General features: G+C 47.4%; 1 protein-coding gene across 3 annotated transcripts; it reads left to right on the forward strand.

Moving 5' to 3' along the window:
• The first annotated feature begins 18565 nt into the window (after window positions 1–18565).
• On the forward strand, window positions 18566–60706 carry ELF5 (E74 like ETS transcription factor 5). 3 transcript variants are annotated; one of them, XM_080816883.1, is made up of 7 exons: window positions 18566–19047; window positions 36918–37042; window positions 47282–47515; window positions 50530–50580; window positions 57899–57967; window positions 58617–58812; window positions 59258–60706. In XM_080816883.1, the coding sequence occupies exons 1-7, from the start codon at window positions 18992–18994 to the stop codon at window positions 59352–59354; spliced, it is 828 nt and encodes a 275-aa protein (XP_080673009.1). In that variant the 5' UTR covers window positions 18566–18991; the 3' UTR covers window positions 59355–60706. The 3 variants fall into 3 exon arrangements, with proteins under 3 accessions (XP_080673009.1, XP_080673010.1, XP_080673011.1); XM_080816884.1 differs by lacking the exon at window positions 18566–19047 and adding an exon at window positions 29922–30036; XM_080816885.1 differs by lacking the exon at window positions 18566–19047 and adding an exon at window positions 31881–32070.
• The last annotated feature ends 2811 nt before the right edge of the window (window positions 60707–63517 follow it).

Genomic DNA, 63517 nt, shown 5'->3' on the forward strand with positions numbered 1-63517 from the left:
GCCACATGGGGCACGTTTCTTCCATTCTCTGGGCTTCAGTATCCTCATTTAGAAATGAGGGATAACAATCCACAACGGCTAGTTTGCCGATTTAGTTCTTTGGGTTCGATTAGGGATTAGAGATAGAAGGGCCTTCATTTAGCACTTGGCAGGTGAGTATAGGTGCCCCACACATTGTATATATCATGTCCTTTGATCTTCCCAGTAATTCTCTATCTCCAGTATCTCAGCCTGAAACTAAGGCTCAGAGAGCTCACGCCACTGACCCAATGTCACACAGCTACCCTTCCTGGCTTAGACAGCAGTCACCAGACTCACACTTTCAGTCGGTCCCCTAGAGAAAAGGCTTGGTCGTGAGCTTGGAGCCCTGCCTGCAGTGTCAGAGCCATCCATGGCTCTCAGGGAACCCTCCCAACACACACACAGTGTGAGGCCCCCCTTTCTTCCAGGTGTCGGTGCCCACAGTTCATTTTCAGAAGTCTGGTGCAGGCCAGTTGCACAAGGAGGTTCCTGGCAGGCCCCACGGTCTCTGTTACTAGAGATTGAATTCCCAGTGAAAGAGCCTCATTGTGTATCCTCGGAATGAATACCCCATTTAGACAAAGAATTCCACTGGTTTTTCACAGAGAAAGAAGACAGCCCCAGAGAAAAGAGAACAATGCAAATCATTCAGCAGATTTTCACTTAAGCATCAAAGCTGGGTGACCAACCAGGCTAAGGGCCACCGCATGGATTGGGCTGAGGCCACACCGCTGTGCAAGCCTCCTCCTTATCTGAGGCTCTAGGCCCAGCCCCTTCATGGCCACCTTGGCCAACTACCTTCTGGCCCCTCATGAAGAAATCGAGGAGAATGGATTAACTCAAGAGCCTGCCATTTGGGTTCAGGGGAAATACTTCCCAGGGCTAGATCGTCTACATGCCACTGGTTCTCAGATGTAGCTGCACATTGAAGTCACCCGGAGACGTCTGACAGCTACTTGAACTTGGTCCCACTGCCAAGGATATTGATTTCTTCGGTATGAGGTGTGGCCTGGACATCGGGAATTTTTCAACACTCCCCATATGATTTTCTTTTTTTTTTTTAAGATTTTATTTATTTATTTATTTATCTGACAGACAGAGATCACAGGTAGGCAGAGAGGGAGGTAGACAGAGAGGGAGGGAATCAGGCTCCCCGCTGAGCAGAGAGCCCAATGTGGGGCTCGATTCCAGGACCCTGGAATCATGATCTGAGCTGAAGGCAGAGGCTTTAACCCAGTGAGCCACTCAGGGGCCCCTCTCCATGTGATTTTAAGATTCGGTCAAGATTGAGAACAAGTGCGCCCCAGGGGCAGAAACTGTTGTCCACAGCTATACCCAGAGCTGAGCACAGGGCCTGCCGGACGCTTGGCACCCAGCAAATGTTTGTGGGATGAATGGGTGAGTGCTGCTCTGAAACATTCGGGAGAAGCCCCCCAGCCCCAGCTTCAGGGACAGCACCTCTGTCAATCACTCTATCATAATCTATTGGGATTTGGAACAAGGTTGCTTTTTTTTTTTAAGTTGTCTGTGCAAAACACCTAACAAAAAACACTTGTACACATACCCCATACAAGACTCATAAAATCTCTGAGATTCTTCCCAGCTCCAAAGCACATTAATTCCAAGACCATAAATACCTTCTTGCCCTTTGAGAGCAATAATGTTTTTCGGTTACATTATCAGGGCAGTAAAGATGTGGTAAGGGCCCCTCTGAAGGCCACTCTGCATCCCACCTGCTCAAGCCAAGGACGTAGCTTAGCCGGGCAGCCCCTCCTGGTCTCTCACACCCACCCCCTCCTCAGCCCTCCGCGTCCTCGGCATTCCATTGTCCTTCTTATATCACTCTGCACTCATTCCCTTGGTGAACCCAACCACTCCCAAAGTTCAGACTCTTATTTGTAAGTTGGCAACTTGGCATCAGTACCTCTGGCTTTGCCCTTCCATTCCAAGCTCCGAACTCAGCCTTCCAAATGCCTACTGGGGATCTCCACCTCCATTTCCCTTAGGCACCTCAAATTCAACCTGTCCCAGAAATGAACTCAGTGCCTTCCCCACCCAAACCTGCTCCTCCTCCTGCCTTCCCTATCTTGATGAACAGCATCACATATCCACCCAGTTGCCCAAACCAGGAAGTTCTGGAATCATCTTCGACCTCTCCCCTGCCTCCCACTCCACCCTGTGCGTTTTTATCTCTGAAAAAGCCACGGACTTGGTCCTCCTTTTCTCCCTCTGATTTCTCCATCCTCCACGCCACCGCCACGGTGTCTTTCTAAAACTGAAGATGTCACTTGGAATAAAGTTCCGGCTCATGAGCAAGGTGGTGAAGACTGGGAGCTCACACCAGGGCATGAGCCACTTCCCGCTCCCTCCAGCTGTGCTCTGTCCCCTCCCTCTCACCCCCACATCCTGACCGCGCTGGCTGGCCTGAGACTCTGCTTAGTAATAACATATCTGCCATTGACTGTGCCTCTCTTGCGTCCTGACCTGGGGCCTGAACCTGGGATCTTACCCCTCCTTGCTTTGCTCTTTCACTCAAATGCCCTGCTCCTCCCTACATTCTTCAAGGCTCGGATAGCACTGGCTTCCAAAGCTTTGCCTCGCTCCTTACAATAAAGCAGGCTTGGTCAAGGCGCTGCTTAAATAGGAAATACCAAACACTAGGATGGATTTCTTCTATGCCAAGCAATTTTTTAAGTGCCTTAACCTATGTTAACTAATGTAGTTCTCACAACAGGTCAGTGAGACAGGGACTATAATTATCCCCACTTTACAAATGGGTAAACTGAGGTACAGAGAGGCGAGGCCCAGACGCTGGGACTTGAACTCGTTCAGACGATGCTCGTCATCGCTGCCTTGGAAGAACCTATATCTGGATATCCATTTTACCCACTCCAAGAACACAGCTGCCGCGTTTGTTAGCGGAGGACTCTCCTTCAAACAAAACCCTACTCCCAGCCTGTTGCATAGAAAATAGGAAGCAGAAGATGGCAACAGAGAGAACACAGCTCCCTGCTCCCCATTCTCAGCATTACACATTCAGCAGTATTCAAGAGGATGCCAAGGAACCCCCAGGGCTCCAAAGAGATGAGTTAAAAAGGCAATGTCCTAAGGTATCTTCCATTTACCGTTCTGTTGTTTATCGCCAAGATGCCCTTGATATCCAAAAGTGCTTACTAGATGACAGGATCATCTCTAGACCCACAACATAGTTTCCGTCTTACAATGTCCAAACGGCATCCTAATGACTGAGTAGCCCCCATGCTGCTTCCTGGGGACTGAAACTTACTCCATCAAAAGCGCAATAGGCTTTAAAGCTTTGTTTTTTCAAGCAGAGTATTCAGTATTATTTAACCTTTCAGTAACTCAGGCCCTTCCTTGTGAAGGTCACCCAAGGGACTGTGTAAAAATATCCCGTGCTCCGGAAAGCTCTTTCCCCGTGCTCGGCACCCAGCTGTGTGTTTTATATTTTTTCTATCCTCATCAATATCAGTTCTATGTTCCGTATCCTTAGCTCTAACAGCATCTCCCTACCCCTTCTAATCTGTTCTTTCCAATAGCTACAGATTTTCTAAAAATTGAAGTTTTTATAATCGTGCTTCAAGTAGACACATATACCCAGAAAAAAAAAACAGGAACAGAGAGAAGTGCTCCTCTTAGTAAAATGAATGTCCTTTGGTACAATGACTGCAACTTTTCTAGGGAGATCTTAGGACATCTTTTCCCATCCTCTTCATTCAATTAACATTTATTAAGCACATAATAGATTTAAAAAAAAAAAAGCTAGGTGCTGAGGACATAAAGATAGACAAAGCCAAATTCCTATCTTCAAGGGTTTGCAGGTCTAAAAAGAGAGACAAGTAAATAGAAATAATGGTGCTGCCATGGTGTCAGCACTGTGACAATAGTATCTAAAAAGAAAACAAAAACAAAACACTTAACTCTGCCTTGGGGATTGGCAGCAACCAAGGAAGTCTTCCTGGAGGAAGCAGCATGTGACCCAATTCCTGAGGTATCTATTAATAAGAGGTCAGTCTGTCCCCCCACCACCAAAGACAAAGAAGATAGACTGGGGAAAGAACATTCTGGCCAAATACAAAGATCAGGAAAAATGAGAACGTCTAGTGAGTCTTCAAACTCCAAATAGTTCAGTCAAGCTGTGGAATGTGTGCTTGTAAGAAGGAATAGGAATGGCAGGCCACGGAATGAGAAAAGAAAACTCAGAGAGTAGGTTCCTCCTTTATGTTAAATTCCTGAAGGAAAGAAAACACAAACTTTCCAGGGCAGATGAATCATATCACACCCGTATGTTTTCAATGAGCCAAATCAACTTGCTGCAGAGGAGAGAGAAATACTAACTAACATGGCTGGATTCCCATTTGCCAGACATGACTGGAGTCCTTTACAGGGAAAATCCCACTGAACTGTCCCACCAACTCTATGAGGTGGGAAGGAATATCACATGTTGGGATGAGGAAACCCAGGCAGGCAGGGATGCAGGAACTTCCCAGGAACCCAGAATAAGAAAGCGGCAGTCTGACTACTGGGAGGGAAGACTTAATGTCTAGGTTTCTTTGGAATTGAAGCAAGCGAGGGATTGAGGTCCCCCGAGTGCTGAAGAAGGAAAGGAGATGGGGAAGAAGAGAGAGAACAGAGAAAGAGTAAGAGTTTTGAGCGAGTGAGAGAGGAGAGAGGGGTGTGGGAGAGGGCATAGGGAGGAAGAAGCCATGGCCACCGTTTTCAGTGGGAGAGCCTCTGAGCTGAGGTCTAGGGCTGGAGGCCCTCGGGACCAAGCCAAGAGAGAGCGGTTGGAGCCTGGATCCCGTGGATAGGAGCCTGGGCATTTGCCACACAGGTGAGGCCAGAGCAGTGGGCGTGGGACCCAAACAGGGACATGCCTTCCACCTAAGGACTCAGCAGGGAGAGTCCTAGCGAGCAGCATGCGCAGATCCCTCATTTTCCAGCAGATGGAACGGGAGGGCTAAGTGATTTGTCCACAGGCACTCAATTCGAGTGTGTGCTTATTGTGTCTTTGCCTACAATCACGCATCTGGTAAGGTAAGAGGCAGGACTAAAATCCAGGTCTCCTGGAATCCAAACTTTTGTCACTATCCCTCCTTTCCTACCCAGTTAGCTGCTAAGCCAAATTGTAGAGACTTAGAAGACTACAAGGCTCACTTGGAAAAAAGCCTTAGGGTCTCAGCGGCAGGAACAAGGTGGGTGAGAAGGTATTGCTAGGGTGGGGAACCTTGCCAGGCTCCCGAGGAACAGGCATTTGTCTGTGGGTTACATCTGTGACATACAGGAGGCACCCCCATGTTCTTTCTCACTCTTTGCCTGAACGATCTGAACTAGAATTGACTTAACAAGGGGCAGAGAAATTTTCAGGGGAAAAAAAAGAAGTGGAGAACGCCTGGAAGCTGGAGGAGAACCTTTGGTACAGATATTTCAGGATATTTGGTCAATGAATGAATAGCTCCTGGGGTGCCCTGAAAATGTTCTATGTACTATACTCGACACAGTCGCCATGCTGATGAGAGTCAGAAGCAGCTTCTCATATTGCCTTGCTGGCTGTTAAAATGTGGTTGATACTGTCCCCTCCCCCTCCCCTGATATCACGTCTCCTATTTCTGGGACCCTGTGGACCTTCCCATGAGCCCGAAGCTAAAGGCTCCTGGGCCAGCAAGGGGGCCTCCAGACTCTCCAAAATGAGTTCTTATTGGTCAGGGCTTGTGCAATATTATTTGTTAAATATTTTGAATGTCCCCCTTACTTACCAAAAAGTCCACAGTTCAGCTTGACTAAGTGATGTGAAATTAATACTGTACTATATTATTTTCCAACCATCCCAGTACAGTATCTATCAAGAATCCACTAAGGGTCAAGTCCTGTTCCAAGCACCAAAAAATAACAGAGACTAAAACCTGATGTGGGTCTGTCCAGGGTTCATGGAGCTTCTATTCCAGTGGGGGACGTTCTGAACTCAACTTTGCACCACCATCAAATAAGACAATCTGTTAGAGACGATGCTCCCTCATCTAGTCGTTCTCAAGACGGGTACTGCCGTCCCCCTATGGGGCTTTTGCAAACTGGGGTGCAGGGGCATTTTTAATTGTAATAACTGGAAGGGGTGACTGGCTTTTAGTGGGAATGCAATGGAGAGTCCAGCAAAAAATAATAATAATAATCATCATCATCATTCTACCCAAAGTGGTAATAGCAGTCAGATTTGCTAAAGAATTATAAGCAATTGACATTGAACTCCTGTCATCAGACAGAATGGTCTGCATGTTGAACTACAGCCTGCCAGAATTGTTGCTGTTCTCTATTCCCAACATGGGGCTCAAACCCATGACCCCAAGATCAAGAGTTGCATGCGCCCCTGTCTGAGCCAGCCAGCCTCCCTAGCTGGCCAGAGTTTTACATGATGTTGGTCCTTGACTATTTGGGCAGAATGAATTTAAGGGAGAAAGTTCTGTTTACAGAATCCTACTCTACAGTCAAAGCACTACGTATAACAAATGCTCCTCTGTCTAGGGTCAGGCAAAGGGTTCTATATTCTGAACGCCATACATGCTAAATATATATAAATATTTGCTGAACACGTTACTACCACTAGCCAAAGACTAGATTATGAATACTGAACTTCACCCCAGCACGTAAAGAGTTAAGTCCCTTGCTTGTTCCTGTTTTAAAAAAAAAAAAAAATGAAGCAAGTGAAGTGTGCCTCCTAATCCTCGTGGTTTCATTCCTTACTAGCCAGAAAGCATTGTCTGAATCCACACACTTTTCTCTGAAGGTTCCTTTATGGTTCCTGTTTCAGAAACAGCAGAATCAGTATTATTTTTCCCCACGGCTCTCCTTTAAAGTAAAGCAGGGATCTCCTGTCCCTGACCACAGGGCTGGGAGCTGGCAAAGTAAATTCTAGTGAAGAAATAAACAGTGTAGAATGCTAATCCATCATTCAGCCAAAACTGCAAAATATTTTCCTGGCCTTAATCCCGATTCCCGCAACACAATGATGGGAGCTGTCGCTTATATACGGCAGATACCTAGGAAGCAGGCAGGGAAGAGATTTTGAACAAATGATGAGAAATGAGTCAATGATGAGAAAGCCTTCCACGGATCACAACAAGGTCTGGACATTGTCTCAAGTCACCAAGAAGTCAATTCCATGTGAGGCTCAGAGGCTGGAAACTAAAACTCTTCCCTGTCCTCTATTTGATATTCAACTGATTTGTATTGATTAATAATAGTCACGATAGCAAGACTGAGTTCTTACGTGCCCCACACTGTACAAAGTGCTATACCCAGCAATGTTGAGGAGTAGGACTCGTCATTATCCTTGCTGTCCACATAAGGAGAGTAAGCGAGGGAGAAGTTGAGCTAGAAATCCCAAAGCTCACAGAGCCAGAAGGGGCCGGAGTGGGTCTCTGGTCTCCGGAGTTCAGCTGCCCTGCTCTCCAGAAGGGAGGAGGGGGAGTCCATTGGCTGGAGCCCTGAGGGTTACAACATAGACCACCGGGCAGTCGTGAGAGGCTGTCACAAAAAAATGGGAGTCGGAGAAGGTGTTCTGAATCCTGGATCATCACCACCAGACACTTACTGTGCCAAAAACTTCATTAACAAAGCCTGTATAACGAGTCTTGGAAACTCTAAGGCTGTAGAAACTAGACAGGCCTGAGTGAGAAAGGAGGGTCATGGATGGATTCCCAGATAAGGCGGCATTTGACAGTCTTGAAGGAGATGGGGATTTAGAAAGAGAAGACAGGCACATAGGGAAGAACGCATCACCACTTCCTGCTAGAAATGAAGAAGAACGAACTGCTTCGAAGGAAGAATGTGATCCTTCTGGCAACTCATTCCTGCTGTTAAGACCCAGAGGCCAGGTCTAAATCTAGGAAGAGTAATCAGCACAGCCTGGAACCACATTTCTGGACAAATTCTTTAGAAGGCACTCCCAGGGTGATAGGGCAGAGCCTGGGGCTGGCCGCCATGATGACGGGAGTTTTGCTGGTGCCAAGAACCCAAGGGACAAGAGTGGGTGTGAACAGGTGCTCGATCAAAAGAGGCTACACCTCTGCCCCTTTGCATTTAGGGGATTATACAACAGAAGCATATACCTCTCTCCAGAGGTTCAGCTTTCACGGGATCCTTTAATCGCTCCAAATTGGCACTGAGTCCCCATTTTTATTCAACTCATGTGTATTCTAGAGTTTCTCACACAACTGACCTGAGAGTCCCCAGGCAAACTGGGGCTCTGTTCAAGATGAGTCACTCAGGAGCTCCAAGGGGTTTGCCTGGGTTGAACCAGTCCTGCCCTCAGCAGGGAATGCTGAGATCAGTTGTAGATTATTCTTGAGTCGGGATAGCCTGGGAAACGTCGGGGTCATGAAGGGAAGAAGGCGGAAATACCTAAACAAGGGTGCCTAGATCATCAAAGGGCTGGCATTTGGGATGTGCTCATTAATAGTAATTGATGGATAAGGCTCCTCAAGGATATTCTTAGGGAAGGAGGATTAGCAATAGCCTTATTTTTTTTATAGCACTAAATAGTTCTTGAAAACTAGGTTTATAGACTCTGTGCTGCCAAGAAGATTGGCACGCATTCATATCCATCGTGAATCTTCTGATGCAGGTGACAGAAACCCAACTTGAAGTAGTTTTTAATGAAGGGGGGGGAAGGAGATCATTGACATTTCTAACTAAAAACTCTAAGGGGACTTCAGGCATGGCTGGATCATGTAGCTCAAACAGTCATCAGGATTTGGTCTCTCTGTGTCAGCTCTGCTTCCCTACATATGGGTCTCACTCTTGGGCAGTTTCCTACCGCATCATGGACCCTCAGCAGCAGTTCCAGGTTTACAAATCCGTAAGAAAGAGAAATTATTTTCAACAGCTCCAAGAAAGCCTCTTCACAGCCTGGTGGCTGATTTCCAAAAGGAAACATTTCAAAAAGTCTCATAGTGTCACTTCCACTGGTCACAGTTCCACCAAGACTGGAAAGGAGAGAGACAGACCCCATGTCCCAATGGGACAAATGTCGATATTATCATAAGAAGTTACCATAAGAGGAGCACGTGGGCTGGGATCTCTGGACAGCCATCTCTAGACAGTATGGTCTGCGGGTGACTGGTATGCACATTCAAGTTTAAGAAGCCCTGCGCTATGCTAATATTAGGCTCACTACTTATTTGATACTTTGCTTTCCAAAGTTCCTAATGCATACAACAACCAAAGAGTCAATACATCATTCATATGGAATACATAGTGAGTAGGAAAACATAGGATGTTTTCTAAATGATGTCCCATTTTCATTCATCTGTTCAATCAGTAAACATTCACAGAATGTCTGTCGAGGGCAAGGCAGTCCCAGGCAGCAGAAACAGAGTGGTAAATAAGACAATATGACCCCTAGTTTTATAAAGCTCAATCCAGCAGGGAAACGTGTCCATAAAATCATTGCAGTTAGGAAGACTGTAATGACAAGGGAAGTAAAGATAATCTGGGAACCTGAAATGGGGGGGGGGGGTGCTCACACAGTCTAGAGCTCAGGGAGGACCTGAAGGAGGAGTGGGAGTTAGCTGCTCACCTGTCACTTTCTTGTTAAAATGTACAACAACCACTCCCATCCCCCACACACAACTTCCTCTGTCAAATAAATGAAATCTTAAAAAAAAAAAAAAAGAAGAAGAAGAAATGCAGCCACGATGTTCCCATCATTCCCTCAAGCCTCCTGGCACAGAATTGATCAATGCAAGTGTAACTGGAGATCGATCTGCATAGGAGTTCTTGTGCAGGGTCAAGCGAAGTTCGACAGACTGAAATCTGGATCCTAGAGCTTCTTGTGATCCCTTTGGATGAGAAAAACAACTCAATCAGCACTGAGGTAGACACATGAAGGGCACTAGACATTAAGCGTGAGCGGAAATGCCAAGCAGATCTAGCTCCCTGACACCTCAAGAGAAAAGGAATGCCTCTCCAGAGACATTCTGAGGGGCCCAAAGGTCTCTCAACTCAGACCCCTAGAAGTCTCCAATCAATGTGAGAAGTAAGAACCCTGCCTTTCTAAAACCTCTGAAATTCTTTGCAGGACTGGTCTTATTCTCCACAGAGGAGTTGGGTCCAAAAAGAAAGACACAAATACCTGTCAAAGCATGATGAGGACATGTGAAGGAAAGTCACAGACAGACACCAATCCCAGTGTGAAATTGCAGGGGAGGATTGTTCTGTCCTCTGTGATCCACCAGGCTGTGACAGACCACCATCACCGCCATGACCATGTTCATCACCATCACCATCATCACCACCATGACCACCTTCACCACCATCACCACCCTGACCACCTTCACCACCATCACCACCGTCACCATCACCACCATGACCACCTTCACCACCATGACCACCATGACCACCATGACCACTGTCACCACCATCACCACCATGATCACCTTCACCACCCTCTTGGAAGTTCACACCCAGGAGCTGCTTCCCCAGGGGAAAGGTCAGCCCCTAAAAACAATGACTATGTCAGGATTCTCAGACACATGCGATCAACACCAACACAAACTACTGTAAGTAGAAAAACAAACAAACTTAAAGTTTCATGAACACATGGATTCAGGAATGCTGGATCCTGGGCCACAAACACTATCTCACTGCCTTCAGATCTCTCTCTTTCTCTCTCTCTCACTCGCTCCAATCTATCCATCTCCACCACTTTCCAACTCTAAGATTTACTTCCATTTGCACAGTAGCCTGCATCCCTCATCCCAAGATGGCTTCTTCCACGCAGTCAGGAAACACAGCCCCAAGAGGCACCAGATTCATTGTCCTTAGAACATGTACGGCATGTTCCCCATGACGGAAGAACAGAAATTCTCCATCTCTCAGTGTCCAGTCCTATCAATGGGAACTCTGATTGGCCCTGTCTGGGGCACTTTCCACCCCCTGGACTCATCACGAGGCCAACTGGCCAGTCCAAGGAGGGACAGAGCCATGACTAGAGCAGGGGAGGGGTGACTTTTCAAAAGGAAAACTGGAATGGTTGTTATCAAAAGGAATGTAAAAATAACATGAATCCTCCCTATTCCCCAATGGCTACTTGCTCATGGGCCAGAAGTAAGTACCTCAGAGCTCAGCCTCTGTTCTTACTAGGAGCAAGATTTCATTGCAAATGACAGTCCCATGAATCCCTCCTCCTACACGTTCTCAATGCCCACAGTCTGTGCAGCCCTTCGGCCCTGATCCGAGTCCCCCCGCCCCTGGGAGGCCTTGCCTGATTCGCCTACCCCCAGGACATTCATCTTACCCAGTTATCCAGCACTTACTATACTGAGGACTGTGCTAAGCACTTTGTCGTATTATCTCATCTAATCCCCACATCTCCGTGAGATAAGCATCGGCCCTGTATTAGTTTGCTAGGGTTGCCATAACAAGGTTCCACAGATTGGGTGGCTTAAATGACAGAAATTTATTATCTTACAGCTCTGGAGGCTAGAAGTTTGAAATCAAGATGTTGAAATGCTTAGTGAGAATCTGTTCTAACTTCTGGTAGCCCCAGGCCTCCCTTGGCTTGTAGGTGGCATTCTCCTTGTGTCTTCATATCATCTTCCCTCTGTATGTATTTGTCTCTGAGTCTAAACACACACTTAATTTTTTTTTGAAGATTTTATTTATGTATTTGTCAGAAAGAGGGAAAGAGAGAGAAAGCACAAGCAGGGGGAGCACCAGGCAGAGGGAGAAGCAGGATCCCCACTGAGCAAGGAGCCCAATGAAGGACATGATTGCAGGACCCTGAGATCATGACCTGAGCCGAAGGCAGACGCTTAACCGACCCAGCCACTCAGGCGTCCCTAAACTTACCCTTTTTATAAGGACACCGGTCATATTGGATTAGGACCCAGCCCAGTGATGTCATCTTAAATTGATCATCAACAAATGCCTTATATCCAAATAAAGTCACATTCACAGGTAGGGCTAGGACTTTGACATCTTGTGGAGGAACACAATTCGACTGATTAACTGCCCGTCCAGCCCTCCATGTTTTTTTTTTTTTTTTACAGGAGAAAACTGAACCTTAGGGAATTTATATAATTTGCCAGAGTCACACAGCTTGTAACCTGCTTGAATGCAAAGGCCTGAAATCTTAACAACTTCATTTCGTCCCCATTCTTGTCCTTCTCCAGAAATCCCATCTCTCTTTGGGACACTCAACCCTGTTTACCTTGTGACTATTCTAAGGATTTGTATGTAACTTTGCACCACCCTTCTAGACTCTAAGCTTCTTAAAAGCAGGGGTTTATCATATTAATTTCTGTTTTCCCAGCCCACCTAGCAAGGGTTCAGTCAATATCTCTCAGATAAATAGAAGTGAACGCCAAGGTCAGGGGCAAAAGGAGACCACCGTTCTTCATAGATTATTTTATGTACAGACCAGATCAGGCTTATGTTGGAGAGTTCATAAAAATTGTTCATCGGCCCCTGGCTTAATTTGTTCATTCTTTCAACAAACATTTCATGAGGCCTTCCTATACTTAGAGTACAGTGCTGGGCACCAAGGAAGCAGAAATCAGATCCCATAGTTCCTTAGAGCCTCTAACCTGGTAGACGAGACAGATGAGTCAATACATCATTGTAATACACTGTCTCAGAGTCAAGGGTGTTGGTATCAGGAGTTTGTAGAAAAGTAATGAAGACAGTCCAGTTAGGACTTGCCCAACTTCTGTAGCTGGAGAAAAGACCCTATAAACCAGGGACCATCTTTAATCTAAGCAAAGAAGCTTCCCCACTCCTGCGGCACCAGACAGCCAGACTGAAAGGAGAACGGAGAAGAAAGTCTACCCTGGAGCTTGGTCTAAACCAGGAAGCCATAGAAAAACCTCACACGGGTACCAAATCCCAGCAGACCTGGGTTCAAATCCAGACCCTGCTACTCTCTAGTTGCACAATTCGGCAAACCTTTTAACATCCAAGTCTTTGGTTTCTTCGTCTATAAAACGAGACGAGCATAACAAATTGACCCAGTTGCTATGTGAATTCAGTGAAACAAATACGCAAAGCACATCCTGCGGAGGTCAAGACTCCATACATAAAATGAAAGTGGGCTTTGCACACATCAGGCCTGGGTTCAAATTCCTTTGGGAATTTAAAAGCTGGTCTGTCCCAGAGCCCCCTTGGGAAGCCACTAAACCTCACAGTTCCCACGTCTGTAAAATGGGGAAAATCATCCCCTACCTCCTAGATAATTCATGAGATGGGTACATAAATTGCTTGGTATAGCCTTGGTGTATAAATTCAGGGAGTTGTTCCATTTGTCCAGTATATGGGGCCCTTTGTCTCTCTGTGATCCTCTGGGTATTTTCCACCTTCTTGTCTAGGACTTCTATAAGAGCATTTTTTTTGGTAATATATCTAATAAAATTTCCCACCTGGATGATTTTTGGGTATACAGTTGAGTGACATTAAACATGTTCCCAATGTTGTGTGACCATCACCACCATCCATCACCAGACTTTATCTTCCCAAACTAAAATTCTCATTAGTTAAGGACTCCTCCTTCCGCCTCTCCCACCACCCCCATTGTGCTCTCTGTCTCTATAAACTTGACTATCCCATCCAAGTGGACTCAAACGGCATTTGTCCTTTTGTGACTGGCTTATTTCACTCAGCATAATGTCCTCAGGCTTCATCTTAGGTCTCATGGTGGTACCATGGGTCAGAACTTCCCTCTCAGACCACTTCCTTCTAAGCTCGTTCCTTGTTTCCACCACCAATTTAGGTCACCCTCCTCCCAAATGGAGATAGGGAGACATGATAATGCACGAGACCGTGACTACATACTGAAGAAACACAAAATGGTTTTTTTTCCCCCAATTACAAGTGTAATGAGTATTCTTCCCAATAACATTTTGTGATAGCTCCAGATTCTTCTGAAGGCCCCATGGCCACCCATTGCCCTTTCAGGCAGGGGTGTGTTTCATGCAGGAAATGGCTTTGTGAAGCTTTGCATCCCATGGGGTGAGAGCAGGGCTGAAGCAACAGGCAGCCTCTAACCAATATTTATAGCATAGCCATAAATCTATATTTGCCCATAAATCTATAATCTACATTCATTTCTCTGAATCCAAAGTTGAAAACATCCTTCTGCTCTTCTCACTAGGATCATAAATCTTTTCTTAATCCTATTCATTAAAAAAAAAAAATGTATTGTTGTGGGTTTGAAGCCACTCCCTCCTGCTAGAAATCTTGGCCCATCCTGTGCACCCTTCCCTCCCTGCCCTCACCCCCCAGGCTCCTGCCACTTGCTGGTTCCCTGGCTCAGCTTTGGGAAGCTCAGGACACTTGAGCCACTGGAAAGGTGCCTACCCTGCCCTAGCCCCAGCTGCTACCATCAGAAAGATCTGCAATGGTGTTGGCAGCAGGGACAACCAAAACACCAAACAGGAGGATTATTGGTTCGGTTATACCACTTGCAGAAGAACGAATAGGATGGAAGTCATTAACATCATGCTAACGAACAATAAGACATGGAAAGTTGTTTAGAATAATCCCATAGTGTGTGTGTGTCCCTTAACCACAGAATTACTTAACTGTGGAATTGCTGGGACCTTTCTTCTTTTGGGATTTGCCTGCATTTTCTGCAGAGAGTATATAGGACTTTGTATATTGGAGTCCTAGGGCAGCCCTAATAAATTGCCACAAACTTAGTGGCTTACAACAACACAGATTTCTCCTCTCGCAGCTTTGAAGGCCGGAAGTCTGAAATCAGGAGCGGGTGGGGCCGTGCTCCCCCCAAGGGCTCTGAGGGGTTCCATGCACAGCCTCTTTCAGCTTCAGCTGGCTGACAGTAGTCTCTGGCTTGAGTCCCCATCATCTGGTCTCCCCTCCCATCTCCACATTACCTTGCCTCTTCTGTGCACCTGTCTCTAAATGGCCTGTCTCTCTTATAAGAACTCATGTGGGGTGCCTGGTTCAGTCAGTCGGTTGAGCATCAGGCTCTTGATTTCAGCTCAGGTCTCGATCTCAGGGTTGTGAGATCAAGCCTTACATTGGACTCTGCCCTGGGCATGCAGCCTGCAAGAGATTCTCTCTCTCTCTCTCTCTCCCTCTCTTAAAAAAAAATAATAATAATAACAATAATAATCATCATAATGACTGTCCTATCAGTTTCCCTTCTTTCTTCTGGCACAGAGAACATTAGCAAGAACCACACCCAGAAAAAAAAAAAAAAAAGAACCACCCCCAGAGGCTGGGCTCCTGAGAGTTGGCTATATTATGGCGACTTCTACCTGAGAATTCCTTCAGTCTTACATTCACTGAGTCTCCTTTGAGCTGATAACATTGAACCTCTCCAAGGTCTAGTTCAGGAATAGCAAATACGGTGCCTATGCTCTGCCAGCCACATGCACATATGCACACACATGGAAAACATCTCTAACAGATTATGGCACTCTTTACACATAGCATCGGGACCCTTCCAAACCGTCCCAAGGGCAGTCATTGCCATCAGTCCAATTTGACCTGGGACATGAAAGTCACCTCCCATTTCTTAGCTAGCCTGTGTTGGAGAATATATCTTCATCATCAACAAACATTTACTGAGCTCCTAATGTATACAAAGGTTTATAGTCTAGGTCACCGACTCGGGAAAACACAAAAAAGAGATACAAGGCAACACCAGGTAGCCTGTGCTAAGGGTGAAACGTGGGACAGGTCAACATGTTGGGGGAATTTAGATGTCTCCAAGAGGACTCCTAGAGGAAGTTATACTACAGGGAACCACTCAAGGAAAAAAATCCTCCACTCAAGAAAAGTGGAGGATAATAGAGAGGAAAAGTCCAATTTTAAAGGAGAGTGTGATCCAACACTCAGAGGCACACAAGATGTACTAGAAGTCTTCAGGGAACCGAGAGCAAACCAATGTAGCTAACACTAAAGTCATTCAACAGACATTCAGCTCAACTGTCACCTCCTTGGATAGGCCTTCCCTAATTAGTCCATCTAAAATAGGGATTCAGTTTCCTTCATTGTCATCTGGACTATGAGCTCTAGGACAGGGACCCTGTTTGCTTTGTTCAACTCTGTGTTCCCAGCAACTAGAACAAGGCCTGGCACATCACAGGTGTTCAGGAAACATTTACTAGTTGAATGAATGGACCAAGGTTTCCTGTAGGAGAATTTGCAGGAGCTCCATGTGAAAAATACATGGGCTCAGATGTGATTGTCTTTGAATATCCAACCAAGGATTTTGGCCTATTGAAAAGTATCCCAAAATTTCCCATCCAAGTCCACTGGATGCAGTAAGTAAGTAACAGAAATTCCAGGTTCAAATGCATTTTGGGATCACTGAGCTAAACAAAGGTCAACAAGTTTCCTTTCTATAATTCTTTCTTTCACCATTACCATGTCATTGTGGATATCCTAATGTTCCCAAGTACTAACTCTTAGCCCTCTTGGTTTTTTTTTTTTTGTTTCTTTTTTTTTTTTAAACACATCTCACTAGATTTAGTGTTTCTTTCTTTTTTTAAAGTAGGCTCTACGCCCAACATGGGGGTCAAACTCACAACCCCAAGATCAAGAGTCACGTGCTCTATGGGATGAGTCAGTCACGTAACTGGATTCAGTGCTTCTTTGAGAACACTTTGGGAAACAGAGCTGCAGAAGCTTTGACGCTGCTGGAGTGGGAGACATGTGCACATGCAGTGGTATTTTAGGAGAATTAATCTGGCAGGATGGATCAGAAGAGGGAGAGACTTGAAGCATGGAGCCCAGTTTGGGGAGTACAGCAGGAGTCATTCTCTTAATCATTATTCCACAAACAAGATGTGCCTTATACTCTACGGACAATAAGGATAAAATCTGCTCCACACAATCAGGGTGACCTTATGTTCTGATTTGCCCAGGATAGTCCTAATTTTTGTCTGTTGTCCCCATATAAAGATTAAATGGTGCCATATTTATCCTCAAAATTGCCCTGGTTTGGATACTTTAAAAAAAAAAAAAAAAGTCACCCAGTGGTCATGGGGGTTACATGGAATAGACCATGAGACTACCCTACATGGCACCTTTGTGTAAATGAGACAAAGGGTCCCCAGCTGAGTGGACATAGCACCCAAGTACACAGCTGGACAAACGGATATCCCTCTCATACAAATGAATCGAGGCAATTTTCAGGGGAGGATGCAGCCTCTTCTCTCTTATTGTATGCAGGAGTTTGCTATCTCGGTGTGGACTTGGGAATAATACAAAGGACCCAAGGCAATGCCTGGCCCAGTCCCCTCGTGCAGCGAGCAACCTGGACAATTAGTTGATTTCCTGAGGATGATCAATAAGTAAATCAATATATAAGTATATGGACAGTGGGGAAGGTATGTGCTATGGTGAGTGCTGTGAAGTGTGTAAACCTGGTGATTCACAGACCTGTACCCCTGGGGCTAATAATACATTATATGTTAATAAAAATTAAAAATTAAAAATATATATATATAAAAGTAAATACATGTTAAATAGTACAAAGTACTGGGAAGAAAACGAACATGAATAAGGCAACTGAGAATAAGGGGGATGTCATATTGCATAATTCCATCAGGCACCACTGGTGTCATGGTCTACTGGAAAGTGCACCCCTTGGGATTGAGCAACATGGCCGCCCCGAGAGGAAGTGCCACATTTTAGAAAGGGTGGTCAGGAAAGGCCTCTCTGTGGAGGTGGTAGATCATGGGGCACTGATGGTAAGAGGGATCCATGCAGAAGTATCATGGTAGGGGCGCAGAGGGGTCGTCGATTCAACATGACATCGTGGCTGGCTTCACGCAGAGGCCCTGAGGAATGATGACCTCAGGCTTTCATGTCTGAGGAACTAGGGAAATGACTGTACCGCTCAATTCTGCCCAATTTCCTGAGCCTGCCACCAGTGGGTGGTGCAGGGAACACCCCAGAGAAAGAGACACAGTCCCTTCTCCTGGGGAGTTGACTGGCTCCATTAGGATTTCCCAATGTGCATCTGGTGGAACACTAGCTGGGAGGTATGTTAATGGGTGTTACTAGAAAAAGTTGTTCAAATCAGTTTGGGAAATGCCGGGTTAAGAAAAGTTAAACAGGTTTCTTTTCTGGAAGACTTCTCAGAGCTTTAATAGGCTCACGTGCCTGACCTAACTGAGCTGGCTGGGGATATTTTTCTTCATACAGTATCTTAGGAGACTAGCATTTTCCCCTGTGTTCTATACAAATGCTAAATGGGCCAGCAGAGAGAGCAGGGTCAGATAAGAGCTGAAGAGGAAGCAGAGCTGCCAGAGATAAGGGACCCCCCAGCAGGACAGAAGAGGACAGAACTGTTGGGGCCCATGGTAGCCATGAGGCAGACCTGCCTATGACTGTTCCCCCAGGCCTGGCTTCACCCAAGCTCCCCTGGTAACCTCTGAGTCAGCCCCCCTCAGGGCCAAGTTTAGCCTCTGACTGACTGGCTAAAGTGGTTGCCTGACCTCCCTGGGCCTCCACTTACCCTTCCATAAACTGGGGATAAAATACGGCCCTCCCTCTCCCGGGTGGCACGAGGCTCCAGTAATTACCATTTGGCAGGGTGCTGAGGTGCTGACAAACTCTGTCTGACACATTTCTCCTTGGCTCCTCCGGTCGCCACACATCGCCTCCACTGGAGACCACGGCCGTGGACAGCCCCCCGCAGCCGTGCCCAGACCTCAACGGCGCTCCGAACACGAGCAGATGCCTCTCTGCTGGGGCCCATCTCCCTGTGTTTGTAGCTCCCGTCAACATAAGAGACCCGCCTACCCTACTGCTAACACCTGGGCTTGGCGGAGGTAGAAAACCTACCCACCATTCCGGGACCCTGCTGCACCTGGGAGACTGCGTGGGGCTGGGAGACCCAGAGGAGGCAGCCCCTGCCTGGAGGCAGCCATGCGGTGTCCTCGCTGAAGAGGGGCCCACCCCACCAGGGCCCTCTCGGGACCAGGTGATGACAACATCCGAGGACCCGAGCCCAGCCCAGCCGGGCGGGACGAGTGATCTGAGGTGGGTGCTGCGTGTCCGTGTGTGCAGGGAGAGGAAAGGGCCCCCAGTGGGAGAGGGGTGCAGTGGGCAGAGTTAGCCTTGCCCCAGTGCTTCCACCAGGAGGAAAAGGGAATGGCTCCTTTTCCAGGGAGGAAAAGAGAGTATCTTCTCTCAAGTTTCGAGGAAACTTTGAGGCTCCTCTCCATCCATTCTAACCCGTGAACCAGCCCCCACCACCACTGCTAAGGGACAGGACAAGTCTCCTTATGAAGTGCGATGGTCTTTTATAGCTCTGTTTCCCTCTCGGGTCTACAGAGAGGACTCATTTTTAGTCAATTTCATCCAGCTACGGAATGCCGGGGAATGGGCAGTGCAGGATGTGGCACCCTCAGATCCAGATTGGAGTCTGCTGGGACAGCCCTGCCAGTGACTAAAACAATGGTTGGCCCCGAGTAGAAGGATGGAGAAAGAGCAGTTGCCAGGTGGCCCCTGTATGACTTTGAAATGCCTGTGTGCTCATCGGAAGAATGGGATCCATAATAACGTGAAGATCTTTCCGTGGCTGGCACCAACTCTCATTCCTGTGAATTGGGCATTTTCCTGGCATTCAGCTGTTCTTTTTGATGTACACCTTGTTTATTTGTATCGACGTACCTTCTACTCAGCCCCAAACATCCCATCAGGTGGTGGGCTCTGGCTTTCATCCCTGGCTAAATTCAGCTGCTCTAAAATGCATGAGAGAGTGCTGAGACATTTGCAGAAGTCACGGCACCTCCCTGGGCACAGGGAGCTGAATGCCAGTTTAAAATCCAGATCTCTTAACTCCTGGAAATGGGGGTGTGGGGAAAGCAGGTTCATCCCAGGGGAGAAACAAGATTGGGGAATGACGTCAGCAGCCTGTCTGGCTCAGTTTCCAGACCCCGCCCTCTTTAAAAGTCATCACCGTCTTTAGCCCTAGTGTGTTACCAAGTGACTTGTCAATGTCAGGGGAGCCGTGCAAAGAATCTCTGGTATGTCGTTAACCTCATTCCAACGTGTAATTAGCCTAAGAGGCCTCCCTGCTGCCTCCATTCAGCGTTACATCATAAAGAACCAGATACTTTACTGTTTGCAGGACACAGTGAAGACTTTAAAGAGTTAATTATGGCTCACGAGAGCCTGTCCCCAAGAGCCCAAGATCCAGGAATTACACTGTTTGCTTTCAAGTGTCAGTCCTCAAGACAGCATTCATGGTGAATTCTTTTGTGGAGTCTGAGACGGACTTGGGTTTGAAAGTAGACCCACCAGGGCTCACAGTGTTGAACAGGAGGCGGTCATTAGAATTGGGCCTTCCTCCCAGTCTTGGCCCTGAGGGGATTTTTTGAGAGATATCATCTGTCCAGTGTCGGAAAGAAAAGAGAACCAAGGAGAGCTGGAATTCTACTTACCCTCCTAGTGCCATGGGGCGAATCCATCTGAAGCCATTTATAATCTCTGAGCTGGAGAGCCCAGCAGTGTGGCCAGAGTTCAAAGGGAGTTCAGCCCTAATCTGGATGTTACAATCTGAGCCAATCTAACCGTGCAGGCTCTGAGGACATTATTATCAGTCAAGTGTAATTAAAGATAACATAGTTTTATTAATCGGCTTCCTAAGGAGACTGTGTTTATCTGATGGCTGTGTGTATAATGTGTGCATGGCTTTGGGGGGTGCTCTGTGCTGCGTGGGGTTGGTCTATGGGGAGGACAGGATGTCAGGGGGCGGGGCATGGTGGATTTGGGGCATGTGGCTAGAAGTGGCATCTCAGTGTTATGTGGGCTCTCGACATGAAGGATGGGAGTACATGTGGTAGGACTGATGGCCTGTGTGTGTGTGTCTGTGTGTTTGCGTGTTTGCTCAGGTTCACACAACTGGACTTAAAATTGTGCCTGTTCCTATACTATACCTTGCATTGGCCAGAACTCCGTTCCCCCCTATTTGCACTTGTCTATAGAGTTCCCCAATGAGATTCCACCGGCACGTGCCCTCTTTAGCTCCTAATTGTCAGCAGTTTTCAAATCTTATCTCCAGACCTATCTCGGCATGCCTTTAATGTCCATTACCTCAAACCAGTTTGTCAATTGCAAAAGATCCCGAAAGAGCCGGGCTCCTCCTGAATATTGTTTGGCCTGACCTGAAGTCAACTCCACCCACCTCAGGCTGGGAGAAATGACCTCCTTGGGGACCAGCCCCTAGAGCTGTGCCGCAGACAGTCTCCATTCTGGTTTAAACTTGGTTAAACAATCAGCAGCCAGGGGCGTGTCAGGTAACACTCCCAGGCCTCGTTCCCCCTCTATGAGGGAGAGCCACTGACCACAGAGGGCCAACTTGGCCCTCTCCGCCCTTCCCTCCAGTGTGTTTGCAGCATTAAAGACCCAGAAAGGCCTGTTGGAGCTCAGGAAAAAAAGCTGGGATGAGGGAATAAACATCTTCTAAAAAGTATTGCTGTATTTAAGATAATTAAGAACTCTTGCCAAATACCATAGCCTTCTCCTAACTCCCAAGGTTGATAAACTTTTTTTTTCTTTTTTAAGGATTTTTATTTATCTATTTGACAGACAGAGATCACAAGTAGGCAGAGAGGCAGGCAGAGAGAGGGGAAGGGAAGCAGGCTCCCTATTGAGCAGAGAGCCTGATGTGGAGCTCAATCCCAGGACCCTGGGATCATGACCTGAGCCAAAGGCAGAGGCTTTTACCCACTGAGCCACCCAGGTGCCCCATAAACTTTTGATGGATACCAGATAAAGGACTGAAAATGGATAGATGGATGGATGGATGGATGGATGGATGGATGAATATCTATCGTGAGCCAGATGCACCCACCCGTATTTTTCAATTAATCTAGTAAGTAGCTAATATTATTCTCATTTGGCTGATCAGGAAACTGAGGCTTTGATAAGTTTAATAGTAATAATAATAATAATCTGTAGTAGTACTAGTATAGCCATAAATTATTATTTAATATATGCCAGGCATTGAGAGAAGTATTACTTACATTATCTCATTTATTCCTCACCCAAACTCTAGGAAGTAACAGTTTATTCACCCAGGCTTTTAGATAAGGAAATCGTGGCTCAAGGAGATATGTTACTGGCTACCAAGTGGTAGCTCTGAGATTTCAACCCACATCTACCCACTTTTTCTAGTGCTGGTTTTTCCTCTACTGCTTTCTCATTTGGCTTTTGCTCCAAGCAACACCACGTTTAGTTGCTAAATCACCTGAAAATGTTCAGCCGTGTGCCATATCTCACTGGCTCTTTAGAACAAAAGGGACAACTGTTGACTCAAAATGAAACTGAATCCTGCCTGTGGGGTCTTCCCACACACGGAAAAGAAATGGAAACATTGTTTCATGAAAAGAGATGTGGGCAAGAACCAAAGAAAACACCTGTCTTCATTTCCTCCCCAGTAATGTGCTTCCCAGGATGTGCACCCTGGGGAATGACAAGTTTCCAACTAGAACCTCCCCAGATTTACAAGGTCAAGGTTCAAGGGAGTTAGTGCTGATATGAGCCTCTTGGTGAGCCTAGGCGTCTTCTTAAATTTGAGGGCTCTCCCCTCCGATTTACAGGTACTGGGAATCACTGGATTTCTGTTAGGGTATGATGACATATTCTGATAAAGGGATAAATCAGGAAAATTTATAATATTGATAGACTGAAATTTTAGAAAAAGCATAATGCCAAAATTCTTATACATTCTCTGTTTATAACCGAGACTGTGTCTCTAAATGAGCTCCTGGACAAAACCAAACTCAGGAAATTTCAGTGTAATTCAGACCACTGTACTTTTTAATGGCAAATTGAACTGTGGAAAGTTGTAAAGGATTGCAAGGAAACAGCTATTTGGAAACAATATTAGTTCACATTTGGTGGAAGGAGAAAACCCAGCAATAGGATCCCCTAAGAAATAACAGCGTGTTCCTAGAAAAAATACATGGACAATGAGCAGGAGAAAAATCAAAGATTTGACAAGATCTCATTGCTGACCTGCACAAAATTGCCCCAGAAGAGCAGTCAAGATCTGGGGAGCCTCCTCAAACTCAGTCCTCATCAACTGGCCAGAGACTCCCCTCATTCACAGCCAGGATTCAAAATCCGGGCCAACCTTGCACGAGCAGTGTTGGGGGATCCCCGCCTCGTTCTCTCTTCCTACTCACCTGCAGGCTTCCTCTTATTGGAAAGAGCCTCTCCTTCTGGTCATCCCACACATCCCAGAGCCTAGTGGCCAGGCCATGCAAGGATTAAATCCTGGCTCTGCTACTTGTTAGCTCTTGTGACCTTGGGCAAATTACTGAAGATCTTTGAGCCTCAGTTACCCCTTCTGTAAAATGAGGATAATAACAGCCCTACTCCTTCAGTTGTTGTGCTTGGCACATAATAAGCAACCATTTTTAGCTAGTCATTCCAATTTTCATGGCCCAGCTCAAATATCACAACCCGTAGGAAGCCTTTTCTGATGGCTGCAGCCCTTACTGACCACACTCTCTCTGAAATCCTACAGCCCCAAATTCAAAGTTTGGCTTGGAATTATGTACTTCCTCTAAGTGTTTGCTCATGAATTCTTTGTTAGAGACACAACTGGGTCTTAGTTTCTTTTTAATATTCCTCAGCATACTATCCCATTTAAAACAAATAAATATATATGGTAAATATAGTAATTAAATATATATTTATAAGCATAAATATATATTAAATATGCAAATATATATTTTTGAATATATATTGAATAACTATAAATATATATTTAATTCCTATGTTTATCACATTCACATTTTAATATTTCTGAAATCAGGATAGGCTTTAGAATCTATCTGCACCTTTAACACAATGCTTTTTTCCTCAAGATGATGATCTAAATCAATGATGTACATTTTAATCAACAGTGTCTTAGAAGTAAGACTTGGCTGATTGATGAGGATAGATCAGCATGAGTCTGGCCACAGATTTCCCCTAGCAACGCTCCTCACCCTCCACTCTCCATCCTCACACCCTTTTCAGCCCCCGTTCCTTGACCAAAGACATGCCTTTGGATGACAACTGGCATGAGGGAGTTCAATCTGGAGACATGCGAGACAGTGTGGTCCCACACATTATCAAACTACAAGTGTGATCACTCCCACTTAACAGGCAAGGAAACTGAGGTTCAAATAGTTAACTTTATCCAGGAAATCTGCTGTCAGCTCACTGTGGGAAGAGTAAGTCCTTAAAGATGGAATTACTTGATTTTCTACTGAAAGTTGAACTTCATTAGTGGGGTTCCTGGATTAACCAAGCTATTTAGCCATTGCTGGAGGGACTGACTGGTCCATTCTGCCAAGATTTCAATGGCAGTACCATCAGCACTATGTCCTCCAAGCAACAGCATGGACTGGCCATAGGAATCAATGTCATCCATTTCTCAAATTGTCACCCTCAATAACTCTTTCAGAAATCGAGCCCTCGTACCTACCAGGGGACTGATGTTCGGTAGGAAGACAACGAAAGAAAAGTCTGTCTTTATGGGCCCTGCCTTTGAGAAGGCTTCCCCCCTGGCTGGACCTCTCAGATCTGTGCCTTAAAAAGCTGTTATTGCCTCAGATATATTCAAGCTGACCCAAAACATGGCAATTTTGATTAGTCTGACTACCTAGTGTCTTTCTAGCACAAAGGGAGACTAGAAATACAGTCATGCAGGTGTGATAGCTGTTTCATAAAAATTATCATAATAACTCAACCTAATGAAAACAAAATCAGTATTCTGTGTGTGTGTGTGTGTGTGTGTGTGTGTGTGTATGTGCAAATGGTAGTTTATTAAAGCATGGGGATGGGACCCGTGGGCAGAAAGAGCTGCTCCAAAATCCGTATTCTTATCTTCATTTTCATTACACATCTGCCAACCATTGACTTTGCCACTGTTTAACCTCCCTAATGCCTTTGGTGCTAGAAATCACACAAAGATCCATTGCCTTCATGAGGCTCATGGCCAGGGAGGGACTGTCAGGGGAGCTACTTCACTGTTTCCATCTACTGAACTAGGGCTCCTGGTCAGGACAGCATGAAGAGCTGAAGGATGAGATGGATATAGGGGACTGGGGAAAGATACCTCAAAAGGAAGTAAAGCAAATATGCAATCAACCAACAAGAACTTCTTGAGCACCTTCTTGTGGTTAAGTCCATGCTGGGTGTTTTAGGGGACAATGGGTTTTCAACTCTTGTCCTTACTTTCAAGGATCCTTCCAACAAAACAGGATGCCTAAGAAAACCGGTATCTCTTCAACTTCAATTCTGCCTCCTCCAGAGGTACCAAATCCTAGCATGATGGTGAAGCTTGTAGACCCTGGAGCATCCATCTAGGTTCAACCCCTGCTTTATGCTCTATTGCTGTGTGATATTGGGCAAGTTACTTTAACTCTCTATGCCTGTCTCCTCATTAGAAAAGTTCAGATAATAATGGCACCCGTGTTGGAAGAATAATGTAAGAGATTCAATGATTTAATACCTGCAGCATGACTAGACACTTTCTGGCACCTAGTTAAGGGCTGATAAATGGAAGTGATTACCATTATTCACTGCAGAAGGGCAACAGTATCCTTCTAGTTATGGTAATGCTCAAAGGTCAGCAATCTCGACCAACATCCGTATTTCTCTCCAGAGACCACAATGGCCGTCATTTGGCGAGAACTGACTATGTACCAGAAATCACAGTAAGTACTTCCAGATGAGGAACCCGGGGCCTCACTGAGGCCTCATTGAGGAATGAAAAGTTCGTGCCTCATTGAATGTTCTAAAGGTGGCAGATTCCAGGAATTTGTTGTCATACACACTCACTGACAGAACACTTTTCATTCTTCAATGTCAGAGCGAATAAAGCATTAAAAAGTAGAACATTAAAAAGTAGAATTTCTCCAGCAGATTCTTTTCTAAAAATGGCATCAAGATAATAGAGACAGGGATCCTGATCCCAAACTCATGCATTCTACCATCACCCTGATGCTAATGGCATCATCTGTGAATTTACCTAAATGTGGTTTTTTAACCCCCTTGTGTTTTCAGCCTCTGCTGCTGGTTGGGCTGGTGGTGAGAGTGGCACATAGAAGGCGAGAAGATATGACTATGGAAACATTGGCCCAGATTAAAGAGAGCAGGTTCTAGGAAAAGCATAGAACCTATTATATGTAGCAAAAAGAATTAGGTAGGAGTCTCAGTCTTATGTCAAGTGACTTGTCTTTGACTTTACTTCTATGGTACATACATGTGTTGAGTGTCTTCTTTGTCCCAAGAACCATGGGACACCCTGGGTACCAGGGATCAATGAGGTACCAGAATTTCCACTCCACAGTGAGAGACAGACTATGCCTTCAATAACCATAAGACCCAGAGATCTTGAACCAACAGAGAGGGAAGGATCCCCTCAGAAGGCAGTGCTGAGGCCAGAGCAAAAGGACAGAGGCTCAGGACAACCTGAGCCTGAGTCTACAGTGTTGTTAACACTAGGCAGGCCTGACTTGAGCCCAGGCTTGGCCACCACCCAGTTGGGTGACACCCAACAAGACTGGAGCCTCTGTTTCTTCAAGCAAAAAAGAGGGTAGTGATAGCTAATTCCCAGGGTTATTGTGAAAAATAACCAAGGTGAGCCAGAAGAACATTCTAACACAATGCTTGGTACATGGTAGATGCTCCATGTATATACGATTGTTTCTTCACTGACCACACACAACGACCCCGGGAGCACTCACAGACTGGTTATCATGGTAGTTAAGAGGACAGGCTCCGGAGGCAGGCAGCCTGGACTAACATCCTTGTTCTCCCAATTTATGAGCTGTGTGACCGTGGGCAAGTTACCTAACCTCTCTGTGCCTCAGTTCCTTTATCTGTAAAACAGAGATAATAAGTAACTCCCTCATCAAAGAGTTGTGAGAATTTAATAGCGCAAATATATTAAAAGATAAGCTGAGGCACTTGTAAGGATTTTTAAGTGTTTATTTGAGCAAACATCATCCCCAGCTGGGCGTAGCCAAACTGAAAGTGGTTGGTGGCTCTCCACTGACAAGAGCTAGGGGAAGGCCTTTTACAGAGCAGACACGGAAGCGCAGAAGCAAAGTAAGGGAATTATTTGATAGGCTAGGGCTTAGGCTCTTGCCTTATTTGGGAAAGGCTACTTGGCAGTTCGTGATTGTGGCTTTTAAATTACATTTTTTTTAATATCAGTGCATTCATGATTGAGTCTGGCCTGGGTTTTGGCTTGTGTGTGCAGGCTCCCAAGACATTAAAGTGACCAAAGTCTAGTGGTCTCTTCGTGTAATTACTTAGACGAATCTAACAGCGCGTGGGTAACAGAGCTCACACTTACCACTTATATAGCGCTCCTGCCCCTCCCTCCATGTTTTACTCCATTTAATTCCCCCAACAACCCTGTAAGAGACTTACCCTTCTTCCCCATTTTACAGATGAGGGAACTAGGAGGTAAGGACGTCCAATAAGCTTCCCAGGCTCACCCCGCTGGCAGGTGGCCAAGTAGGGATTCGAACAGGAGACCAGATCCTTCCAGAATCTGGTCTTAGTCACTACGTTGCTCTGATGAGCCTAATTAAGGGTTACCTGTTATTACTGTGCAGTTGAGACATCAGGAGGACAGGCTGGAAATTCTAAAATGCTCCATACCTTCTTCTGCCCTCCTCTTCCCCATCCCCTACCCCATCTCTTGCCTTCTATCAACATTCATAATATGGTTATTATAAACTAAGTGTTTGATGTTGTCGAAGATCTCCACTCCAATCAAATTTAGGCTCAATGTGATAGTTAGACTTAATTAGAGTCAAATTCCTCTTTTATTTTGGTTTTATCTTAATCACCCCTTTTATCCACTGGTCCAGAAGCCTGTAATTTCCCGCATAGGCCCTCAGAGATGCCATATTATGCATTCAAGACCAGGAGACAAACAGAATTTGTTGTCATACACACTGACTGCCAGAAAAGTTTTTGCTCTGAAGTAGTTGAGCTGAGACAGCATAAGGAGGAGAAGGTGTCATTTCTCCAAAAGACTGTTTTCCAAATACAATAGCAGAATACGATGCTTTCCTTGCAAACCTCTCTACCAAGAGGAGCGTATGTGTGCAGATCCAAATGTAAGAATCGTTTCAGAAACCAGTGACAAGATGGGAAGTGCCCAGCACAGGGAATGTGGTATATAGAACCGTCTTGGTTCCCTAGACACCAAGGAGCAAGAGGTAAACCACAGAATTTTAGAGCTTAAAGGATCGCAAAGACCATCTAATCCAGTTCTTTGCAAACTCCCTTTCATCGCAGATTCTTTTGTTCAAAGGAAATCCTACCCTGGAGATTTATATAAAAGCTGAGGTGCTCTTATTGAATGAGGGAGAAAAGGTCTAGAGCTTGACCGCCTGGGCTCCTGGCCTTCCATCCCCAGCAGCCCCCCTGAGGCCTCCCAGAAACCCCTGGAGTTTTCCAGGATTTGTCCCTGTGAATTTGAAGATCGCGCTTCTAATCCAAACTCCGCCTTTCACCCGGAGAGGAAATATGCCCAGAGAGGCTGCTGGACTTGCCTGAGGTTACACAGCAAGTTAGGGTGGCCTTATCTTCCTCCAGCAATTTTTCCGTGACACCCTGAGTCCTCCAATGAACTGCCTTTTGTTTCTCCAGACCATGTGGGTTTGTATTTGTGTGTTTGTAGCTGTGCCCAGAGTTCCCAAGAAAACCCAACAAACAAGTCCCTGCTCTCACTTTAAAGCTTGGAGTCTGCAGTTTGGACACAGTGTCTTGGCTGCCCAAGAGAGCTGGAAGCACATTGCAAAGAGGCACAGCGCTATAAACGGCTGTCCTGCAGGCAACCGGGGACACTGCATTTCACAGCCTAAATTAGGTCGAGTTTCTGCTCTGGGGCAGGAGGGGGGGGGCGTGGATACTACAAAGCAGGTAGTTCACAGCAAGTCAGGCCCCCAGCCTTGTAACTGCAGACACCTGCCTGGGCCACTAAACTTTTCTGTCTCTCCATCCATAGGGAGGGGAAGGGAGAAAGCCTCCCCGTGGCTCATTGCATCCGAAGATGCTACGAGTTAAACAAGTTAATGTTAGAAGTTAAACAGGTAAATGATGGCTTTGAGAGACAAAGGAGAAGAAAGGACCCACATTGTCCCTACAAGCTGGCTGTTGCCTTCATCAGTTGCAAGGCACAGGCTGGAGGAGTAGTAGAGAAGGGGGTTTCTCATTGATGTGTTCCCTTGAGGAAAACAGCTCACAAGGGGCTGCCCTCACATGAACTCACGTGACCCCCAGCAGCCCAGTGGGTAGGCACTCTTGTTTGCATTAGAGCTAGTTAAGTTATTAGCTAGCTGGTTAAGTTATTCAAGGTGACAAGCTAGAAAATGACAGACCTAGAATTTGAATCCCAAACCACCTAGTAGCAGAGCCTGTGTGCTTAACCCCTGCCCCAGACTGCCCCTGCTCTTTGCCTCACAGAGGGGAAACTGAGAGAATGACTTGATTTCCACAACCGCAGGACTCCGCCGGCCTCCGCCGGCCCAGGAGGGAGGCGGCAGAGACAGGCACCAGGGCTGGATTGCTTTCCTCTCCAGCTTGCACCAACGAGAATTCCCAGCAAACACAGGGCATTTCCAGCAAAGCTCCCAGAGGCAAGAATTCTCATCTTGTTTACTGAGTCCCCTGGAAAGGGGGGAGGGCGGGCGGGGGCCGACAACGGAGATGGGGGGGCGGGGGACAGGGAGGGTGAGCTGGGCACAAAAACAGGATAAAGGTAAACTTTCTGCATGTGAGAACCATTCCCCCCCTCCAAGGAGCCGTGTCACACTGTATGTCACCGTCATCAAAGGGGCTGTGCGTAAACCTGAAAAACCAAACGGACCTGTCTGTAGGTGTTACTTATATCACAAAGCTACAGGTGCCTTTATTTCCACCGTACGCTGGTGCTGGGAGCGCCCGCCTTCTCTTGCCTTGAGAGCCTCCTCTTTGGACCTAGTCACCCACCGCTGTCCTCACGTAAGCACCTTTTCTTTGCTCTTTTTGATGAATTGTAAGGGGCGTCAGGGCTTAGAGCCCCGGGCTGGGGCCTGGGTCTGTTCATCTGGTCTGCACCTCCGGATCACCACCCCCCCCCCACCAAATGCCAATTCCATCAGTCACAAGCCTCCTGGGAGCTCTTTGATGGGGATTTAAGTGCTTGCCTGGGACATTTTTCCTCCTCAGGCTGCCTAGCCACCCCCCGCCCAGAACCCCCATGTGCTAAACCAAGGGTGACTTGCAGAGAATATGTACAGGTATTCAATTCTCTCCCCGTTCCTAAACCTGTCTGTAGGAAGGGGAGCTAGATTTTGCACCCAAAATAGTCCACCAGCCCCCTGGCTAAAACTCCCCCTTCTGTCATTGGCTCTGCTCACGGCTCCCCTTTGATACAGAGGAGAGAGCTGCCTTGTTACAGTTTGGGGCCTTTTTCAGGAATTTGTCCATACATAATAGCTTAAAAGAAACCCTTTTTTGTGCCCTCCTACACCACCTCAGTGTAGACGGCTTCCAGAAAAGCAATGGTTAGGGTTTTTCCACTGTATTCTCAGACCTTCTCAAAGACTCTGCAGGACGTGGGGTTTGTGGGCATTTGCCCCCTGCTGGCCGCCACCGGTAGCACATGCCCCCTTCTCCACCCGAAGAAGGGGACCCACGTATGGACTAAAACTTTTACAAGCAGGAAAGGATGTCAGAGGTCATTAAGGTCAAGTGATTTAGGGAGACAGCTTTAGTCTAATTTAGTCTAATTTAAAGATCCTGGGAGAGGGATCGTTTGTTCCTCTGAGTGAAGACGTAATTCTTTGTCCTCATGTTGTCGCTGAGAATGGTTTTCGTAACTCAAGGTGTTCTAGGGAGACAGCTTTAGTCTAATTTAGTCTAATTTAAAGATCCTGGGAGAGGGATCGTTTGTTCCTCTGAGTGAAGACGTAATTCTTTGTCCTCATGTTGTCACTGAGAATGGTTTTCGTAACTCAAGGTGTTCTAGGCAGGCACTTTCAGAGTTTGGTTGTTTTTCTTTCTTCAGAAGTCACCAGAATAAGAACCTTTTTGATATATTGATGACAGTTGATTCTCCCCTGCCTTGGCTCAGGCATCAAGATATTACGCCCAGACTCTTGCATATATGATCTGATTTTAATAAATCCGCAGGACATCCTGAGGATGGCATGTTAAAATCCCATTTTAAAGATGAGCTCAGAGAAGAGCATGGGTTTTTATAGACCGCCCCTTGTGTGAAACAAAAATAAAGAATTCTGACAGGCTGACTAGTAAAACACCTAGATGTCCCATGTCCCTTGCCCTTCTTGTCCATTCTCGCAGCTGTTCTGCTTTCTCTCAGGAGAACAAATATTCAAGCACCCCAATTCTTTAACTGCAAGTGTCAAAATAACCCACCGAGACTTCCCCCCATGTGTCCCTCCTTCGGGAGGTCCAAAGTGCGGGAAATTGACGCTGCTTTGCCCCGAGGAATTGGGACCCTATGGACACTTAGGTTTCGCTGAGGCTTTGGAGGAGGAAAAACTTCTTCTTCCCCATGGAACTGCCCAGATGGCGGGATCAGGAAAGGCCCTTCTTAGCCCCCTGTTCCATGGTTTCCACCCTCATGGCCTTGTTCTGTCTGGTGATGTTTTAGTGCATAAACAGCCAATGTGTAGATGCTTAATTGGGTGGATTTTTGGTCACATGCCCAGAGTGAAGCTGATGATCTCTGCCAGGGTCAGGAAGGAATTTTCCTTCTCTGGCAAACTGGCCAAGCCTGGGTGGTTTGCTCCTTCCCCTCTCTCTGGAAGGCTGAGCAGAGGTGCCTGGTTAATCAGGCCATGGGCACCACACCTGTGATTGCTGCCTCTGACTCGTGTGGGGGCAAGAAGCCCACAGGCCTGTCCCTCTGACTGTGCGGACCCTTCCCTGTGCACACCTGGTGAGTGAGCCGGCTCCCAGAGGGGTTAGGAAGCCAGTGGAGCGATTGGGGACCCAAGCTTCTCCACTATCACTGTCTCATTCCAACAGGTCCCTGTAGTCAGGCTTTCTTGCACGTGGAAGGGAACCCACCGGCTTCCTTTCCCTTGTGTGGATTGTGCTTGAAACTTCCCTGCTCACTAAGCAGCTATGGTGGTGTTTGGGGGAAACTGATTCTAACAGCGGTGGGTATGTGGATGGGCAGTGGGTGAGTGAGGGTTTAAAGCGCTTAAGGGACCGGGCTAGCCCAGGCAAAGAATGCCCGGGGCCCTCTGCTGAAAGTAGTGGATGTGGGAGGAAAGGGGGAAGAGGAAATCAAGGGGACTTTGGAGAGCTAAAGTTATATCTCCATTTGTAGTGGCTGGATTTGACTCCAATTTAGATAGCTTGCTCAACCACAATATCCAGTATAACCGACATATATGCATATGTGTGCGCGCCCTTGTTTGGATGTGCTAGGCCATTCAGGTGGACGTCTGGAGAAAATCATGGAGCCAGGGCACGTCTCAGTGTCCCCCTCACCAGTGTAGTCAAAGGAAGAGCAGAGGCACAAGAGGCAGAATCATGACTCCCAGCCAGTGCTCTTTCCAGGACGACAAACCAGCCAGCCCCTCAAAACCCAAAAATGTGGAGCATCTGGCTGGCTTAGTGGGCTAAGCCTCTTCCTTTGGCTCAGGTCATGATCTCAGGGTCCTGGGATCAAGCCCCACATCGGGGTCTCTGCTCAGCTGGGATCCTGCTTCCCCCTCTCTCTCTGCCTGCCTCTATCCCTACTTATGATCTCTCTCTCTGCCAAATAAATAAATAAAATCTTAAAAAAAAAACAAAAAACAAAAAACAAAAAGACCAAAAACGTGCGCCTAGGACAGCAGGCCTGGAACCCTCCCTGGATCTCCCTTCTTGTCCTGCTGCTGACTCTAGGTCTAACCCAGTGCTTCTCAACCATTTTTTCATTGTCATTCCCAACTAAGGAGGTTTTTTGAATAACTTTGTCATAGTCACTACCCCCTATCATTTATGCACGGTGGCCCTTTAGAGGGTCTTGAGACATAATAATGGCTAAGATTTTTTTTGACCCCCAAGAACCAATTTTTCCCCTCTAAGGTCCACGTCACCCATCTGGGAACGCCAGTCAAACTTTGAGCCTGGGCCTACATATTCCTGGACCTCAATGTACTGGCTGAGAAATGGGCCCTAAACAGCTGGTTCTTTGCCCCCCGCCACCCTCACCCTGTTCCACCTACATTAAGGAACTCTTAAGAGCTAAAATGTTCAGTTATTGCAAGGACTTTCAAGGGCCTAGGAAGCTAAGCGACGGAAGACAAAGCAGCCATTATTCCTGAACTCACACCTAGCGCATTCTGGCTAAGTGGCCAAGGGCTTTTGTGGAAAGCCCAGAGTTAGTAATATGCTCTCTGACTGTAATAGCATAAAATAAAAAAGAAATCTATGGCTTTTATAAAAGACAATTTTTTTCCAAGAAGGAAGAAATAATTACAGGGGAAAAAAAATAGCCCTTGGTACACCTGAGAGAGTCCTTTAAGAAAACTCAGTGGATATAATTCCTCATAGAAGAGATTACCAAGGGGAGTCAGATCGGACGCTGTGTACAGCAGTAGGGAGATTGCAGGTCAAGCGAGCAGGTTGGTGTAAAGGGGAAGAGAAATCCTTCAAAGAGGTAAATATCCTATTGCTCAGAAATACTCCTAATATTTGATGATCAAATTCAAGTTACCAAATGACTTTTGAGAACTATTTATGTCAGGTGTTAAGTGAACAAGGGCCCACTCCTGCTAGAGTGTTTTTTTTTACCTGGAGGATTTCTAAATGAAGGGGAAGACCTGGGAACAATTCTGTTTCCTTCCATGTGGACTACACCCCTCCTTTCTCCAAACACCCCCAGGAAGATTATATCAGAGTTCAGCCATCTTCTCCCTCAGTTTTCTGAGACTACCTTTAGCCCTCACTTACGGGGGCTTTTCTGAGGTCAAGTCCAAAATGCAGAAGAGGGGCTTTGAGCTCCAGGGGCCCTCCCCTCCCTCAAAACCTCCCACCCCCATTCCTCTTCATCCTACCTCCCACTCAGGATATAAAACTAGCCAATCCGTGGGAAAATCAGAGTCTAAACTCAGGCAGCCTTGACCTTTGTTTGATATGGCTCCCAGGGGGAGATCCATGAACATGATAATCCACTGGGCTGGTTAACCCTCTCTGGGCACCAGAAAGGAGGCTTCCCAGTAGGGTCTGGTGACTCTCCAGTGACGGCCCAGAAAGGGTGCCAGAGTGTGAGAATTTGAACTTGGTTATTTCTCTACCACAGGAGAGCAGTTCTCATGCACAGGTGATGAAGCTAACGATGGTAGATTTGCATGCACCCCCAAAGAATTGCCCTTTGATTCTGGAATCACACAACCCCTGCCCTTCTTAGTACTGGGGTTTGATATGTAAGTGTGTTAGTGATATCACTGTAGGCAGATGTGACTGTGAGTGTTTCTGGAAAAGGAAGCAGATGATCCAAAATTCAGAAACCTGAAGAACTGGCTACAACATAATGTTGACATCCATTGGCTGTGTGACCTTGAGCGAGTTACACAAATTCTCTGGACCTAACTTGTCTCAGCTATACAACAATGGAGTGAAGGGAAAGATTGGACTAACTCTGGACTTTCCAACACGTGGCACTCACACCACTTGTGTGATACAGAAAATAGATTGGGTCGGGGGTAGACAAACTTTTATTTCAAGGGCCAGGTAGTTAGTATTTTAGTATATACAGGCCAAAGGGCAAAACTGATTATAGTAGGTGGGTACATATATAACATTTCCTACGTAACTATTTACAAATGTAAAATCATTTTCAGTTGCGGACCATTCAAACATAGGTGGTGGGCTGGATTGGACCTGTAAGTTGTAGTCTGCTAACCTCTGATTTAGGTAATGCATGGACCATCAGTTTTTATTTAAATCCTATGTCTTTATTTTTCTGCATGTTGAAAGGAGACAGACTTTCCGTCTATAGTGGTGATAAAAAGTCTTCCTTTTAAATAAATGTAGTTGTGTTTGAAAAAAAAAAAGGAGTGGATTTTTTTTAGCATATTAAGTAAATTATCGGGATGGTAGGCAAATGATTATCAAGTTTGCAAAACACTGAACTAGATGATTACTAAGACCCCTGCCATCTGAAAATTCTATATGCTTAATATCTCAAGATCCAGAATCCAGTCTTTGTTCTGACATTTAACCTACCAGCTGTGTGACCTTGAGCTATGGGCTCCCCTTCGCAAAATGGGGGTAGAAACACCCTATCTCATCAAGATGATTGTGATGATCAGAAAAGAGAATTTGGGCAAACCAATTTTTCTAATCTACCAAATATGAATTCATTTTTTTCCCTGAATTGTGAGAATATGGGAAAAAGCAAACCTGAAAGATGGCAGCAGCCTCGGCCATTCCGTTCTGCCATCTTTTCAGCCTCAACCAGACACCTTCTCCCAAATCTTCCTCCTCGCCACTGTATGCAGGGGGGAGAGCCCTACGATAAAGAGAGTGACTTCTTGGGGTGTCTGGGTGGCTCAGTGGGTTAAAGCCTCTGCCTTCGGCTCAGGTCATGATCCCAGGGTCCTGGGATCGAGCCCCGCATCGGGCTCTCTGCTCAGTGGGGAGCCTGCTTCCTCCTCTCTCTGCCTGCCTCTCTGCCTACTTGTGATCTCTGTCATATATATAAATAAAATCTTTAAAAAAAAAAAGAGAGAGAGAGAGAGGGACTTCTTAAGTGGATAAACCTGAGATGTTATCCAAACTCTACCATCTGCCCACTGGGTGGTTTGCAATATATGACCTAAAATCTTAGGGCATCCGTCCTCATCACTGAGAAAGAACTTGTCTCAGAGTGTGTTCTGAGGAGACCATGAGTCATTAATACACAGATGTAAAGTGCTCAGAACAGAGCCCAAAGCATAGTAAGTGTATGTTCCAACTATCACAGGTCCTCACTCTCTGAACTCAAACCCTGGGACTAGATGTGCTGCAGAATTCAGGATTTCTCAGGTACTAGGAAGGTTATACAGTATGTATATGCTGCAGGATACAGAATCCTCTTGTCGGGGTACTCCTTCTAGGAAGCATATGTATTTTACATATCATATGAATATTCATCTAGTAGAATAAACAAAATTATAACTACAGTTACAAAACTATATAGCATATGTATAATGTACACAGGTATAACACATTGCTTATATACATATACGTGTGTGTGTGTATATCTATGTTTAGTACAGGGTTTATATGCCTGAATATGGACGTATGGATATAATACATATGTAACAGTATATAAAACTATATAACTAATTTAGGACTGGTTTTTGTTTTGTTTTGTGTTTTGTGGGAAACGAGTCTGCAAACACACACACACACACACACACACACACACACACACACTTCCCTTTTCAGAGCTTGTGGATTTCAGAATTGGGGGTAAGGGTTTGGGGGTGTATTAACATATAGCCACACTTGCCCAGCCTTCAGAAGCATATGGCTGAACCTTATAACCCGGAGTTCAGGGGTCACATGTGAGCTGATAGGAAAAGTAAAGAAAGAGGCAGCATTGCATCCTAAGAATCTCCATGTCAAACCCTGAACTTAAGCACTTACGGGCCATGTTACATGGGCAACTGTCACAACCCCACTAGCTAGATTTTCTTGTATGTAAGATGGGAGCAGATGTACAAACCTCACAGGATGGGGCAAGGATTGAGTAATGTCGTTGTGGCAAGCACTTAGAGTGCTGCCCCGTTCCTAGGAGGCTGTGTGTTTGTTATTAAAAACCAAGTGTGCCCCGCGGGGGGCTCCTGTATGGCCCTTGTCTGCCTCCTCTCAGCCCTCTCCTGCCTTTGTAGGGTGATGTTGGACTCGGTGACACACAGTACCTTCCTGCCCAACACGTCCTTCTGCGACCCTCTGATGTCGTGGACTGATCTGTTCAGCAATGAAGAGTATTACCCTGCCTTTGAGCATCAGACAGGTGCGTAAACCTGGAGAAGCCCATCTGAGCTGGGGAGAGCTGGGGCGGGAGGTGGCGCTGGCCTCTAGGAGGAGGCAAGGCCGTGCTGGGGCCTGGAATGTGCCAGCTCTCACCGGTGTTCAGGGCAGAGGACTGGAGGAGATCTGGGCAGCAGGAGGGGCAGCTTCTGCAGGAAGAAAAGCACCGGAATCCTCACCCCAACCTCTTCCCAGCTCTGTGGCCTTGGGGGATTCTATGAACGGCTTCGAGCCTTGTTTTGCTAACAGAATCAATCTCTTGGAGTTACTATATTTAAGCAAAAACCTTAGCCCAGAGCCTAGTATGCTGTGATTGCTTGATCATCATGGATTTAGCTAACATTTGCTGAACACTAGCTGTGGTTCAGGCCCTGTGCCAAGCACCCATCTCATCCTTACGGCAGCCCTATGAGAAATGAACAGTTATTATATCCATTTTATGAATGAAGAAACTGAGGCACAGAGAGGTCAAGGACTTATCCAAGGTGTTACAGTTCATTAGGTTTCATGCAAGTTGACTTGAGCACCTGTACTCTTAACTATCCTACACAGTCATCTTCTAAATCATCGTCTAACCACGTTACCCTGCGGTTATTGATATGAATATTACTGTTTTTCTCGGAGCTTCTGTTTCCTTATCCCTCAAGCAAGGATGATGAGAATCACTGTGAGGATTAAGGGAGCCTAACTGCGTAAAATATATAGCTCGGCCCAAAGCAAGCGCTCGGTAGACATGAATCCCCACGCTGTCCACCAGGCCTGCCTTCCCACCCTTCCTCCTCTCTCGGCAGGTCTTCTCCACCTACAAAGGAAGCATGGGGCCTTGTGCAGATCCCATGCCAGAGGAGGGCCTGCTGACTTGGCCCCAGCATCTCTCTGAGGGCCTCTGTCCCCAGGTGCTCAGGTGACTGCACAACCCAGCAAACCTGGCGGGTGCACGCCCCGAGGCTTGTGATGTAAGTCCTCACCAGGCTGTCAGTCCTCCCAGGCCTTAACCCTGGGCATTCCGGCTCAGCATGGCCCACACTTGGGGGCAGGAGGCAGTTGGGTCCAGGAGAGACCAAGCCTCTGAGGATGCTGTGAAAAGGCCCCCATCAGAAGGATGCCCCTGCCTCCGACCAGAGGCCAGGGCATCACAGACGCACTTGGGGTGCTTCCCTCCATAATCCAGCCCCACACCTGCTCACACCACCAACGCAGGGGCACGCACACGCACAGTGTGTCTCTCACCCTATCTGAAGGGTTCTGAGTCAGTCAGATACATAGTCCAAATCTCCTTTAGGCCTAAGAAACACTTTGATCCCCAGAAAGATAATGAAGAATGTCTTCTATTTCTGACCCTCAATATTGGGCTGAGGCTAAGTTTGAAGGAGGAAAATGAAAGCTTTTGTGTCCCCAATGTCTCCCCTGCGTCCCATGATGGCAGGGTCCAGGGAGAAGGTCCTTCTCTCCACATATGCATAGCAGGGACTTGTCATCCCGGGAGCCCTCTCTTCCTGCCCATTCTGCCAGCTGGAGAGGTGGCGGGGGGGATGGCCTGCCTGCCCCAGAGAGGAGTTCCAGGCCTTGGAGCAGTTTCTATAGTCATCCAGAGCTCAGACTTTGGAGCCGGGCAGCCTAAAGGCAAAGTCTGGCTTTGAGATTTATTAACTATAGCACCGCAGCTTCTCATGCCTTCGTTTTCTCATCTGTGAAAGGAGATAGCAGGAATGCCTACCTCATAGAATTGTTACCAGGGTGGCTTGTTAAATGTGGGAGGTGTTTGGGCCACAGTCAGGTGCAGGACAAGCACACACGGGCATTTAAAAATAAAAGACTCGTTTCAGTTTGGGAAGATGAAAAGGTCCTGGAGACGGACAGAGGTGATGGTTGGCACAATCTTGTGAATTGACTTAATGCCACCAAACTCTACATTTAAAAAGGAGTTAAAATGGTAAATTCTAGCTCTATTTTACCATAGTAAAAAAGCAACAACAACAAAAATGAAGGGTTAACAGAAGTGATCACCAGGAGGCTTGCCAATGGGGCTGATATCTGACAGTCTCAGACATAAAGACACAGCCTTCTCCTGTCTGAGACCTCTGCATTTCCAACAGTCTAATGAGAAGTTGGACTTGGTCATTGCTAAGACCCCTTCCAGAAGCTTCTCTGATTCCTGCATCACAGCTGTAGCCCTCTTCTCCCACCACCCGTTGAGAGAAGACAAAGTCCCACCAAGGCATGAATATCCCACAGGAGTCACCCTCCCTGAGGGAGGAACCCAGCTTTTGACTGGGCACCTGGATCTCTGGATTCTCAAAGGAGCTGTCTCTGACCTCCTAAAGGTGGAGAGAAGTTGGATATGACAGGATAGTTGAGAGCTGCCTGGGCACTGGGTGAGCCCTGTATGCCGTGGCTCTCCTCAGAGCCAACACGCCCCATGGGAAGAATATCCGGTCTGGCCTCTGTGTTTTCCTTCCGAGAGAGGTGACCCCCCCCCCCCCGTCCAAGTCCTCTCTGAGAGGGAGGCAGCAGGGGACAGCAGACTCGCCTCTGTACACTGCTCTGCAAACTCCCCTCGGTCTGTGGCCAGTGAGACATCCCCCAGCCCCACAGAAGATCCCACCTTGAATTCACAGTTGTCCCCGTGGCAGCTTCCTGTCCACGTCCCGGCTCCGCAGGCTGGCGCTGCCACTAACCACTGATGCCATGACTTTGGCAGGTTTTTCCTAATGACTTGGAGATATACTTTCCCAACTGGAAAAACATCGGCCGCCTGGGGCTGGGAGGCCTGCTGTGCCACAGATGAAGTGTTTCATGACAAGCCAGGCACTCGGTAGGTGCCCGCCATTGCCAGGAACATCTCACGACTCCCCCCGCTAGTGGAAAAACAGCTGGGTCTCTCTCCCCTCTTCCTTTTTCCTATTGAACCAAAGCAGCAAAGGGCCCCGTCTTATCCTTTCCAATTCAGGATGTGACGGCTTAGGTACTTCGAGACCAAAGGGAAAGAAAGGGAGGAAGGAATGATGTGTCCACTAGACGAACAATGTCTACAGGAGGGCAGGGAGGAATAATCAGCTTAGTCCGGAAAACCAGCTGTCTTCACAACCTTTTCCAATGGCTTTAGCAGACGGCAGCCGATTCCGGGCCTGCCACACGCTAACCACAAAGGATCGGACCCGCTCTTTGAAGCAGGCCTTCTGCCTAGCCTCCCTGCAAGACCCTGGAGTGGATGGTCACAGATTGCAAAATACTCCAGAATTTCATTAACTCCCTCGGGGCTTCCCTTCCACTCTCTTAAAATAAAGAACTAGCGATACTGGAAAAGTTGATCGAAGTGTACAGGGCCGGCTGTCTGACCTTGACAAGCGTATGATACTTTTTTTTTTTTTTTTAGATTTTATTTATTTATTTGAAAGACAGAGATCACAAGTAGGCAGAGAGACAGGCAATGAGAGAGAGAGAGGGAAGCAGGCTCCCTGCTGAGCAGAGAGCCCGATGCAGGACTCGATCCCAGGACCCTGAGATCACGACCTGAGCCGAAGACAGCGGCTTAACCCACTGAGCCACCCAGGCGCCCCGTATGATACTTTTTAAAGATGATTTCTCCGCTGAAGTTCTGACAAGTCTTAGGGTACCCTGGCCTCACACCTCGTTTCTGGCTCTCCGCCCTGAACCTCCACACACCCACACACCCTTCCCCTGTTTGCCGAGGTGACCATGCTGACATGCAGTGCCCCTCTGCTTTGGATTCTGGTTTCCACTTTGTAGCAGAGGTTTCTAGATTAAGGCCATTCCAGGGGTTCCTGAGAGGTCCCTCAGGGCCCTGGGTGATGGTTCAGAAGGCCGGGCTCTAGCTCCTGCTCTCCATTCCCGCCGTCAAGCAAAGCTCTTGCACCTCAAAGGTACTAAGTTCCAGCAGCAGGAGCTGGAGAGCACTTACATGACCTACTTCCGGCCCTGCCACTTCCTCAGAGGACTTGGTGGCCTGTGAGGGGAGGGTTCACATGAGCACAGAGGACAGCACGTGAACTGCTGCATCCTAGGTGCTCGAAAAATGTGTCAGCTGTTGCTATAGCTTGGGAAATTTTATTTAAAGAAGGAATTTCATTTGAAAAGGTGCAAAACCTTTTGGGTGTTAACATCCAGAAGATCAGGGAACGAGGCATTTGGGTCCTACGTGGGCTTTTCTCAGCAAGATTCATGTGCTGGGTATAGAAGTCTGAGAGCTCATGCAAGAGTCTAAGAATTTCTAAATCAAAACCAGATAAATCAATAAAATCACTGAAGAGTGAGAGGTGGGCCTGTGGTCGTGATCCTGTCCTGGGAGCAGCCCCAGAGAGAGACCTCAGCACTCACCACCAGCAGCCCACCCTATACACGCCTGAGCCTTCTGGGCAGCTGGGGCTTCAGGACCACTCAGGCGGGGTGCTCCCTGTGCCTTCCCAACCCCACATGCCTCAGGCCATAGCTCTATGCTGATCCCCACCTGCCCTTCTAGTCTATTCTCCATCCAGTTCCTTAAACTACTCCGGACTTCCCTCCCATTCCACCACCTCATGGTCTAAATCATTCCACAGGCTTGGAAGGAATGCCAAGAAGGGCTGTTGGATGGAGCTCAACCATCTCTGGGAGGAAACCTGGAAGCAATTTTTCATTTCAGGCTCCCCTTGCCCATAAAGTCCTTCCTTTCGGTGACAAAGCCACAATTGATGATGTCCCGTGCTACCCAGTCCACTCGCCGGCTCTCTCCAGTGCGGCCCCAGGCAAAAAACTTTCCCAACTCCCTATGCTAATAAATCATACTAATTATGGTCCAGGCTGTCTAACTCGGGCCTCCTCTGACCCAGACTGTCTGCCTCCCCACGCCGAGCCCTGGGCTTGCTTTGTTCTTCTTGTCCCTCAGCTAGACCAAGGCTTCAGAGGGAGGAAGGCCTCATTTCCCCGGAGAACAAACGCAGCCCCAAAATAGTAACAAATTACAGGTGACTTGTATTGAAGGCTTACTGTCCTCCAGATAACTGGGCTATATGTTCTTTACATGTACCATTTCTTTTCCTTTTCACAGCAAACTTCCTACGAGGTACGCACTATTTTCCTTGTCTTGTAAAAGGAAGCTGAGGTCCAGGGAGGTTAGGAAACTCCGTTAGGATTTCACAGCTAATACGACGAGGAGGCAGAACTGCAAATCAGGGAGGTCCAGTCCCCAGCCCACGCTCAGTTAAATCCACACAATCCTCAACTCTCTTCCAGGCCCCTCCCTGCAGGTCCCTTCCTCTTCAGGTCATTTGATGGAACCATGGAATGGAGGATGGAAATGAGAGTCTGAATTCCAGGAGCTGGCAGGTTCATTTAGCTTTACAGAGCTTCTCGTTGAGGCTCCCCAATCAGCAGAGGAGAAAGACCGAGTTCTCCTGCAGAAGGTCTGGGGCCCTAACTCAGAGCTCTAAGCTCAAACAACTCACAATCTCCAATCTCACCGATTTTGCATTCTGCTGCATATCTATTTTGTTATCATTAGAAAAGTCAAACTCTCCCCCACATTTTTGCTTCAAGGGAGGCTCCCCCAAAATGAACAGTGTTGGTCAATGTAGAAAGGGCTCAGGGGCACCAATCCATTTGGAAGAGACGGCAAAGGGACTGACCTAGAATTTTTTAAGAGCACTTTGCCTAAGATTCAGAGGACCACAGGTGTCTATAACAAAGAATGAAAGTCGTGGATTACTGGACCCACTCTCTGGCATTTCCACGGGAGATGCACAGGCATTAATCATGTGGGTACAGTTACCCTTGTCACCCTCTGTCCACTGTGGGCGAGGGGGATGGGAATTAGCCCTTGCCCTTCCACCCCAGTGTCAGAAACATGGGTCTCATGTGTGTCCTGAGCATCAAGCACTTTACAAAATCACACAGACTGGCCAGTATCCCCACATTTTGAGCAGTACTGACCACATAACTCATGCTGGCCATTCAAGGACAAATTAGCTTCATTTATAATATAACTTCCTCAGTTTTGTAAAGAAAATAAACCCAAATCTCTGGAAAGGAACAAAGTGGCTGACCTACACAGACACACACACACACACAACATATTAGAAGTATTTGAGAAAGTATAAAGTAGTTATATGGCTAGCCCCAATATTAACAAGTATACATGAATGGTATTTAATGAGCACTTATTACATGCCTGCCTCTGTTCTAAGCACCTTTTGTGGACATTCCCTGCTGACTGTGTGGGCATTTGGGTGTGCCTCCCATGCTCTACAGGCTTAAGTGCTCCCTCTGAATTTAAACACATCCCAAGTTATAGCATCACTTCTGAGAATTCCATCCCCTCCCCCAGAATTGCTGAAAACCCCCTTAGCTGCTCAGTTCTTCCTCCCAGTGTAGCTGGCCCTTGAACAAATGTCCTGACCTACTTCCAACTTCAAAGGAGCTGACTGAGACCATGCTTAATAGTGGCCTGTGGACATTTAGATTAAGGGTACCAGGCAGGGGAAGTGGTTCATCCCCAACCCCATACACACAGGCAGAAGGGTTTCAATGCTCAGCTTCTCCAAAGGGTTTTATTTTATAAATGCTAGATGCACTGAGAAAAACACTTTGTATTTTCAGACAACACAATTTATTAAAGATAACATATCCTGTGGGCTCATAACCCTTCTTTTATTTACCCTGAGTTTATCTCTTCCAAGTGGCAATAGGGTCTTCATATCATCACAGAGGTTGCAAACCTTGTCATCACCAGTGTCTCATCCTTTTTCTGATTTTTTAAACCTCTTGTAACCTAAATTTATATATATGTAAAAGATATATATATATATATCTTTTACATTTATGTATATTACACACACACACACACACACACACACACACACACACATATATATATATATATATATGTAATGTATACATATGCCTTTGTCCAAATCTTTTTTAGTCAGTCTTGGAGATGTGTATCCAACTTGGTCCTCCTCAACCAAGAATAGTGAGGCCATGATGTGACACAAAATTCTCACATTTAAAGAGAGAAGAATTGCTTTGGACCTAACTTCCTTACTGACTAGCCATATGGCCCTAGTAGTCGCACAATCCCCCAGAACCTCCTCTTCCTCACCTATAAAGTGGGGATAATGAGCCTTGGTCATTCGGCCAGTCGGTTACACTCACTGGGCACCCACAGCAGGGTAGGCCAGTCCCCAAGCACTCCTGACTCAGGGTGAGCAAAATGGATCTGGCCAGCTGTGTGGAGTTCATGGCTGGCGGGGGTGGGGGGTGGGGGTGAGGCATGAATCCTTCTGAGAAGGACACCTGAGGAGGTTGTGTGGGCACGGGAGGTCTCTCTGAGATGGGGGCGTGAGCTGTGGTCTTGAGGATGAGTAGGAATCAGTTAGGAGAAGGTAGATGGAGCCCTTGTTCTGGGCCAGGAGCAATCCTGAGGGAACGATTGGGCCAGATGAAGCAGAGGCCAGATGAAGCAGGCCTTGCTCACCTCTGTCAGTCTCACCTCTGCACCCCCCTAGTGAGGACAGGACCATAGAAACACACACAACCAGAAGGCACCCCATGATGCTGGCTCTCTTTGCCCTCCATGTAGTGAGAACGGCCATTTTCCTCTCAGCTCCCAAGGCTGTGGGAAGGCCTTTCCTGGTGAGGAGAGCCCGCCATCTTGGCTCTGGCTCTGGCTTCCTTCCAGAGGGAGCCACACACAAAGCCTGCTCTGTGGGTGAGCTTCAAAGGAAAGAGCTGAAAGGAAGGCGAGCCTGCCAGCAACGCCTCCTCATGTCAGTGCCCACCCCCACCCGGGCGTTTCTCCGAATCCTCTAGGCCCATTGGCTTCCAGAAACAACATGGCTCTCTTCACGTGCCAAAGAAAATAACAAGGGGGTGGAAGTAGAGAGAGGAGGAAATGGAGACTTGGAGAAACCTTTCCATGAAAAGAAATAAAGTGTGTCCTCCAACTGCTGCACACCGATAGCCATCTCTGTTGGGGGGCTCAGCTCAGGACCAAGGACGGAAGAATTTCAAGGCTCATAAACATCCCTCATCAGAATACCAGGAATGTCAAAGGCCTCCTAGGTTTACTCAAGCCAGAAATCAGTAGATGAAAGTGCAGACCAGACTGGAGAATGGCCACCCTATTTTCTCAGGAGACCCTATTGGCCACAGGGGGCCCCCCATGGGCTAGTAGGCCAGCCCTAGGCAGCAACCAGCAAGTAAGGAGAGAGCCAGCCCCCTAATCTCCTTACCCACCAGGGACAGGCAACAACATTGACCTCAACCATCCTGGCAGAGTACCAAACCTTTACTCACATGCATATAAAATTCTGATTAAAAATGTAAGATAAATTAAAACAAATCTGTTGTTTAAGTTGATCACCTCTCAATCCACTCCATGGTAGGAAAGGAGATTTCTGGGAGGGCTCTGAGTTTTAGGGCAAGCCTCAGTTTCCTCCTTTGTGAAATTATACCTGTTTGGGAGGATTTCAGGAACTTAAGCAGCTGACACACAGGAGTTGCTCCCAAGGGATCAACACCCCTGACAGGGCAGAGAACATCTCTCCTCCCTGGGATTGGAAGTGCCACAGATTCACTGGGAACAGTGGCAACACGTGCAACATTATGGGGGAATTAGAATAGCCTGGTTGATATTTGCTGTGGTGTCTAGGTCATGAGTGACCTTCTCTGTCGTTCACATAGCCTGAGCCACACTCTCCTCTCCACCATTCTCCTCAGGTCTTCTCACTCTCTCTAGTTCTCTGTCTGCCCCTGCCTCTCCATGTTTCATCTCTTCTCTGCCCTGATGCTCTGAGGACCAGTATGACGGAATGGGAAGAGCGATGGCTTTCAAGTTCTGACTAGGGTTTAAATCCCAGCTCTGCCACACACTAGCTGTGGGTTTTAGGGCAAGTCCTCTGTGACCCTCAGGTTCATAATCTGTTATCTTCCAGGGGACAAGGACCAAACCTCTTACCATGAATCTTTAGCTCACAATTTGTTGCTTCACACGTAGCAGGTGTTCAGTGACAATCTTAGTAATAGCATTAGAATATTCCATGCTCTGTTCTAAATACTTCCGCATATAGTAGCTCATTTAATCCACAGAACAACTCTATGACATAGGTGCTATCATTATCCCATCTTGCCAATGAGGAGACTAAAGCTCATTTATTGAATGAATGAATGAATGAATGAGCACCATGGCAGCCACAAGACTTGCGTGTCAAAGGGCCTAACCAAGGGCCTGGTACCTCACTTCCTCCACACCCCTTGTATGCCACCCTTTCTGTTTCTCCTTGCATTGGGACAGAACCGTGGTACACCCAATCTCTGTTCCAAGCCAGGCCCATGGCCAATTCTCAGCCTCCCAGACAAAATGGTGCCCACCTCTGTCTGGGTTTGTATGGGGCTCGTTTGAAGGAGTGAAGTGTCTCAGCTTTGGGATGGAAATTCCTCAAAACATCATCAAACCCACAAAAGCAACAATACAACCAGCTCCCCGACTTCTCTCTTCTCCACAGCTCCCTTGGCCTCTGGGCAATGTCTCACCAGCTTGAGGCCCTCGGCCCAAGAGGACCAGAGGCAGTGCACAAACCAGCAGCTAGTGTTGGCAACTGTGCCTAAGAGCAGAGGGAATCAAATCGGCTTCAAATTGTGCCTGGCACACAGTAGGCATTTAGTAACTCCCAACCTGGTTGATCGTTTTCTGGGCACTACACAGCCTACACACGTCTACTCCGAACTGTGTAACAGCCCTGTGAGTTGGGCATATTATACCCATTGCACAGATGAGGAACTGAGGCTTAACTGTCTACGGCCTTGCCCAGATCAAAAGCAGCCCAGCTTGGGTTTGAACCCAGGCTTGTCAGGCGCCAAAGACTGAGCTCTGGATACCCTTTTGTTTGAAACCCAACCACACTGAAGGGCCTCGTTCTTCCCTTTCTCCTCTAGTCCCCCTTTCCAAGCACCAAAACTAGGCCCCAGCACTCCCAAGCCATGACAGGTTTTCTCGCAGGTTCGTCTCTCTCCTGGCCCAAGGCGCACCCGGAAGATCCAGTCTCTTCTGGGTTTTGCAGTGGAGTAGATAAACCTGGGCCCCCGAAGAACACCCCGAAGCCAGAGGCCCTTTTAACTCAGAGCCAAGGGATGTAGATGGTAACCTGACAGGAGCCTCCTTGAGGGGGCCCCCTGGACGCTTTCCTGGGGACCGCGGTCCCTCATTTGTCTCTCTCTCCTGCCATAGCCTGCGACTCCTACTGGACGTCTGTCCACCCCGAGTACTGGACCAAGCGCCATGTCTGGGAATGGCTCCAGTTCTGCTGCGACCAGTACAAGCTGGACGCCAACTGCATCTCCTTCTGCCACTTCAACATCAGTGGCCCGCAGCTGTGCAGCATGACACAGGACGAGTTCATCGAGGCGGCCGGCATCTGCGGGGAGTACCTCTACTTCATCCTCCAGAACATCCGCTCACAAGGTCAGTGTCCGGGGGACCGGGCCTTGGAGGGAGGGGCAGGGGTGGTCCACGTGACCGCGGGAGGTCCTTCCCTACCTTGACACTCACACCGGGGATCTCAGGAACTGGAAAGCCCCTTAACCCACATCTCTCAATCCCTGGAAGTGCTTGTTTGCTAGAATTAGAGACTGTAGGTCAGAAGGAGCAAGTTGCAAGGAAGCAAGTTGAGTACTTTCTTAGCAAGAAAAGAAAACCTAAAAAGACATTCAGGAACCAGGCAGATACAACAAAATAATGTATTCTGTTAAGATTTGCCACCAGAAGACACGGGGGGGAAGGGGGTTCCAGCTTGACTTTTCATTAGGCAGGAGGAGAAGAAAATGAACTAGGCCCTTTTCCTTTCCGTTTCCAGAAGAGACATTAATTGACATTTGATCTGCGCTTGCCTAATGGTCAAGGATCAAACGGCCGGAAGGTGGCGCCAGTGGGATTAGTTAACATTTCATCAGGCCCCGCAAGACTAGAATGTGGACGAACAGGTGTTTTCAGACTGGAAAGGTTTCTTTGAGAACATGTAATTCTGTGTCCCCATGTCACAGATAAAGGAACTAAGGTCCCAAGCGATCAGGTGACTTCTTCAAGGTCACACAACACACACAGCTGCTTTATGGAAAGTCAACACAAAGGAAGGGCTTTGAGTTTGGAAGGATCTGGGTTGTAACCCTGACTCCAGCTCTCTGAAGCCACATGTCCTCTGTCTCGTCTGGACAGTGGGATAATAACACACACCTTCACAGGTGACAGGACTCTGTCAAACAGGACCCGAATCAGCACATAAAGATGCAAATGTAGTAAATGGCAGCTGTTTTTGTCTTTATGAATATAACCAAGGGGATATTTTAAAAAACAAAGGAAACACATCTCAGTTCAATTTTAAGAAAGACTTTTCTAAAAGTTAGCCTCTTTTTTTTTTTTTTTGAAAGACTGCTTCAGGAAAATACTAAAGATAAGAAGCTCCCCATCACTAGAGATAATCAAGCAGGCTAATAGCCCCCTGATTGATGGGATGCTGAGGCAGGGATTCCTGTTTGGCCAGAAAACCACAGAGGAACTTCCAACTCTAAAATTCTTTGCTTTCCCTTTGCTCTCCCCCATCATGGGTGCCCAAGGGCAGGAAAGCTATAGATCTTGGCCCTGGGCCACTTACTTCTCAGCTTCTGACCTGGGAGCCATGACCCACCAGGGTGAGGAAGGGACCAACAGTCCTGCTGTCCATCGTTGTCCAGTCTTGGCTTTGTTACAGCCAGTGACAGCGCCCTGCCAGGAGCAGTGGCCCAGAGCATAGAGTGGGCCCTCCGCAAAAAGGAGGAAGTCTGAATAAATCACAGCAGCTCAGGGAGGGGCTCCATTCAGAACCTTCTGAGGGAACTGCTTTGCCAGAGAATCCCTGGGCCACGGAGAGGAACATGTTCTATCTTGAAAGGGGATGCAGCTTGGCATCGCCAGCCTTTGCCAAACATCACGTCAGTCAAGTTTGTCTCCAGACCCCTGCAGCCCCTGTGCTGGGGACTCTCAGCCTGGGCGCCTCCCTTCCCTGCCACTGTTACATCCCCGAATCCCTATTCTGGGCACCATCACCTCAGACCTGCACAAAACAAGCCAAACACAATTGTTTTTCCAACCGGCCATATTTTGCCTCTTCTTATTCTGAGGCATCCCTGGGGTCACTAGGCCAACTCCAGTGGAGGAATTTCAGGCCAGGGTCCTTACCATGTGGAGTAGAACTACCTACACACCACGCCGCTCCACGCTAAAATTCCTCCTTCAATGTTCCTCAAGCAGGAATGTACACTGCGTATCGCGATCATAATACATGTGTTGAGACCAGAGTTTACAGTGTCTCAGTGTTCCTGGGACACGCTGTCTCACCTGTTACCACAGACTAATTATTATCAGCGCTTCATTCTCAAAAGCATCTGCATTTGTACGATAAATTAGAAAGTGATCTGGCTATTACCTAGTTTAGGTCTTTTTTTCTGCATGGATTAGGACTCCGGCGGTTTGGACAGCGGAAGGAGTTACACGGGGGTAGGGCCCAGTGTGAAGTCTGGCTCAGGAGGCATCTCAATAGAATTCGAGGGCCCAGAAACGCGGGGACACTGGTCACTGGAGGGTGAAGCCAGCAGGGAGGGCGGGGGGCCCATGGGTGGCTTCCACGGTGGGAGTGGAATGGGTCCCTCATCGGTCAGTCCTCCAACCTGTTCTTGGGCAGCCCTCCGGGCAGAGTGAGCCCAGGAGCCCTGGCTGACCGGAACCCATCAGAAAATGGCACATTTTCTGAATAAAACAGTTATAGATGTGTCCTGTTCCAGGCCCCTCAGTCAGTGGAAGTTAATCCTATTGGACACCAAGCTAGAAAAGACGTGCCCCTTGGCCTGTGCCTACTTGTGGTAACTTGATTTGAGACTCTTAATCCCCCCCCCCCGCCAGCCCACCCCATTCTTCAGAGGAGCAAACCAATGCCCCAAAATAATCTCCCAAATTCTTATCACAGCCTCTTGGTGGGTCTTGCATGCCTTTAAGCCTCCTATGTCCGTCTGCCCCTCTGACCAGCTGGTAATGGCATTCAAACCCCCAAGGGATTGGAGGCCCCATCACAGACCACAGACCCTGCGAGCTGAAGCGGAAGGGGAACTCACTCAGCGAGAGTCTTGTCACATGCTGCCTGGAGACTGAGTGAGGTCACACTGGGGGCAGTGACACAGCCCACCTCAGTCAGGGCCCAGGTCTCCCTGCCGGAATGCCTGGCCCCGGGCCCCGCTCCGGGAGCCCTTTAAGAACTAGGAGATTGTCCTCTCTCAAAGGTGCCCTCAGCATGGCCTAGTAAGAGCCAGGTGTTCTCGAAGGTTCTTTCTGAAATAAAACTACCTGGCAGAGGGGACAGTTAGTTGTTCCCCTTCTCCCAGGCAGCCCCTCTCCAGGCGGGGAAACCAGGATCATCTGGTACAGTTTGTGGACTTCTTTTTCCTTCCCAGGTTACTCCTTCTTTACTGACACTGAAGAGACCAAGGCTGCCATCAAAGACTGTAAGTAACCAGGTTCAGGCGGCCCAAGGTGGTGCCCAAGGCCACCGATGGGCACATGACTGGACAGTTCTTTTTTGACCACAACCAAGAAGTTGATGACCTAAAACAGTCACAGACCAGGAGAAGACAGCAGGGGAAATGTGGCGGGCAGAGCGTGGGGTCTGGGTGTACAGATTCCTTGTCCTCCCCCAGACTCAGTTTCCCTATCTGTAAAATGGAGCGACCCTCCCCAGGTGTGGTGAGTTAGAGAAACAGTACATATGAAGCGTCCATGACCCAGATGCTCCAAGTACGGCTGTGAACAACAATTACCATAATGACTAACCGCTGGGGTCTCCGCAGTGGACAATGTCTCCATCCGAGCTCACCAAGCTTTTTAATTCTAAGGTGATGGAGGCCCTCCAGCGGCCTGTTGATTCTGAGAATTAACACTGTCTCGCTTTTGCAGATGGAGAAGGTCCAGGCTTTCATTGTTTTAAACAGGATGATGTTGTTGCTTTTAATTTAGAGGGCCACATGGTGGCCCTGGTCTCGGGGCCAGCGGGAGACGTGGGTGCTGGCAGGCCCTTCCCTCCGTGGACTTCAGCCCCTTCAGCGGCAGAGGGAGGACAGAGTATTGGGCCGGGGGAGGGAAGGAGTCCTGAGGCCTCAGAGGGGCCGACATGGAAGGATGGTTTCTTATGACTATTTTTCCTGTCCTGAGAGTCCCAAGCAATCAACTGAGGATTCAGGTTATCTGGTTAAAGCAGGTTATCTCATTCAGAGTTTTAGCACAGGAATAGTTGGGTCCATTTAGCCCACGCTGCAGACTTACAGAGGCCCACCGTGCCCCACAGACCCTCACGGCCCTCCCAGGAGCAGCTCTGCCTTCCTCGTGAGGTTTCCCCACTCTCAGACCACAGGGCAGAGCCTCTCCTCCTGCCTATGAACAAAGCTCCCATGGAGTTTCCTGGCCCGGCCTGGAATCCCTTCCCATCCATCCACAGTGGTCTGCGGCGTACAAACCCTGCTGAACCACCCAGCCCAGTCCAGGCAAAGCCCCCCAGAAAGAAAGGAGCCCACTGAGGCCCAGGGGCCTTACTGATTCTGTCTAGGGGCTCGAGCCCAGGGCAGGCACCTGCTGTACTCCTGAGCAGCAGAGTTTGACCAGTGCCTCTGCCTATAAATGGGTGTCTTTTTGCCCACCTGCCTCCCTCACAGCTTGGCAGAGATAGTGTGTCCCATAAGTTCTTTAAAAGTTGTTGCCTGAGTATAGACCTAGCCCCAATTAGAGTCATGGCAATAATAATAATAATAACAACAACAACAGTAATAATAATAATGGCAGCTAGCATTCACCAAGTGCTTATAATGAGCCAGGCCCTATGCTAGAATCTTGGTAAAGTTCAGGTAATCTTTCTCATAACCCTGTAAGACAAGACCTAGTACCACAGAGCAACTAAAGCTTAGAGATTAAAGGTGACAAGGTTAGGAAGGTGACCAGTAACCCAGGTGTGGCTAAATCTGAAGCACTTAACCCCTTCCTCCCCTCATGCATCCCTGCCTTTCCCTTTTCATTCATTCAGCAAACACTTAGTATACACTTACCACGAACCAGGCCCAGGCATCTACTATGTGCCATGGCTGCACCAATGAGTGAAACCTTGGTCTTTCCCTCATAAAGCAAGCAGAGAGAAAGAAAGATGTTAAACAAATAATCCCTGTTGTAAGTTTGCAATGGCTAAGTATGACGATACTACAAAGGAAAAGGACAGGGTGACGTGTTGTGTGATGCTGGACAGGTTACATTTCAACTGGGGACAAGGGAAGAACTCCTGGAGGAAGAGCTATTTAAATTAAGCCTAAAGGATGAGCATAAGTTAGCCAGGAAGAGGGAAGAAAAGGGTACAGGGCATGAGCGGCAAGTGCAAAGGCCCTGAGGCAGGAACGGTTTTGGAGTCCTTGAGAAAGAATCAAAAAACTCGTACCAGGAGGCTCGATGCAGTAAGCAGTAGCCACAGGTGGCCATGAAGTTTAATTAAAATTAAATAAAGTGAAAATTCAGCTGCTGAGTTACATTCCAAGTGCTCAATAGCACAGGCAGCTAGTGGCTACCACATAGGACTTTTCAGATTTCCAGCTTCATGGTTCTCCTGGATAGCACCCTGGTAGATCGTCAGCGACAACAGCAGGAGGAGGAATGGAAGCTGAGGCCAAGAGCAGGGCAGGAGCAGATCACATATGGCTTTTGAGTTTGGATTTCATTCTGAGCAGACTTGGAAGCCACTGAAACAGGAAACAATAAAACCCCATCTGTATTTTAAGAGGATCCCTCCAGATTGCCGTATCTGGTCAGGAAGGAGCCCAGCCAGGAGGCTGCTATCCAGGAGGTGGAGTGATGGTGGGGGCCCAGACCAGGTGATGGGAGGGACGGAGAGAATTTTCTGGAGATAAAAGTGGTGATAAGACACAGGCTCTGAGCTGGCATCTCTACGGAGACAAACCCTTCGCGATGGCAGCTGCCCCAGGCCCTGCCCCATGCAGGCCCTGCCAGGCTTACCAATGAGAGAGGCACCTTTTCTAGACCAAATTCAGGGCTAAATGGTCCGTGAGCACACCGAAAAGCAGCACCACAGCTCTGCCAAATGGCAGCCTCCACTGCCACAGCCAGGAAACCGTGGCCTTCCCATGGGGCCCCTGAGGCCCATCTCTGGCTCCCCCACAGTTCTCCCAAAACAGAGCCCCCAACATATGGTTTAACAAGAACGAAGACAACCGACTGACAGATTATCCAATGAGCCTGTTCTAGAAAAGCCAGGACGTATGATCACGATGCCTATGGCCAGGCTGCTGTTTCGTGATCTTGGTCACCCCCAACACAGAAAGGAGATGTGCGGGCCAGAGGCCAAGGCCGGGCCAATGAGGATAGCTGAGATCCTGGGGCTGCAAGCAGTGTTCCCATCAGTCTGCAGCAAAGATGAACATTTACCCTGACCACCTGTGGAGCCCCGGGCACCGCCAGCAGAGGGTTTTACCTGCTCTAACTCATTGAATCCTCATTCTAACTCCTTGAGGTAGGATGCTTGCCCCCATTTACATCTGAGGAAACCAGAAGAGCGGGAACTTGCAAAGAAGCATACAGATGGGATTCCAACTCATTTTCTTGAAGTCTGTGCTTCTATACATTGGGCCATTCACCACATGCACACACACGCACACACGTATGCACTCCCATATACACATGCACACACATATGCACTTATGCACACGCACGCATACATGCACATATGTACACACATACACACACATATGCACACACAGGTGCACATGCCTCCAGACCCTTCCCTTCATTCCACTGTCCACCTCAGCTGAGACCCAAGGCTCCAGACGCTTCTGGGTCTGGGCCCAGGTCTGCAGTGACCCAGAGAACAATATGATTTTTAACTCAGTACCTGCAGAAAGGGCCCAGCCCCGACAAGCTCTGAAGCCATCGGGCTGGCCCAAGTGATAACCCCCAGCCACTCGCCACTTGTCTCTGCTCCCTGCCCCCACCCATTCCCACCCACACTGCAGAAATGTCAGAAAACCAAGCCTGCAGGCCTCGGGTCACCTCAGGAACCTTCTGTTCTGAGGCCTAGAGCTTCTCCTCCTGGCACGGAGGGTGGGCTCTCTAGCAGCCCTCATGGCCTGGGGGACATCAAGAGCTGGTTTTGGAAACTGCCCCTCCAGCCCCCGTCTCTGCTTTAGGACTTCAGTCAATGACCAAGAATATATCCTGTGGCCACTTTTCAACAGTCTCCAGTCTCAAGGCACTGAACCTCTCCAAGTTGCACAGACAGCAGAGAGCCCTGGCTACCGTTGCCGCACACCAGGCACCGCCCAGCTGCGGGGACCCCTCTGACCGGAAGAGAGTTCGGAGTCGGGGGAACTGTCGCCAGTGCGCAGGGGACATCTGAAGGGGAGTTCAGTGGGGTCCGGGGGCTGCCATGGAGGTTATGATTTGGTCACCCCTCTCAGCCCGGCTATGCCGGTGACGGCTACTATGCCTTTGCCCCCACGGCCACCCCACGACCACCCCCAGGAAAGCGAGCCGGACCCGGGAGTAGCATCAAAGCCAACACTGGGAACTGGAAGCAGACAACATAGGGACATCTCTGACATGACCCACAAGGAGAGACCCCCACGGGCCACACAACTCCGCGTCACACTGACCTGTCTCGGGCTCCGCCGACCAAGCCAAAGATCCCTCATCCGCGGCACACGGGAGAATTCCCACACATGAAAAGGGCGAGGTTTCCCTCCCTCTTCTTGCCATTTTGGCATTTCAGGGCAAGTTTTCCGTCTTCTCACCGCTTCAGAATTCACCTGGGTTTATCTCGCGCCTCAGTTTGCGATCTCTTCTTCAAAGATGAAGTTGAAGCAGCGCTCGGTGCGCCCTGCAGGTGGCGCCAGGCAGCCCGGCGCTCCGCAGACAGAAGGGCCGCCCTCTCGCTTCCGGTCAAGGCCCTGCAGGCCCTGCCCACGTGCTTGCACCCCCTCCGCCCCTGCCCAGGCGCTCGCACCCGCTCCGCCCGGCGGCTCCCTCTGTGGTCAGCTGAGTCCGCCGGGGCCTCCATTTGGGCTTTGCACACCCCTGCCTGGGTGCATGGACCTGGTGTTCCCCATCGATGCGATTCCAGCCCATAGCCCGTGAAAAGGTGCAGAGGGCACCCTGGAAAATGAAGGCCCGCGTTCCTGTCATTGTTCGTTCCAGCGGACATGGGCCGTAGCTACTAGAGCCGAGGGCTTAAGGCCAGTGGGCCTGAGTGCAGAGTTGGGCTCTGCCCCTGGCCAGGCACGTGACCAGAACTGTGCCCCGCATACTTCCCCGGGGCTCGCTGCTTGCCCGCTCCTCGTCAGGAGTCTTGTCCACTGGTTCTAATTAAGAGTGCAGGGTTGCTCACCCCCCTTCTCCTACCCCGGAGGTCTCTCTACCCTCACCCTGCTTCAGTATTCTCCACAGTTACTGCTTGTTCATTAGATGTTTGTACCCACTGGGATGTAAGTCCCCAAGAGAAGTGACTTGCTTTGGCCTGTGCCTCCAGCACCAGTGAGCACAGTGTGGCTCAACGCTCATGAATGAATGAGCAAATGAGTGCATGAGCTGTGGTGAGCCTCACTGTGCCTCCATTTACTTCTCTGTAAAATGGGCACAGAAATAGATGTTCATCACAAGGATGGGTGAAATTGAGTGCCTGGTGATGCTAAACACTCACCGAACACAGCTAATAATTATTCACCAAGTGTGCATTGAACACCTACTATGAAAGACAAGGTAGAGTAGTAATTCTGAGAACAGACCTGCTCTGGTTCAAGCCCTGCCTCCACCACTCTGGATAAAATTCTTAGACTCTCTGGGCTTCAATTTCCTCCTCCATAAAATAGAAGTAGCCCTAGTCCCACACAGAGTGGCTGCAGGGACTGAAACAGATAGTGTATGTGAAGCACTTAACAGGCACGTGGCATTTAGTAAGTGCTCTATAGTAGAGAAGAGACGAGGTCTGTCCTTACAGTGGTGTGTACTAGTGCTATGATACTAAGGAACACTCCGGTGTGTGGAACAGAGAGGGGATCTAACCCAGACGGAAAGTTCAGAGAAGACTTTCTGAAGAGGTCTGGAGAGTGCAAGTCAGCTCAGTGGAAGTAGGGAGCAGGGAGCCATGCAAAGGCCCTGCGGCAGCAGAAAGCCAAGCAGCACTGGGACCCTCTAAACTGACAGAAGGGAAGAAGTTGGCAGCAGCAGCAGAGAAGGCCAGATTGCTGAGTGAGGATCAGTCTGTGAAAGTCCTAACAAGCATGGCGGCCTTCATCTGGGAGACAATGGGGAAGCAACTGCAGGACAGTAAGCCAGGGAATGACATGAGCCAGTGGCACTGAGATTGCCCTGGGCAGCAGTGTGGTACACGAGACACCATTCCTTTCCTTGACAACATACTTATTCTTTCATCCAGATTATGACATAATATACCTACTAGACTATACCGTTTATATGGTTGCTATAGACTAACATCTGGTCTAGTGGCTGCCCAGTACGTTACTGAGCACCTACTATGTGCTGTGCTCAGGGCTACATGTTTGGGGGATACCTCTGGAAACATCAGTCCCTGACTTCTTATGGGAACAGAGAGTGAACTAAATAAATAAATACACAATATCCTATGTTCTATGATGATAAGTATTGTGGCCAAAAAAGTAATATGGGAAGTAGACACAGAACACTGGGTAGGAGTGAGTGTGTATGATTCCACTGAGAAGGTGACTTGGAGTGAAGATTGAGAGAAGGGCCTGAACCCATGGATATCCAAGGAAAGAGGCCTTAGGGCAGAGGGAGGGCACGTGCAAAGACCCTGGGTAGAAGGTGAGGGGGAGTCTCAGAAAGAGGCAGGAGGCCAGTACAGCCAAGCAAAGTGAGCCAGGGGAGCGGCAAGGCTGGGGAGATTGGGCACTACCTCTTTTTTTTTTTTTTTTAAATCATATACTCCTTTGAAATAACGCTGTGCACATGTCTCAGATTGTTACTTACAGCATGAGTCCTGACTGAGTTCTGTATTGAGTTGATGCCTTGCTTCCTGCTATTCCTAAGCTCTGGTCTCTTTGCTTTTACTTGTGTCCCTTCTAGTGTGTTCCCCACACACTAGTCAGAGGAATTCTCTTAAAATGTGTATCTTGTCAAACTCCCAAATCTTCACTTTATTCTTTGAACAAAATCTCAAGTGCTTACTGTGGGCTGGCAAGGAAGGCCCCGTGGGCTCTGTGGGCAGCTGGCTTCCCCAGCATCATCATCTAACCCCCCTCCTCCCCGCCCCTGGGAACACCACATGCCTCACTGGTTCAGTGTCTGTGCTGCTCCTTCCCTCTGGATGCCTCTCTCGCCTCCTCACGTCGGCATAGATGCCTCCTGCACACGAGGCCCTCCTTGGCCACTCTAAGCATGCAGCCCCCACCAGCCCTTCATTCTCTACCCCATGTCTTGCTGCTTTCATAACACTCACTATGGGTGACTTGTTTAACTTGTATTGTACCTTGCCTGCGAGTCCTTAAATTCCAAGTGCATGGGGACCAGAACTGTCTCGTTCTCGCTTGTTCCCAGCACGGAGCCCAGAACCTGGCACCCGGCAGGTTCCTAGTATTTGAATACAAATGCCGCCCCCTTCAAAGGCAAACACCTCCCACCTCCTAATGACCCCCAAAGCGCCTCCTGTGGGATCTCCTACCACAAAGGTGTCCAGTTCATAGTTGCTCATTTTGGTGTGATTGGAGGTCTGAACTCGTTCTATTGCTGTAACTCGTTCTATTGCAGATGCTGATTCTAACTGCTTGAAAACAAGTGGCATCAAAAGTCAAGACTGTCACAGTCATAGTCGAACAAGTAAGTGTAGCGATGCCCTTCCTCATTTCTAATTTCCTAAAACCATTCAGGAGACAAAGTACTCTAATAAGCTTGGACACTGAACGTTTGAAGGGGACCAGGGGCTTCCCAAAGAAAACAGCAGATAAACTGTTATCAGAATTACATTTCTTTTCACTTGGACATGGTGTTGTGAGAATTAAAATGGCAAAGCGAAGAAATTGTCTAACCGTGGTGAATTTCTGAATAAGAGTTTATTTCTCCTGGTCTGCTAAGGGTCCTTCTCTCTCTCTCTCTCTCTCTCTCTCTGTTTATTTATTTATTTGACAGGCAGAGATCACAAGTAGGCAGAGAGGCAGGCACAGAGAGAGGAGGAAGCAGGCTCTCCACAGAGAAGAGAGCCCAATGCAGGGCTCGATCCGAGGACCCTGGGATCATGACTTGAGCTGAAGGCAGACACTTAACTGACTGAGCCACCCAGGAGTCCCTTACAATTGCTTTAATAGAAGAGAAACATTTCACAGCCCAATGTAGGTCCAAGTAGAGCACTTGGTCATAATATGGAAAATATTCCCATTTAAAAAGCAGCAATTCTCAGTTAATGAGAAATGGTACAACTCTTAGAATTTTTTTTAACTGTTAAGTAACTGTTTTTTTTCTTTCTCAAAAGGCCTCCAAAGTTCTCATCTATGGGAATTTGTGCGAGACCTGCTTCTCTCTCCTGAAGAAAACTGCGGTATTCTGGAATGGGAAGATAGGGAACAAGGTATTTTTCGGGTAGTAAAGTCAGAAGCCCTGGCAAAGATGTGGGGACAAAGGAAGAAAAATGACAGAATGACGTATGAAAAGTTGAGCCGAGCTCTGAGGTGAGTTAATAGCATGAAACACCATGAGCCTTCGGGCAGAGTTATACAAAACGGCCAGCCATAGAAAATTAACCTGTTTTTGCAGCTTTTTCCTTGATAATCGAAAGGTCATGAGACAACATTCTGGTTCTTAGTTACAGGTGGGATTATAGTTTGTAAACGGACACGCCGTCCTTCTCATTCTTGGCAGTGGCCCTGGGGATCACTCTGAATGCCGGCCGTCCCACACATACACACACAAAATGCATTTTGATCTGAGTGTGGTGAGGCTTAGCCTTCAAGGTGTCTGGGAAAGGTTTAAGTGTAAGCTGATAACAGGGTGTGAAAATACCAGGGTTACTAAAAACCAGCCTGGTCACCTAAGAGGAATGAGGAGAGTGTTTCTGTTCTGTTGTCTTCCCGGGGTGCGGGTCTCCCCACATTTCTCTTCTGCTGTCTTTCTCAGGTACTACTACAAAACGGGAATTTTGGAACGGGTCGACCGAAGGCTAGTGTACAAATTTGGAAAAAATGCACATGGGTGGCAGGAAGACAAGCTATGATCTGCTCCATGATCAAGCTCCTTCTATGGATTTCTTGTCTTCTCAATCGCATCGCAATAGACATTTGAAAGTCTCGTTGTTGTTGTTGTTGTTGTTGTTGTTGTTGTCGTCGTCGTGTTAACCTGCAAATGTGCTAACATTTCTCCACCTCTCAGCTTCCATTCGGATTCAGTTGTCTGCTCCCACGGTGAAGCAACCCTTTAAGGAATTCTGTGTTTTCTTACCCAAGGGAAGGAAGGAACGGTCTTTTGTGGTTCCCTGATCAAACATTCCTTCCCTAATCGAGAGTTACAGAAACACGATAGCCTGTGCTATTGGTGCTACTCTGAGAAAAAGGACCCATTTCTGCCATTTGAGACTCAACCAGGGGCTCCCCTTCCAAAGGCTCAAAAGTTTTCTCATATTTAACTGTGGCAGCTCGCAAAGGAAAAACAGGATAAGTGACTCTTTGGTAGTTAGTTTGGTAGGAGGGGGTGAGATGTGGGTAAGAGAGACCTACTGTAGATTTTAAATCATTAAAGCCAAATGCCATAGAAAAGTTTCTTAATTAATAAAAGAAAAGGGACATGCTTTGTTGATTGTTTTTGGTTTGTTTTTGTTTTTTTGGTCCCCATTCTGGAGGGCATGACTGGATTTAGCATAGGGAAATAGTAAGCTTCTGAACCACAGCATCTTTGGGGGCATTCAGCCAACTCCCATGGCCATCTTTCTAGGGCCACACACTTAAAATTAGGCACATTATTAATTCCTGCTGAGTTTAATTCCCCTCTTCTCCTGGTGGTGGTGGGAAGGGAGGGCAGCTGAGTTAGTCCACAGATCCTCGCACCAATTTCCAAATCACTACTGTTTCTGATCCGAGCCATCAACACCACAAAATTGTAGCTTGTTCATCCTGTCTGCAGCCCAGACGTTCAACCTTTATAGAACGGGCCAGGTCCTGATAACTCTGTAATGGCTGATTACGTGAGAAGTATCCTTTGTTTTGTCTTCCTGGCATGTACTCAAGCTCTAAAACTATTTCCTTGACAAAATGGTGAATTGCTATCAGTAAATGTTCACGGGTTAAAGTCTGCACTGACATCTCCACATCACTCACTGGTAGGGAAGCCACTGGTGACCTGCGATGAGGCGGTCTGCCCCGAGGACGCTACCCCAGTAGAGTGGGGGGGCTCCGCGCAACCAGGCACTGAACCACAAGACAGGCTGAGGACCTTTGTGCTTAGAGCTTCACTTCGTAGCAATTTGTTTTAAAAAAAAATGTGAATTACTGTAAAATAATCTATTTTTGGACTCATGTGTTTTCCAGGTGGATATAGTTTGTAAACAATGTGAATAAAATATTTAACATGTTCAAGTGTCTCCGTGTTGTTAAATTCAGCAAGGCAGGCTCAGGAAAGCAATAGCGACCTATAAAACCTTTGAGGACACTTCTGTTATTTAGCATTTTGGAGATGGAGACTTTTTAAAGCATCCCAAAAGATGCAAGAAATATATGCAATGATCCTACTCACCACCTCTACATCCTAAGACAGAGGGTCACCTTGCAAAATGGAATATATGGGCCAGTGGGACCTTAGAGATATGTTTTTGTTTGGTACACACACACACACACACACACACACACAAATGCACACACACTTTTTTTTTTTTTTTTGCTAATTATTTTGAGGTTTGGTTTTGTTTCTTACTATGAATAGTTACCTTATCTAAGAATCAGGGGATTTACAAGAAAAATCCAGATTTCCAGCTTCTTTTAAAAGATCGGATCTGTCAACACTAGTTCCTCAATACATTGTGGGCAATAATTTCCTGGAGCTAAGTAGAAACGGCCCCTTGAGGCACAGCATTTGGTCACCCGTCATACCTCTTTCCAGACATTCAGCTTTGTTCTTGCATCATTGTAGTTGGTTTTGGTTTTGGTTTTCACACATCCAGAATGCTTGTACATTTTGAATCTGGGACCCCCCTCCTGGCCATCTAAAGAGGTAAGTACCATGTCAGTGGAAAGGATCACAGCCCACAGTCCCACTAAAAGAAGAGATTGCCCAGAAAATTGGAAATATTCTAACAGGAAGTAACGAGGAACTTCCGGGCAGAGCTTGAAAGGAGCAGAACCAAGAAGCTGAGGGAAGGGGATGGAGGGAAATGAAGTGGGGGCAGAGCAGCTGGGGAGGGGGGAGGGGGAGGGGATAGTAACAGGGGCCTCAAGCAATTCACAGAACAAAAGCATTTCTCCCTCTGCCACTCAAGAAGTGTTCCCTTTACAAAATCATTAAATCAGCATCCTCTTTCTAATTAGGTTCCTAGTGCTGCCCATGACAAATTAATGGAAGGCTTAGAATTTGGAGGCTTAAAACAAGAGGAACTCATTCTCTCCCAGTGCTGGAGGCTGGAAGTCTGAAATCAAGGTGTTGGCACAGCCATGCCCCTCCCTAGGCTCTAGGAAAGAATCCTTCCTTGCTCCTTCAGCTTCTGGTGGCTCCAGGCCTCCTCTGCTTATGGCTACAAGATTCCAATCTCTGCCTCCATCTGCATGTGACCAGCCCCTCCTTCTCCCCTTTGGTCTCTTAGAAGAATACTCATCACCGGATTCAGAAACCATCTGAATAATCCAGGAAGATCCTATCCTGAGACCCTCCACTTAATGACACCTGTAAACTCTCTTCCAAATAAGGTCACCTTCACAGGTTCCAGAGGCTGGGACATGGGCCATCCTATTGGAGGACATCACTCAACCCACTATACTCTTTAAAATGTGAACTTTACTTAAACATATAGCTTCATGACACAATTCACTGAAGAACGGAAAATACAAAGAGCTGCTTAAAATACCCCACTTTCGGCAAATGATACTGAAGCAAAACAAAAACCTAAAACAACAATGTAAAATTCACTTTTCAAACAGCCAAATGAGGGACTAAGATCCTTTAGAAAAAAGATCACAATACAGCTTTCCACAGAAAACTTGCAGTATATTCCTATGTGTTTAAAATTGTCCAAAATTCAAAGTATACAGAACTTTTTGAGTTCACCTCTACCAACCTTCCACATCTTTAAAAGCTCTGGTAAGGATTTTAAAGCCTTCAATTGGTCTTATCAGCTCATTTAAAGTGAAATTTGGCCATTTGCTTTGCAGTACCATGAACTAGGAGGCAAAGAAATGGCCAAGCAGCTTGGTCACGTTCCTCTCTGAAAAGCACGTGCTAAGTTCTTAAAACTCATTTCCTTAGTAGATCAGTTAAAATGATACTCCTTTATCAGGGAAACAAAATTAACAAAATTAACGTATTTTTAAACCAAAACTCTGACATTGATTTTGAAAAGAACAAGATCCTTCCCAGAGCTTAAAAGCCCAGACCTAGTCCTCTTTTCAGAAGAGCAAGCAATCAATTTTAAAATACCAGGAGTTGAGGGGCACCTGGGGGCACAGTCAGTTGAGAGTCTGACTCATGGTTTCATCTCAGGTCATGATCTCAGGGTTGTGAGATCGAGCCACGCATTGGCTCAGCACAGAGTCTGCTTGAGTTTCTCTGTTCCTCTTCCTCTGCCTCTCCCACTTGTGCTCGGACTCTCTCTCAAATAAATAAATCAATCTTAAAAATAAATAATATAACACAACATAACATAACATAATGTAACTTAACATAACATAATGTTAGGAGCTGATCTTTAGACAGTGGTGTGCCAGAGGTTAAGTGAAAATGCCTTTAAAAGGTGAGAATATGAGAAATGAAAACATGTGTCCCCACAAAAGCACGCATGTGAACATTTTCAGCTGGATTATTCATATCATAGTGGCCAACAAGTGGAGACACCCAAATGTCTATCGACTGATGAATGGGCAAATAAGACACAGCATATCTATACAATGGAACATTATTTGGCAATAAAAGGAAATGAAGTACTAACACATGCTACAACATGTAAGAACCTTGGAAACATTACACTAAGTGAAAGAAGCCAGTCGAAAGGACCATATACTGTAGGACTCCATGTAAGTTAAATGTGCAGAGGAGGCCAATCTCACACAGCAGCTAGATGGGTGATGGCCAAGGGCTGGGGAAGGATTCGGTTGGGGGAATGGTGAGTGACTGCTAATTGTATAGGGTTTCTGGGGGGTGGGGGGAGTGCCAAAAATGTCCTAAAATCAATTGTGATGAGTA

This window comes from Martes martes (assembly GCF_963455335.1).
Source record: "Martes martes genome assembly, chromosome: 10".
Lineage (NCBI taxonomy): Eukaryota > Metazoa > Chordata > Mammalia > Carnivora > Mustelidae > Martes > Martes martes.

Excerpts from the sequence above, each read along its gene's own strand:
- ELF5 (XM_080816883.1), top strand. The coding sequence starts at position 18,992 with ATGACAACATCCGAGGACCCGAGCCCAGCCCAGCCGGGCGGGACGAGT. Across the intron at positions 50,581-57,898 it reads CAAGGCTGCCATCAAAGACT|ATGCTGATTCTAACTGCTTG; the intron begins GTAAGTAACCAG and ends GTTCTATTGCAG. Across the intron at positions 57,968-58,616 it reads TCACAGTCATAGTCGAACAA|GCCTCCAAAGTTCTCATCTA; the intron begins GTAAGTGTAGCG and ends CTTTCTCAAAAG.